The following is a 72,089-nucleotide window of genomic DNA, read 5'->3' as shown; positions in this document are numbered from 1 at the left end:
GCTAATTATTCACAAATCTATCTATTCTGCCCCCTGCATCTCTTCTGACTTCTATACTTGTCTCTAATTAACTTTCAGACTTCTCAAAATGGATATCCAGGCAGACATCTTAAACTCAACAGGTCCAAAACAGAATTCATTATGTTTTCCCCAAACCCTACTCCCCCATACATCTTCCCTATTACTGTAGAGGGTATTTATATCCCAGTTCCTTAGACTTGCAACCAAGGAATCATCCTAACCATTTCATTATCTCTTACTCCCCATAGCCAATCTGTTACCAAGACCTGTCAATTTCACCTTTGCAACATGACTCAAATATGTCTCCTATTCTCCTCTGTCATTGTTACCACTCTAGTGCTAGCTTTCATCACCTCATGCCTGAACTATTATAGAAGCCTACTAGTGGTTCTGCCTGACACAAGTCTCTTCCCACTCTAATCCATTCTCCAGTCAACCACCAAAGTGATTTTCCTAAAGCACAGGCCTGACTATAATGCTGCCATTCCCCCAATTAGTAAACTCCAGAAACTACTTATTTCCTCCAGGATCATATAAAAAAATCCTACATTTGGCATCCAAACCCTTCCTACCACCCCAGGCTTCTAACACTTTATATTCCAACATATATGCTTTGATTCAGTGACACTGACCTCCTAGTTATTCCATGAACAAAATCTTGTATCTGTCAACTCTAAGTAAATGCACAGAAATTCTCTGTCCATTCTCTGTGCCTGAAACACTATCCTTCTTCAGCTTCACTTTCTGCCTTCCCAATAAAAACACCATCTTTCTAAGGAAGCTTTTCCCAACTTCTCATAGTTCTAGTGTCTTCCTTTTGTTCATTATTTTTGATTAATTCTCTATGTATTATAGATATATATGTATATATCTATATGTAATATATATATTCATATATATTTGTTTATATATTGTCTTCTCCATTAGATACTGAGTTCCTTGAGAATAGGGACTATCTTTTGCCTTCCTTTGTATTCCCCTTAGAACAGTGCCTAGCACGCAGTGCTCAATAACAGTTAATTTATAGATTGGTCCTATCATATACAAATCTCTGTGCTATATTCTGTGGGGCTTACATTATACACAGCATCAAGAAGCTGACCATTTAGTTTGGACAATTTAGAGTTTAAATATGTTTATATCATGAAATTTCTATAAAAGTAGCAAAGAATACTAAAAGAGGTCAAGGGAGAGTGAGTTCACTTCCAGACAGAAATATTAATGGAGTCAGAGCAGCCTGCCAAATTGTATTGATAGATTCAATAAAATTTCCTTGTACCACTCAGCATGTGCCTTTTCATCCAATTTTTAAAAATGAAGCTTTATAAACAATAGTCTTGATCTTCTTTGAAAGATACTTCAAAGCTTACTGATTAAGAAAGTCATTTCTTTAAAGCTAAAATAAACTCAGAAATTTATCTTTCTGAGCCAAATTGACAAGGATTACCAATCAATTTTTCTACTGCTGTTGCACATAAGTTTTTCTTTCATTAAGATGTAGACATTTGGAACCAATATAGCAAAGTGGCATATGCAATTATGGACAGTTAGAGCTGAAGAAATATTAGACTTTATCTAGTAAAACTCACTCTTTTTGCATGAAGTAACTTAGACAGGTTGGTATTTTTCAAACATTTAAAAGTAGTTTGATTACTTGAAATTTCCTTTGAGGAAAATAGGCTTCATGAATCTTGTAGAGAACTTAATATAAATTGTTATGACTGTATGATTGGAGAGGAGAGGTATAAGAGAGTTGTTTTAAGAATAGAAAAGACAAGATCGGACAGTAGATTGTATATGTTGGGTATGAGTGGGAAGTCAAGGAAGACACCTAAATTGTGAGTCTGGGTGTGTGTTCTTTTAATGTGTTTCTCATTTGACAAATTTTCTTCTGTTTCTTTGTTTTAGATTTTATTATATTACTTTCAATATTAAATATTTTATTAATTGGCAAGTGTGTTCATTAATTTGTCATTTCTACTATACCACCATTGAACAGATTATAAAAAATCAATGAATAAAACAAAACAAAAATGTTTCCAATATATACAGGGTCCAGAAAAATAATTTCCCATATTAAACATGTTTATAAATGTATGACTCATTCAAAATTTTAAATTCATTCCCTCATTATTAGGAAGTGAGTATTATGTTCTTTTTCTTATTCAGCACTGGTCTAATACTTTATTGTTCACATATTGGGAGTTATAAAGTCTTGAAGTTATTTTTTTTTACAATCTTATCATTGTATAAATTATTTTCCTACTTTTGCTTATATCTCTTTCCATTACTTCATTAATTGCTTCCCTTTCTTCTGGCAGTTATATTTCCTGATGTTTGTTTGACCATTTGTTTGGTCATTCCTCCCATAGGAGAATGGCTCTAAAAAATTTCAATTTTGGCCACCTTAAAAAGAGTTACTATAAATATTTTAGTAAATTGAGGCATAGGTGCATATACATGGGTGTGTGTGTGTATTTATTTGTTTTTTCTTTGATTTCTTTGTTATCTATGGTCAAAAGTAATATAGATGCGTCAGAATGTATATAGTTTGCTAATTTTTTAATATAGTTCCAAATTCCCCTCCAGAATAGTTAGTCCAATTCACACCTCTACCAAGTGTCCATTTGTTTTACCACAACCTCTCCAACATTTGTCATTTTCCTATTTTGTCATTTTTGCCATTCTAATGGGTAATCTCACGATGTGAGATTTCAAAATTACTTTAATTTGCATTTTTCTAATTATAAATAATTTAGAGCAGGTATCTGGCCCTCAGCTTTCTTTTTGTACTGGTGAGCTATAAAGATTTTTACATTTTTATAAGTGTTGTATTTTTAAAATATAAAAACCACTTTCAGCTTTTTCATACAAACACAGACAGTTTGCCAGACTTGCTTCTCTGTACATAGTTTACCAATCCTTGATTTAAAGCATTTATTTATATGATCATTAATACCTTAGATATTTTACTTTTAAAATTGTCTTCATATTCTTTGACCATTTATCTATTAGAAAATGATTCTAATACTTATAAAATTGAATCAGTCCCTTATGTCTTTTTATGAGACTTTATTTGAGAATTAATTACAAATGTTTCCCCTATTTCCCTTCTGATTTTACTGAATTGGAATTGTTTGTGCAAAACCTTTTTTAAAATTTTATAAAACTTTTACTCTGTATAATTATTTCATAATTATATATTTAATTTTATATAACATAATATTGTATAATATAATTCTTTAATAAATTGTTTCTTATAATTATTATAAATTAAAATTTAATAAAAATTAAATAATAATAAAATTAAATAAAAATTATACAATAAAAAATTCAGAATAAGAAGTGTGTGTGTGTGTATGTGTGTGTGTGTGTGTGTGTGTGTGTGTGTATAACTGTTGGGGGTAGAAGAAGGGTTCATAGTTGAAGATTAAAGGATGCTTTATACACATTATATAAATTATTTCGCAGTATTCTAAGTTATTTTAATGGCAAACAAGTGTTATGTCCAACATCTCTTCATACTAACCAATATGAATGTTTTTTTGATTAGTTTCCCATACCATTCCCAAATTTCCACCTTCAGCAAATTCTGGACTTGAGGAAGATAGAAATCCAAATAAATTAACAATCTGAGGTTCTTTAGGAGTACTTTATTCACAAATAGAAACTTTATAATGAAATTCCATGTTTTTAAAAGATCACCATCTTTATTTCATGTTTTAAAAAAGAATTATTTCAGTAGGGGGGTGGAGCCAAGATGGCACAGAGCAGACATAGATTTCTGTGCCCTCTGACCTTCTCTTGAACCAACAGCAGATTAAGTTGCTGAACTGAGTTTTGGAATGACAGAATGACAGAATGACAGAAGCCACAAATATTTTGAGCACAATACATTTCCAGAAGAAGACACTTTAGAAGAACTTCAGACTAAGTCTGTTTTAATTGGGCAGGGGAACAGTCTGTCAATCCCAGCTAGACCACAGCACAGGAGGTCCAGGGCAAGAAGCTGGGGTAGGGAGCCATAGCATTGCAGTGACCACACAGCAGTGAGTCTTCTGTGAGGCTTTTAGGCTACTCTGTCCTAGTTGCAAGTAGGTGGTTGCTATAAACCCCCCAAAACGAATATAAAAGGCAAATTGAAAGCCACTAAGCTTGGAAGAAAGTGGGACCTGGCTGATTACTCAGTAGCAGAAGGAAGTCAGAAACACTGGCCCCAGAGCAAACTAAAACAGTTGTCACCTCTTTGCCCTAAGAGAAGATCTCAACCCTTAAAAACAATGAGCAAAAAAGCAAAAAGAACTCTCGCCATAAACAAGTTTTATGCAGAGAGAGAACAAAAAGGATCTTAAAAGAGAAAAGAAAAATGGGGAAAGGAAATGAGATCTTTGCAAGAGGGTATGGAAAAGGAAAAACAGAAATCATCTAAAGAAAACTTCTTAACAATAGATTTGATGAAATAGGAAAAGCATGTAACTACCTATAAAATAGATTTGATGAAATAGAAAAAGCATTTAATACTTTACAAAATAGATATGAAGAAGATACCAATTCATTGAAAAACAGAATTAGTGAAATAGAAAACAAATGCAATGAACAAAACAATTCAATTGGCTAAATACAAAAGGAGCTAAAAAAGATAACAAGAAAATACACTAAAAATTGGAATTGAACAAATGGAAGCAAATGACTCAATAAGACTTTAAGAATCAGTGAAACAGAACCAAAAAAGAGAAAAAATAGAAAAACATATGAAATACCTCCTATTAAAAATAACTGATCTGGAAAATAGATCTAGAAGAGACAGGCAAAGAATTATTGGACTTCCTGAAAGTCATGATGAAAAAGAGAGCTTAGACATTATTTTTCAGGAATTCATAAAGGAAAACTGACCTGATGTGCTAGAATGTAAAATAGCCATTGAAATAATTTTTGGATCACTTTTTGAAAGAGACCCCAAAAGTAAATCCCCAAGGAATATCATGGTGAAATTTCAGAACTATCACACCAAGGAAAAAATATTGTAAGCAGCCAGAAAAAAACAATTTAAATCCCGAAGAGCCACAATTAGGATTATCCAGGACCTAGCAGCTTCCACCTTAAGGGATTGAAGGGAATCTGATATTACAAAAGGCAAAGGAAGTTAGATTACAGCCAAGAATAGGCTATCCAGCTAAAATGAGCATTCTATTTCAGAGAAGAAGATGGAAATTCAATGATATGGGTGAATTTCACCTATTTCTAACTACAAAGACTAGAACTGAACAAAGAATGTGATCTCCAAACACAGAACTCAAGAGAAACTTAAAAAGGCAAACAGAAAGAACTCTTGAGAACTATATTTCTGTTATAGGTATACTTAGAGAGTGCTGATATAATTTGATTTTATTATGATAATATGAAAAAGAAACTAAAGGTAGAAAGGGGATTGTACTGGAAAAAAGAGAAAATGGAGGTAAAATGAGGGAAATTACATCTCTTGAAGAGAAAAAAAAAGATCTATTATAATTGAGGGAAATGAACATTGTGTGAATCTTACTCATCAGATATCATGATAATATGAAAAAGAAACTAGAGGTAGAAAGGGAATTGTACTGGAAAAAGAGAAAAAATGGAGGTAAAATGAGGGAAATAATATTTCTTGAAGAGAAAAAAAAGGGCTATTACAATTGAGGGAAATGAACATTGTGTGAATTTTACTCTTATCAGATTTGGTTCAAAGAGAGAATATCAGACATTTTTGCTTTCATAGAAAAAACTTGTTTCACCTTATAGGAAAGTGGGAGGGGAAAGGCAAAAATGAAGGGGAAGTCTAATAGAAGGAAAAACAGAAGTAGTAGGGGAAAGTTGTAAGAAAGGAAGAGGGCCTGTAAAGGGAGAGAAGTGTTGAAGGAGGTGGTGGTCAGAAGCAAAATACTTTAAAGGAGGAAGGTGGCTGATTGATCATGTCTGACTACTGAACTTCTAAAAACTTTCTGGGTGTAACATCAGCAGCCATCATTCCCCAAATGTTTTCTGCCTGGGATCCTGGAGGTGGGGCCCCCTCCCCCCCCCCCGCTTCCCATTTCCCTGAGTCAATCTATATTCTGATGTCCAATGGAAGCCTCTGTTGCAGTTGGGGAGAATGGAGATGTATTCAGCTGGGACTACTGAGATATCCCCTGGAAAGGTGAAATCTGTCCCTGTCCATCCTATGGATCCTTTGCCTCCAGGCACAGTAAGTTTGACCATTTCACCTTCTGAGAGTGCTTATAAAAGTGTTCATCAATACACTGATGTGGGAAACTGGGGAATGTGTAGCTAATATCCCAGTCATTAATACAGGCAGACAATGTGTGACATCAGCTAGGAGAAGTAGTAGCATCAGGTTTATTGATACACACTTCTGAAACGCAATTTGGTGATATTTACCCTTACTAACTGCAGTCTTCTGCATATAGGTATTTGTGGGGAGGTAGCTGCTCCCTTGGAACAAAATATCTCAATTTTCCATGTGAGAGAGAGACAGGCAGAGAGAATAGCCTCTAAGACAAGGGAAAAGAAAAAAGAACTAGGAAATGGATATACTGGAGGGAAATGAATTATATATAGCACAAATAATATATTGTTAAAATATAAAAATCATTTTAAAGCAAAAAAAGAATTATTTTGTTCTTCCATTGGCAAGTAGGTTTTGTATGTTGTTTTGGTATCAGCTATGCCTTTTCAAATGTCTGCCAACCTAGCAAATGTAGATACTTTTTTCCCCTCTGAACACAGATGTCACTTTGTACTATTTATAAAATATTTCCAGTGTCAGAAAAATGTTCAAAAATATTACTAATCTCTCTTGTCTGGTGTGCTAAATTCCACTTATTTTTTAATGTTCTATCATTGTTTCTAATTATGATGTTTTATAGTGGTTCTTCAGCATTAATATTCAGAAGGTAGTATATATGAATTTAAGATTTTTTTGTTATAGCAAAACCTGGAACCCAAATCAATGAGGAATAGAGAAGACTATGAAAATTCCCCATTTCCTAAGTCTTATGACAGTCTATGCTAACAATCCCATTGTTCCAGATACTCATTCATTCTACCTACCATATCCACCTGTTCCACTCTAGAACATTTCTAAATCTTTCATAACTGAGTCTTCATTTGTTAACTTTTCCCTCTTCTACAATTCCACTGAATCCTACAAATCATTTCACCTTTTTGGTCTTAAATTTTTTTGTCCATAAAAGAAGGGGATTAGACTAGATGAGGCCTAAGGTTCCTTCCAGCTATAAATATTCTGTGACCCTTGGATGTACAGAAAACTATACTTGATACTGTAAAAGACATAAAATTATGTGAGACAATTCCTGTCCTTATGGATTTCATAGTGAAAGAGAACAACAAAATCAGACATGGATAATTATAGTGCAGAATATTATATTACATCTTTATAAAGTCATAAAATAAAGGCTATGTGAGATCTGATAAAGAAAATCATTATCAACCCAGGGACATGAGAAAAAGCTTTGTGGTATTGCATGCATTTGAGTTGGGCTTTAATGTATGGTAAGAATTTGACAGAAAACATAAAAGGAATGGGAAAGAACAATAGAGAGGGAGAAAAAGTAAAAAAAAAAAAAAAAAAAAAAAAAAAGAGGCAAAATGAACATAGCCCAACTATGGAAAACAGTCTTGGCAAGTTTAATCTGTGTCCAGGAGGTAAGTAGTAGTCCATTTTGACTGGAGCATGGAATAAGTAGAGGCAATTGTTTTTTTCTTGAGGTAATTGAGGTCAAGTGATTTACCCAGGGTCACACAGCTAAGAAGTGTTAAGTGTCTGAGATCAGATTTGAATTCAGTTCCTACTGACTTCAGGGTTGGTACTCTATCCATTGCGCCATCTAGCTGCTCCAGTAGAGGGCAAGTATTATAAAATAATGTAGATAAGAGATAGGATGGTAAAACATTGTGTAAGTATTTTAATATTGGGTAAAGAATCCTGACAATAGAGTAATTCCTGTCTACCAGCTTGAAGAGGAACTGAAGTATTAAGCATGGGTGTTTTATCACACAAATACATTTTCCCAGTTGTCCAAAGTCAATATTTAAAATATAAAATGGCAATCCTTATCTATAAATATTCTTAAAGAGAAATATATTACATTATATAGCTTGCACCTGACAGGCCATATAAGGAAAACAAGTTTTAGTTATTTAAATAAGAAGTAGTGACTGCCTTCAAATATTGAAAATCTGTCATGAAATAAACAGAACAGACTAGTTCTGTGTTGTTACAGAAATCAAAGCTAAAATGCATGGATGGAGTTCACAAAGAACAACTTTTCAACTCAACTTAAAAAATAATTTTCTCACTATCAAAACTGTCGAACAAGGGATTGGCACTATCCTACTAGCTAATGAGCTCCTCAGCAATTGATGTAATTAAAAAGAACCTAATTTAATGAAGGATGGAGAAAACAAATCTACTCCATGTGAAATGTTGAACCCTGAGGCCCTTCAAACTCTATCAAATTTTGTTATTAATTTGACCATATGGAGGATTTAAAAATAGTTACCAATAATTTACATTGAACTAAACTGGAAATTAGTATGATTTTTCTCTCATTAGAACTAAGGTGCTATGTCCTGTGGAAAGCTGTTCTTGAATCTTGGAATCATAACCTCAAAACATAAAGCTGAAAGGAACCTTAGAGGTTATTTAGTCTAACCCTCCCATTTTATACATCAGAAAAATGAATCTTTGGGAGTTAAAGGATTTGCTCAAGATCATGAAGATGATAAGCAAGATTTGAACTGAGATTCTCTGTTTCAAAAAAAAAAAAAAAGTGGTCTTTCCACCATACTATGCTGCCTATTAGCTTTCGTATTCGAACAGAATTCCTAGCACAACTCTAGTTCCAGCACCAATTTCAATTCATTTTATAATCTTTAGCCTCCTGACTGACCTCTCCATCTCCCCTAGTATTTCTTTTCCTCATTTGTTACAAGTCATCTTTCTTTCATGACTTTGGCCCCCAATCAACATCCTTGAACCACCTAATTATTTGTTATCTTCAACACTTTTCCCCACCCACAATATTGTGTCAGTACTCATTCTTCATTCATTTTATTTATTATATTTTATTTTTACTTATTTTATTATTCTTCTACCCCATCTTATTCTTTCTAGTCAAGTTGTTTTGAACTCGCAGCTGCTGAAAAACATATTTCTTTCCCCAACTCAACTCTTCATTCCATAATACCTATTTATGTTTACTCTATTCCCCCAATGACCCACTCTGAACTTGCTTAATATTGTACCCTTTGGAATGACTACTCCATAATTAACAAACTGCTTTTATCTTAAATCTTTTCCATTATCACTACTTTCATCTATAACACACTGAAACCTGACTTTCACTTGATTATATTGCTTTCTTGGTCATCTTTTTGAGAAGTGGCAGTACATTTTTTGGTGGGTGGAGGCAGAGGGGCAGGAAGAGAGGCGGAGAGAGACTGCTGGCTGGGTTCTGCTCTGGTGGCTGCTGGTCTTGTGGCTTCTGGTCTGGCTGGCTTCATGAGGCAGCTGCTGATATTGCTAATTTTCCTTTACTTTCAATCCTTCTTTACCTCTGATCCTTCTTCACCTCCACTGACAATAAAGATTGAAGATTTTCCCTTAACCTGAATTCCTGACTCCAGCTGATTTTAAAATACGCGGTCATCACACATTTATATTCTAGATATAAATTATTCTATATTTATCTTGTTTATCTGTAAATTCCTAAGTATCATACCTAGTACATGATAGATGTTATATAAATATTAATTGCTTATCATAATCATCATCATTGATTTCATTTGAACATTTATTGTTGATTATTTGTTTCAGTCTTGTCCAACTCTGCATGACCTTATTTATGGTTTACTTTGCCATTTCTTTTATAACACATTTTACAGAAGAGGGAACTGAGATAAATAGGTTTAAGTAACTTGCCCAGCATCCCACAGCTAATAATTGTCTAAGGCCAAATTTGAAGTCAGGACTTTCTCACTCCAGACTGTGGTGTTCTCCTCTTTAAAATATAATGGTTCTCTCTGGGAGCAGGTTTCTTGGGGAGGTTTTCTGGAAGCAGCCTTAGTTTCAGTTCAGAGTAATAATCACTCCAAATGCAGCCAGCTGATAAAATCCAAATGTTTATTTCTTATCTTTTTCCTTGGGCCCAGTTAGCTTTCTTCGAGGCCTATCTCTCTGCTTGGTTCCAAGAGCTCTTGCAGCTTGTCCTTTGCCTCTGCTTTCTTCAGCCTCCAGCCAGCACAAAGGTGGAAGACTGAATGAATCTGAGTCCACCTCCGAGAGTGGGCTTGTGGGCTTCTGTATCTCCCAGAGTGCTCTTTGGCCCTGAGAGTTTCTTGCTTATATGTTGTTCACTGAGTACATACCAATCATTATATCACTGGGAAACCATTATTTGTTGTATGATTAAATCGATGCTAAATGAGATTTAAACACTGTCTCCTCAATTCCACTTAGTATCTTGTTTCAAGTTCTGGCCTAGAACATCTCTTTGTAGGATCAGATCAATCATACTGAACCATGCTAAATTAGATAATTATTGTCTCTATCAACTCTAATGAGTTAACACTTTGTAAGGATTCCAACACAGACCTAAGCCTCTAGCCACTATGCCACCCAGCTGCTCCTGTTTGAAGAAAATTGTTTGTATATTGTCTGAGCTCCTTGAGAACAGGAATTTTGTGGTGCTGGAGGTGACTTGTAACAAAGCATTTTTATTGATTGATTTTATGTCAAAAATCCCTTTCTCATATTTTTTTGTTTGTTTTGGTTTTGGTTTCATTTTTTTTTTTTTTTTACTATTCATCCTATTGGATCTAGCAGAAATTACCTCCATTTAGGTATATCTCTGATGAATGTGAATTTTGATTGGTGCATACTTTCTACTGCCTCTAATTCCCTAAGGGTCCAGATATCTGATACATGTGAGTTTCCTTCATTTCAGGCCATCTAGTTTTTCTGTGCATAATAGGTACTTGAAGAAAAGTTAAATTGAATTGAATTGAATTGTGCTTGAAGATAATTGGGAAGTCATGAAAATATTTTGAGTAGTCACTATGAGATATATTCCCTTTGAGAACTTTAGGATGACCTATTCAGAAAACATCAGATCTAAGTGTGTGGCAATGGTAAGTGAGACCTTGTTGGCAGTTTTGCTTAAATTTTTCCTCCACTTGTCAAGAATTGAAAGTTCTTTCCAGAGGAATGATGAAGGATAAAAAGAGGCAGTTTTTGCCTTTTTTTTTCTCTACTATGTTTCAGAATTATAGGAGCTTTAAAGAAGCTAGATCTAGAAGCTAGAGTGAACTCTATCCTCATTCTTTGGTAGTGTACCTTACAGGAAACCATTTCAAATGAATCTGCCCTCCTTGGTTATATAGGAAAGGCAAATTAAAGCCCGTTTAAGCAACAATTCTATTAGCGTTGATTTTGACAATGTGCTGAATGAAACTTCACAAATGTATTATTATATAGGAGACCTAAAGGAAGGAATTAGTCAAAGCATATTATAACCCTTCCCCCTGTTTAATTTATATTTTTTTTGTGAAAGCAAGAATGTTTTTAGTTATCTTTAACAAATAAAGTTATATATGTGTATGTAATAAGTAACCTTGTAAGATCTATGTGTTGCAAAACCTCACAAGCTAAATATGAGTAGGTTCAGGTTGATCTATCCAATTGAGATGTTGAGAAAGCTCAAAGGGAAAATCAGTAGCAAGGAAACAGATATCACTTTACCTGTTCAGCAGAAGATAAAAGGAGAGCAATAAATCCACTTGATTTGCTGACTCTATCTTCTACCTACCTTTGAGTAAAACAAATTTAATATTGGCCTTCTGGGGACAATCTGGCTCAGTCACCATGCCTAGATAACATATAGCTTATGTGTGTTACGTTGATAATTGGAAGAGATTCTTAATTATCCATGTATCCACTTTAAAAAGTCTTCCTCCAATAATATGAAATCCCTAAATGACTTAGCATTTCAACAAAGAGAATTTCCAATTACGTCTAAATCAATTTTTGGTTGCTGTTGTTTCTTCTAAATTTTAGGGTTGATTTTAGAATCCTAGTTCCTTAAAAGCAAGTTTTAGGGGTTTGTTTCTTGGATTTTTAACTTCCAGAGTCTAACATGCTACTTAATACATAGGCTATTCAATGCTTTTCATATTAAACTGAATTGAGCCATAATGCTTTGAGGTAAAATTGCCATATCAATTATATATTTTGAACCTTTCATTTTATAAAGGTGGAACTGACACCATTAGAATTGAAAAGATTTGCCTTTGGTCACACAAGTAAAAAAGGAGAACTAGAATTTGAAACCAGGTTTTTTGTTTTCTTACTCCAAATCCAGTGTACTTTGGGGGAAATAATTCCAAAGTAATTAGATTCCAATATTCTACTTTTCCTTTAATTATGCTTTAATGTTTCTATATTTTCTCCGTGAGAAATGAATAATCCAAACCACCTCTACAATACCATGAAATCACTGTACCTTATTTTTTTCTAAATACAGATCTAGAGATAAGGTAACAGAATAAATGAAACAACATAACAAATAAATGTTGAGAGATATTTTTTTAGCACATTTTTATCACAAGGCACAACCATATACATAACAATGCATAATTTATCACCATTTTAGAATACATAATATATGCATATATATTTCTATCAGAGCTTAGAAAGGAAACAAGAAAGTATTTTTTGGAGACTAGAAGAATTTGCTAGGGCAAAATAAATTCCTTCTTTTTTTAGATATTGTTTTCAAGTTTCTGCTGAATCCAAAAATTCTCATGAAAGGACCAAAAAGCCCAGTCACAGTTTTCTCCTTGAGAAATTGCTACTAGAAATCCCGCCAAACATTTTCATTCTTACTCCAATTATATATCTTGTTTTGCTATGTTATACATTTTAAATAATTATAAATGGGATGAGAGTAACTATACAAGATGAGGGCCAAGTTTTGCTCAGAGAGACACTTTTATATAGTACTTGATAAATGGGAATTAAGCAACTGTCTTTTGAAATTTTTATTGAAGTTTTTTTATTATTATTTTATATCAATAAACCAGAGGACTTGGGATTATACCTATAATTTCATTAGAATAAGAAATTTCAAGGTGAAGAAACTCCATTTTTCAATTTAAATTGTAGCCTTGTCTGCAACATATGAATTTCCAAGAGCACTGAGAAGCTGTCATTTATCTAGAATCACATAGATAGGATGTGTAGTATCCACGACACCAAAGGCTCTCTCTCATTTTATAAAAATTATAAATTTAAAAATATTATTTATAAAGGGCTATTCTGGATAGAGACATGATAATCTTGTACATTCAAAACAACTTTCTTTTTACTCTTCTATCTATCCTTCTTGTTGCTAACTTATTTATCTCACTATTATCTCCTTCAAATTCTTAAACCTCTGTAACAAACCCATGTTGAAATGAGTGCTGGAAAAACTAGCACTAAGTTTGGACAGTCTGATTCTGACTTCAGAAAGACACACATGTACCTTGCTGTGATTTATTGTTGAAATTAGAGGACTGGAACATCAAAATACTAAAGAAAGAAATTAATAGAAGAGGATCTTGATGATGCCATTATCCAAGAGTATGCATTTAGTAACTATTGTTACTTCTGTCACGCATCAGAAAAAAATTTTTTTGGAGAAGAGCATAAAAATGCAAGCTGTATTTTTGACAAAGAGATATTTGTGCATCATATCCTTCTTTTGTTATTATATCCCTAAACTTTGTGATCTATTTATTTTGTGACTCCCTACTGTTATTCTTATTGAAGGAATCCCTTAAAAGTTTTGAGGGAAGTATTGACAGCAATAGCAAGGAAGCATATGTAGCCCTATTGAGTGGCATAAGAATTCTAGTATCACTGGCACAAGAGATGGGCAGATTCAGGCACAAGACTCAGATAACCTCAGTGCTCATCAGGGCATTAGCATGAGGACACTTCATGTACACTTCATAGAATCTCATGCCATCCTTATTACCAATGTTTTTATTTACTCCCCAGAGTAAAAAAGTTGGGGAGCTTAGGATATTAACAGATGAGTTTAATGCTCCAGGAAATAAGTGAGATTATTTTGATATTTGTAAGTATTATGTATAATATTTTTAAGAAAGGAGCATGTCTCTTTACCCTTTCTTTAATGTTATATCCTCAAGCCATATATATATACATATTTCCATATGTGTACACATATGTGTGTATAAACATATCCATTTAGTACTGTAGTTGAAGTGTTTGAGTATATCATAGTATAGTCAATAAATATTAAAATTGGTTATATATGAATATAAAAGCACACATATGCTTAAATATGGCAAAGAAATATAATATAAAATTGTTTAATTTTCAATTAGAAATATGTCCAGTCACACAGTCCAAAGAATTTAGGAATATTAATTAAGGTACTGTGGAGATTTAAGATAGACAAGCTAATATAGTTGAGGTAAAGCGTGAAAATACTTGTTTAACTAACTCCTTAAATGCCAAGTTTTAATTTTGATATAGCATTGACATAAGATAGGAGAAAGAAGAATTAAAATATCTTACAGTTTCACAGAGGTGCATATGTCTAGGTTCCTTTAAACCCTGGGTGGGGTGTGCCCTGTGCCTATTTGGTGAAATAAAGTTCTAAAGGCAAATGTCCACACATACATCAAAATAATTTTGGAGTTGAGACAATGCACAAATGAAGTACATCTCTCATTATATCTATATTATTTTGAAATTTTCTTCACTTTAGAGTCTTGAATCCAAATGGCAAAATCACAATGCATGGTTTACTAAGGTTTTATCTTAACCTCCTTCTTTAAGTGGCATCTGATCTAAGCTAAGGCATGACAAAAACAAAAACAAAGCGTATCATTTCTACACTCTGCCCAGGAATGACATTTCCTATCCCTCCACAAGAAGAGTGAAGCTGGGCTGTATCTACAGGAAATTGCTGGTCTATACTGATGATAAGATCAGTTAAGGTCTCTAGCTATCTAAAAAATAGCTAGAATCCTATGATTAATAACTCTATGACGAGAGAAATGTGCCAGTTACTATAATAATTGCCAGCAATGTCATCACTCCGAGTGAATGAATTAGCTGCTTGGCTTATTTTCACATTAGACACACATGTCAAGAAGAGCTAAAGATGGGCCAGCCCATTCTTTATCTACATATACAAAATATTTCAAGATGAAGCTCTGGTATATTTTAATAAACCAAAGGCTCTCTGACTCCAGTTCTCTTTTGTACACAAATAACGAAGAGAAGATTTTTTTAAGGTATGACCTAACATCTAATCATTTTTCAAGTTAAATACCAGAGAATCATAGCTAAAACCAGAAAGCATCATCTCTAGGTGCCAAGTACCCTAAAATATATTAGCAACTATATTTCAGGCATCCTAAGAATTTATTTTTTTTAATTTTAAAAAAGACTTTCACAATACACAGAAACATTGCACACTTTAGATGTAAATTCAATCCATGCTTAAGCTGAAATTTTTGCCATACAGCTAAAGGAAATGCTTATTATCCATAAAGAGTAAAGGGAAATAAGGTGAGCAACTTCATAGTGACCATCATTTTTGAAGTTACCACTGTGCAAGAATCTGGACTTAAAATATTCACTTTCAGTCTGAAGCAAATGCTTTTCCTTTTTTAAAAACCAAGTATACAAGGAACAGTATCTCTAAATATAAGGCCATAGCAAATAGTGGGGAGCAGAAGTCTAATATTAGAAAATGGAGATCTGACTTTCCTTTCCTTAGTAATAATTGTCAGATAGTCTGAACTCCTAGATTTAAAGAAGGTACCTTCCTACTTGGATTTTCTTTTTGTCTTCAAACCTTGTCTTAAACTTTGGTGTCAACTGAACTTGATTGCCATAGCAGTTTGCCCTCATCATGACTCTACGACATAAGAACTTCTAAAAGTCTTTCCAAAATAAAATTCTATGTTTCTAGGCTCAGACTGCTGTAGTGATCTGAGTTAATCCTAGATCATTGAATTCCTCTCTTCCTGGAGAACTATAGGAAGACATTTCCACGACTAGTCATACAGGTTTATTTATCCCATCAACCTCTCTCATGTAGGGAGTGTCCTGAACTGTGTTTTGAACTCTAGTAGTGCTCTGTCGCTCCATCCTGGCCTTAAATGGAAAACAAAAGTCCCTAAAACATCTCTTGAAGTTTTCATCCAAGAAAGCATATAGAATGGGGTTTAAGCTGCTATTAGTATACCCTAAAGCAATGCAGAAATAATAACTAGAAAGGGCTGCTGTACTATGGGAGGTGCTCCCCAGAGCTTCAACCAGTACAAATATGTGAATCGGGGTCCAACAGATAATAAAGACTGCCACCACAACCAGAACAAGCCTGGTGATTCGGCGGAGGTTGCGATCTTTTTCTCGAGAGCCAGAAAGTAGCCTCACACTCTTTAAGCGTAAGATCATCAAAGTGTAACAGACAATGATAATGAGAACTGGAATTATGAATGCAAAAACAAAGACACAGATTTTCATGAAGAGATCCCACCAGGAATAATCATCATCTGGGAATTGCAAAGAGCATTCAATGGTATCCATATCTGGAAGAAATAACAGAAAAAAATAATAATTAGGGGAAGGTTAGACCATCCCATAAATTATTATGGATATATGGTTGTGATTATTTAGAATGTACCTAGTAGCCTCTCTATTTGCATAAATGAATTATGCTAAAATATTATCACACAAAGTAGGCCAACAAAGCACAAATAAAAGCTGCACCCCATGAACAAGAGAAGATTTTTTAAAGGTATGACCTAACATCTAAACATTTTTCAAGTTAAATATCTTTCAGTACAAATCAAGAGTATCAAATAGCCAATTATATAAAGGTTACATATTATACTTTGGTTACAATGTAAATCAATACATAAAATTAATAAGTCTTGTTCATTTCCTCAGAATACAGAACATTTCTAATTATTAAAATGGATTTTTCTTTGCGGATTTTCATAAGGAACTGAAGTGATATTTTTCCAAAGGAAAACTGCCTCTATAGAGTTATTTTAAAGTACTTTTCCCCAATTTTTAAACCACTGAAAAGATAAAATAAAATTCATTTGTGTTAAGTAATAAAGTGTAAATGTCATGAAACTGTTCAAAGAATGACAAATATGAAAGAAACTTGATTGACTGCAAAGAATTTGGTAATGAACCAATTGATATAAATGTAACCTTTGGCTTAAAACCCACTTGCATGGGACTCTACTTATAGGTGAAGATCAATATATCTTCTCCTGAATAAGGAAAGAAGTAGATGAAAGCTTGAAGGAGAAAAAAAATTCCTGGCTTTCTGGCTTCCACTTTTGAGAGAGAAGACACTGAATTTCAGCTTTTCTTTAGGAACAGGTCCCTATAGAGGAAAGAGTCCAAAAAGAAGCTAACTTTTAAGTTATGAGTTACATATATTTTTATAAAATAATTATAAGTACCTCAGATCCCATTTGTTATATTTAGAATTTTGCCCAAAATGCAAATAAAATAATTTTGACTTATCTGAAAATTTAGGAAATTATCTGAATAATAGTGGCAAAATTTTATTTTTACATTTTTATTACAGTATGTATAAAAGTTAATGTTAATTTTCCTCTTTTAACCCAAAAATATCTTCCACTTCCCCATTTGATTTTGGTTAAATTGATTTGGTTCAATATTGGAAGAAACAGAAATCTAGTCCCTTCTTGTTAAAGGTTATATTCATAAGGGGTTTACCCAGTTCCCTTCTTTCTCTGTCTTATCTGCTCATTCCTTTTCTTTTGGTGGATAAGAAAATGGTTGAGATGGAACAGAGGGACTCTTTTCTTTATATTTTCAAAAAACATCTTTCTACTGGACAAAGGGATTATAAACAATAATGTTATGGAATGATTTTTTTCTGACATAAGAAGTCTATTCCTTAAAACACATTTCCTAAAAATATTGAAATATCTTCCACAACAAATAACTTATAAGACAGTAAAGCATGTTATATTCAGAATTCCATTAGTTATCCCACAAATTACAAAGCTTGGAATTTTATGAATACCGATAACAATAATTTTTTTAGAGGCAATCCCTTGTACTGACTCAAAAACTAGTCAAAGAATAAGTAGTAGATGAAAATCCAAAAAAGTAAATGTCATTTTAGCCCCTATAGAGAGGTGACACAATGAACAGAGTTCCAGGACTGGATTTGGAAAGACTCATCTTCTTGAGTTCAAATACAGCCTCTGACACATACTATTTGGGTAGGCTTAGTCAAGTCACTTAACTTCATTTGCTTCAGTTACCTAACCTGAAAAAAATGAGTTGAGGAAAGAAATAGCAAACCACTGCAGTACCTTTGACAAGAAAAACCCAAAATGAGATCATGAAGAGTCAGACACAGCAAACATACTTTAACATAAAAAGAACTATAAAAAGTAAAAGAGAGTTGAATATTGTCATTTAATAGTGAAAGAAAATTGCTTTTTTCACCTTTTAAACAGATACAATTACTATGAATAAAATTTGTGTGCTTAATTATATAAAATACAAAAATATGAAAGAAAAGTTAATATGATTAAATGAAAAAAGCAGCTTGAGAAATATTTATGGCAAACATAACAAATACAAATATCCAGAAAACTATTAAAATTTATAAGGCTAACTCTCAGTCCATAATGTATTTATGAAATGAATTTATATTTTTCAAAAGAAGGATACCAAATTGCTCAAAATCATTTGAAAAGTTTTAATCTCAATAATAACTGCAGAGGTGGTACAAATAAGTACAAATCAAAAAAAAAAAAAAAAAAAAAAAAAAAAAAAAAAAAAAAAAAAAAAAAAAAAAAAAAAAAAAAAAAACCTTAATCTAAATAGGATTGTAGAGAGACAGGTAGAATCACTGCCTGCTGGTAGGATTACAAACATAGATTCTTTGAAGAAAAATCTTTGTATTACAGGATGAAAATAAATAAAAAATTGCACCCCTTCAACCCAGTAATTCCTTGGATGGAAATATATATTCAAAATATTATCAAAAAGAATAAAGAAAAATAACTGATTGCTCAAAAATTTTCTTAGAGCTATTATTTGCAGTTCCTTGAAGGAAAAGGCTATCTAACTTTTGTCTTTCTATTTCTTAGTCCTACAGAGATTTGGGAAAGGGATTGGACCTGTGATTTCTTTGAGTTTGGGAATTTCTGCTACTAGTGCAGATTATTACATTCTCTACAATTTTAGAATAAAGTTGCCTAGGCACCAAGAGTTTAAGTGGTTTACCTGGGATGACTCAGTTCAATATATGTCAGAAATGGGACTTGAACCTAAGACTTTCTGGTTGCTAGGAAAGCTCTTTACCCATTACATTAAACTGCTTCAAATATATTAGCTAGTTAATAAATGTTTGTTGAATGACTAAATATTTCCTATGCCTCAAAAGACTATTTTCATGTGTTTCTGAAATCAAGAGAATTAATCCTGTTGGCTACTATTTATTAATGATCTTTTCCAAACTTTTCAAGTTGAATACTCTGACAACAGACATATAAGTTCATCACAAAGCCCACACTTGAAGACTTTCCAACTGAGTAAACTCTTCCTGAATTCATGACCTTTTGTGATAGAATCATCTTTATGCCATGATAAGTCATACTTGTCAGATTCCAGTACAAGTATAGTAATCTTTGTAGTAATTATTATTTTTTGTTCAGATATTTTTCAGTTTTAATCAACTTTTTGCCACCCAATTTGGAGTTTTCTTGACAAAGCTAATGAGTGGTTTGCCATTTCCCTCTCCAACTCAATTTACAGATAAGGAACTGAGATAAATAGCATTAAATAATTTACTCAGGGTCACAGTCAGTAAGGGCCAGATTGAACTTACATGTCTTCCTCACTTTAGATCTTATCCATCACACCATTTACTTGCCAGTCATAGTAATAAAGGACACGCTAATAAAAACCTAAATAAAGGTCTTATGGTCTCTGAAGTATTTTCCTTACAATATCCTGAAGGAATAAGTACAGCAAGTAACTATTACTATCCCCATTATTTTACAGAAGATGAATCTGAAGTTCAGAGAATTTAAGGACAGAATCATAGGATCTCAGAGACCATTGAGTCCACCCTGCACTTAAGCAGTCGCTTTTTTTATATACCTCACACCCAAATGGTCATCCAGCCTTTCTTTAAAAATCTTTAGGGAGAGAGAATTTTCCAACACCCAAGGCAGACTTGCTACTTTTGTGAAATTCTTATTGTTACAAAGATTTTTTTCCTTCCGTAAAATGTCTTAATTTGTCTCAGAAAGTTGCTCATAGATCAAGCAGTATAATCCTCTTGCATGTAACAATCCTTCAGACACCTGAAGGTGTCTATCAAGTCTCAAGTCACCAATTTTCCAAGTTAAACACCCACAGTTTCTTGATTTCATTCTCATTTGGCATTAACTAAAGGTACCTTTATCATCATGTTTACTCACCAGTTTGTCCATAGTCTTCCTAAAATGTGTTTTCTACTTTTCTCCTTTTTTAGAAATTTAATATTTTCCCCCAGTTACATGCAAGCAAATTTTTTGCAGTTGTTTTTAAAATGGCTGAGTTCTGGGTTCTCTCTCTTATCCCCACCCACAATTGAGAAACCACATGTGAAGTTCTGCAAAACATTTCCATAAAAGTCAAGTTGTGAATGAAAACAGATCTCCCCCCCAATGCAAAAAAAAAAAAAACCCTCAAGAAAAATTAAGTTAAAAAGAAAGAGACAGAGAAAGAAAGAAAGAATGCTTCAAAGTGTATTCAAATACAATCAATTCCTTCTCTGGTTATCGATATAATTTTTCACCATATTATTTCCCAAAAATTCCTAACATGCTTAACATTCAATGCATTATACTGAAACTCTATGCTTAGAAAATTCTTAGGAAAAATTGTGATGCTCACTATACCCTGAAGTGCCCTACAAAAGCAATACATTTTTCTGTGCTGATTTGGTATCCAATAAATGCAATACAACAATAACAGTTTCTGCCTTCGATGTGTTTATATTCTTTTTCTATCACTTAGCCCATTTCTTCACACTGTATAGTTGACATATATATGCTATTCCTTGTTTTTTTGAAACAACTAAGGTTAAATAACTTGCCCAGAGTCACACAGCTAGTAAATGTTATGTGTGAGAGGGCTGATTTGAACTCAGGTCCTCTTGACTTCAAGGCCCATACTCTATTCACTGCATCATCTAGAGTTAAACCAAGTGTGATTGTGAATACATGTAATGCCTGCAACTGAGGAGCTCCCAGGAGCAGGGGAGTAAGGAGAGACAAACCAGCATGACTTGAAGAAAGAGCACAGATAGAAAATGGGGAATAAGAGGAAGAGAAGAAAAAGAGAGAGAGAGAGAGAGATTAACAGAAAGACAGAAGGACAGAGGGAGATAGAGAGGAAGAGATGGAGAGAGACAGAAAGACAGAAGGACAGAGGGAGACAAAGAGAAAGAGATGGAGAGCGACAGACAGAGAAACAGATAGTACACACACACACATACACACACACACACACACACAGACAGAGACAACAAGAGAGAGAGATGGAGAGAGAAACAGAGACATAAAGAGACACAGAAACAGAGAAAGAGAAAGGGAGAGAGGGACAAAGAGACAGAGACACAAAGAGAAGCACAGAGAAACACACAAAGAACAGATATATATGGAGAAAGACTAAGTGAGTGAGAGAGGAGGGGAGAATGAGAGAGTAAAGAGAGAGGAAGGCAGTAGAATTTGTGTCTCTTGAAAGATTGATCAACAGCCTTCTGTGGCTAAGTTGGAAATTCAGTTCACAGTTTTATAAGAGAAAAACATCATGTACTTTATTAATTTTTTTTTTACCATATAACATATGTTATTATTTCAGGACATGTACCTGAGCCATGACCTTGAAAGTATTTAACAGCTATATGTAGTCAATTACCTGTGCCCACAGGTATTCATGAATTCTAGCACTTACACAATTGCTGGGGAGAGAAATATCATCTATAATTTTCAAAATGATTGTTCTGCAAGCAAAAATGAAATTCTATTAAGAGCACAGTTCTTTTCATAACTGTACCTTTTACCCTAGAGATACAAAAACCTAGAAATAGAGTGAAAAGAATAATGATCCAGTTTGCTAGGAACATGAGCTAATGACCTAAACCTGAATAGTTTGTCTATTTCTCATTTATAAATTTGATTCCTGTGATTGTGATTCTCACATGCATAAAACTAAATAAATGGTGCTGCTAAAGATGTGCTGATTTGTTACTGAGGAGGGAAGGGGAAAGCCCCAGTCTGTCTTATAGGGGTTTAGCACATGAACTTGTTTCATGGGACACAAAACATTCAACATGGCCTTTGAATAGGCAGTCTAAGTAATTATGTATTTGTCAGATCCATTTCCTTTTCTATTTTATGTACAGAACTGAAAATCAGTGTGACCAAGAATAATTCTTTTTACCCTTGGGGTTGGGGGAATGAGGGGCAAGTGATTTCCTATCTTAAAGATTTAGGCACTATTTTTCTTCCTATAGTCTGTTTTTGTTGTTATTGTTTTTTATGGGTGTTGATACTTAAAATGTCATTCTAAGGATTCACTTTCCTTTCATTCTCTTCTTGTGACGAATGTAAACTGAGTTTTCATGTGAATTTTCACATAAACTTAATTGAAAAATGAATTATTTTATTAGTTGTATAATTGTTTTAGTGCAAATTGCTTGTCTGAATTATCTATACTTTTAAAAAAATCTAAATAGATCATGATTAGTTAAAACTCATATTGTGTCCTTAAGATTCTTTTCCATTAATATCTCCATATATATGATATCTAATGTACTTGCCTCAGACATTAGCTATATGACCACCAACAAGACACTTAACCCCTAACTGACCCAGTTTTTTCATCTCTAAAAAAAAGTAATAATAATGGCACCTACTTCTCAGAATTGTTCTGAGGATAAAATATAATAATATTTGTAAAGTTGCAAACCTAAAAGTGTTATATAAATTATATTATTATCATTGTAAACTTATACTATATTCTGTTTGTAAACTTTTCAGATGAAATCTATTTTACAAAGTTAAAAGTAAGCCATGTAAACAAATATAATCACAAATATACTTTATTCCAGCCAATGATATTCTATCATATATTTTATCTCCTATATTAAAGTAGTATCTTATGGTAAGGAGAATGCCAGATTTGTAAACAGAATTGTTGTAGTTTCACAGTCTCTGTTGTGTGACAATGGATAAACAGAGCCTCTCTGAGATTTAATTTTTCTCACTTGTTAAATAGGATCATAATACTTGTAACATCTACTTCCCAGGGCTATGATGAGGGAATAATGAAATGAATGGTATAAGTAAACTTCCATGGAACCTTAAATTGCTGTAGATAAATTTAGTTACTTTTTTCAAAGAATACTTCATGCCTACTTGTACTTAAGTTTTATTCTGATGTTTTAGTTTTATGTCTTATCCAGTCAATTAACATTCATTAAAAGTATTCTGTGTGCCTGCCAGACTGTTCAAAGTTTTGGGAAGACAAAAAAAGGCAAAAGACAGCCTCTGTTCCCAAGAAGTTTGAAGTCTAATGGTAGAGAAAACTAGCAAATGGCCAAGTACAAACAGGCTATATACAGGATAAATTGGTAATAATCATAATGTAATTAACCCTAGATTTTCAGGGATTTTATCAGAGAAGTATAAATTCTGTAAGGTCCTATGAAACAGAAGATTTTGAATCTAAATCAAACTGGTAACATAATGGCTATCTAGCATCCGAAGACATAACTAGATAAATTCAAAGGGGCTTGGCAACAAAAGGATGGTCACTGGATAATATCTTGTCATTATTGTTTGTTTTTTATCAAAGTAATTCATAACTGCAACCTGATGAAGAAATATGGAGTATCCATACTTAAGGAATCATGGGTATTTTAAATAGCTCAAACCTTTAAAAAAAATTTTTTTTTTTGCTTAATGATAAAAAGTACTACTCCAAGATTTGCCAAGTGCTTTTTCATCTCCATTTTACAAATAAGGAAACTGAGCATGATAGAGACTAAGTACTTGTCCAAAGTCATATAGCTAAGAAGGTTTCAAATTCAGGTTTTCTTGACTACAAATCCAGCACTCCATCCACTACAATATCAACTAAAAAGTGGTACCCTATACTACAAGTTAAAATGATTACTTGAAGAAAGTCACTATCTTCTATGCCCAAAATTTTCTTCCCCCGCTCACTCTCTTTTAGTTTCCTTCCACCTTATATGACATTTTTCCTTATTCCTCTGAATTTTCATGTCTCCTCAATTGACTGTCTCTGATTGTACTCTACATCAGAATTTTCTATTGGGGGGATGGAGGAAGGAAAGTTTAGGTAAAATTGAAAGAGTTATATGCTGACTATACTTACCTTCTCTGACCTTGGTGCCGCCTAGGACTATAGCAGATATACCAACTGAGGATGATAATAACCAAATACATATGTTGATCATCTTTGCCTTCAAGGGAGTGCGGAAATCTAAAGCCTTGACAGGGTGACATACTGCAATGTAACGGTCGACACTCATCATGGTCAATGTGAATATGCTGGTAAACATATTGTAATAATCGATAGAAATCACTATTTTGCAGAGTACATCTCCAAAGGGCCAAGAATTCATCAGATATTCAGTACTTTGGAAAGGCATAGTGGTAGTAACCAATGCATCTGCCATAGCCAAATTAAATATGTAAATGTTGGTTGCTGTCTTCATCTTTGTATATCTGCAATACAAAAGAAAATTCAGTTTTTCAATCTCCATGTATCTCACATATATTTATGGATGTCTGACATATATACATATATACATACACACATATATATATATATATATATATATATATATATATATACACATACACACACACATTTATGTATTAAATCATAGAACCATGGAATTTTAGATCTCAAAGGGACCAGAAAGACAAACTTTTAGAAATGTTGAAGCTAAAAATTCTGGAATAAATTTAATATGGTACTTTATTCTGAAGTTGAGCTGTCCCTGAGTCACTGAATATTTTAATTTCCTCCTCTTTAACATGAAGATAAGTATAACTATATATATTATGTATATATATGATGTATATATGTATATGTTACATATGCATGTATAAAGATAGATATAGATGCAGATACATAAAACCAAATGTTCTTCCAAATAAATTTTGGAATGCATATTTTACAAAAATAGTAATATATCTTTTTTGACTGTTTCATAAATTCTTCCTTCCAAAGCTTCAAGCTACTGAAGAGTATCATTTAAAGATAAAACAAGTAAACCAGGACTAATAATTTAAGAGGCTGTTAAGTCTTAGAACATGAGTCAAAAGCAAATTATGATATTGAAAGTGACAGAAAGGTGACACATACCTTACCTAAAGGTCGGTAAACTGTTCATGAGAAATGGAGGAAATATTATATAAATTAAAAAGAACCCAAGAGACTATCTAGTCCAATTATTTCTTTTTATAACTAAGAAAAATGAACTTAAATGACTTGTCCTGAGTCAATCATGAGATCCTACTCTGTGTGAGGGACCATACTAGGGTCTATCACTAATTAGTGATAGAGACAGAACTGTATTCTAGATTTCCTTCTCTAGTCAAAAGTATAGAGTACTAAACTTAGAATAAGAAAGATTTGATTTTAAATCCCAGATCAGATACTAGAATGTGGTCCTGGATAAGTCATTTAGCTTATTTAGCACTACCTGCCTTGATTTCCTTATCTGTAAAATGTAGATAAGCATAGCACCTATCTCCCTGGATTGTTGGGAGGATGAAATGAAATATTTGTAAAATGCTTTGCAAATCTTATAGTACTATATTAATGCTAGTTGTTATTATCATTATTATTACCACATTAAGCCTTTGATTTTTATCTTATGAAACAGTGGTGATATGGGAATAATGTCATATATTGATAAGATACTTGTTTCATTAAGATTCAGACTTTAAAATATTAGTGGTCACATAGAGGAATATAACAAGTAGAAGGTACCTGATGAAGGAAAAAAAAAACTCCCTTAAAACTTCTAATAAATTATTTTCTAAGACCCTAGGAGGAAGCCTCAATGATTCCGTTGAAAAAAATAAAATGTAGCACACAGAGAATAAAGGGAGGCAGTGTGGGCCATGGAGCCAAGGGACTGGCTTTATATCCCGCTGTGCAATTTAAGACAAGTTTCTTAACCTCCCTTAAGGTTTCTGTTTCCTCATCTTTAAAATGCATGAGTTAGGCTAAATGACCTGTAAGGTTCCTTCTGGATGCAGATCTAAGAACTTGAGAAGAAGCAGAGGAAATATAAAGCAATGATTCATGAATATTATTAGGACACTATGTCTTCATATCTCTTCTTACTGTCTCTGTCTCTGTCTCTGTCTCTGTCTCTCTCTCTCTCTCTCTCTCTCTCTCTCTCTCTCTCTCTCTCCCTCTCTTCCTCCCTCCCTCCCTCCCTCCATCTCTTCTTTACTCTGTCTCTATATCTTTCTTGTCTGTCTCTCTTTTTCCTATTGTCTTTGTCACACTGTCTCTGTCTCTGAATTTGTGTGTATATGACTATGTAAAATAAATGGTTAGTACAGTCAACTTCTTCAATCTCTATTTCTCTCATCCTCTCAATTCTATGGTGTATCTCTCATCAATTCAGCAACTGAGGACATATAATAAATGACTTGTAATAATCATTCTGTCAAGATTTGGATTGGTTACCATATAAAAAGCACCTGAATAAAGTGTTGTACATTATATTCCAAAAAGTCAAGCTTAAACTTAAGATTACACTAAGACTTTTTGCAATACCCTGTGATTCTTCCCAATCTGGTATAAGAGGAAGCTAGAAAAGTCAAGGTAAGGACTGGAAGATAGAATTTTCTACTACAGAGGGCTCTTTGAAATTTCTCTGTAGAGGAATGAAGACAGTGAGCAGCAGGAGATGCTATAAAAGAAACAGCAGAATGAATATGCTTTCCAGGGCAGCTGGAGCCTTCCTCTGGATCAACACTGGGCTTATTAACAGTATCCAGCAGGGAGTGACTAAATTATGCCAGTTCAGAGAAACCACTGAAACAATGACAAATTTATTTCATTATTCATATCTCTCTTCAGTTTTATTGCCACAAACAATGACTGTAAGATTCATTGTTAAATATATTTATGTTATTTCAAATAGTGCTTAATGGTTATTTGGGTTTTTAAAGAATGATATTCTAGGTAGAGTTTTCTTTGCCTTCTGTGTTGCTATTTTTGCTATAGTGTGAGGAGAAGAAAAGGGAAGGAAGAACTTGAGAATAATTGATTTTACTAAATTCAGCTGTCTAGATGTTCACCAACATAGCTTGCAAATCAACAGATTTCCCAGGTATTCGGAGATTTTATTAATTTTATTTATAATGTGTTTTTAAACTTTCTATATTGTCAAAGAAAGTAATCTACATGAAACCAAAGCTTCCATCCAATTTCACCTTAAATAGGCCAGTCACTCAGCCTAGGAGTCTTTAGATTTGTTCTTCCCCACTCCTACCCTCTTAGAGGCAAGAAAGAGATTGGAGAATGAGTAACTAGCCAGAAAATTCTGGAGAAGTCCTTCCAAATGTTGAAGTCAGGTGAGAGAAATTATTATTTTTCTCTTATGTTAATAATCAATTATTGAATTAGGATCAAGGTTTTTCCCCTTTTCCAGATCTTCATTCAGATATCAGCCCCTATAGATTATTCAGATAGCCTGTGAAAAACTAGACTAATAATGAGGGAAAACTCAAAGTTAACAAAATTTTAATTTTGGTGACTTGATAGATTTTGGTCCATGTGTTTTACTCCGACAGATCTAGGGAAAAGTGAATTCTCCCTTTTGTCTAGATTACCTTATGTGGAGTAATATGGATATAGATAAGTCTCTTTATTACAATATGCCCATCTCTCATTATAATATCCATTCTCTCATTATTTGATAACTAATTAGAGTTAATGGCCATCCTCAGAAAGGCCAGTTCTTCTAAGCATTGAGTGGGTTCCAGGAGGGATCTTAAGCATTTTTGATTATGTGCTTACATGTTAATAAACTGATTAATTACACAGAATTAAATTACACACAATTAAACTTTGTCTCTCAAAAATTTTTATGTTATACAAGCATGCTTAGAGAGAATAAAATCCACCTATCTCTCTTCATCCAAAATGTCTTGCACAGTGAAATTGATGGGCATCATTACTATTTGCAAAGAACTTTGAAAGGTGTTGAGGGTAAATAAGATCTAATACCTTTTCTGAAAGGACCTACAAAATCAAAAGGGGCATATATAAAATTAAACGGAGTGAATATAGACAGTGAATAATAGAAGTATAAATTACCAGAAAAGTTAAAAGAAGAAAATGGTCAATCTCACTTCTAGATATCTATTTCAACTTGATTAGGATTTTTTCCCTTTGAGATAGAAGATATCCTGAAATACAATGTCCTTCCTTTAAGGATAAGGAAATAGGCTCAGAAGTGAATAACACTTGTGCAAGGTCACACAGCTGGTAACTAACAGAATTTGATTCCAGATCTTAACTCTAAGCCCAATATTTTATCTATGTAGTTAGTTGTGCTTTATTAATATTTCTTCAAAATGAGCTTCATTGTGGTCAAGGATATGTCACAGAATGAAAAATATGATTCCTATAATTAAAACAAAACTAGAAAGACAAAACATAGGAGTGTAGCATATGAGAAATATAAGGAAATAAGATGAAAACAGAGCAAAATAAGGAACACAGGTATAAAAATTGGATCTAGTCATTAAGCTCTTTAAACATAAAAATCAATGGATATAATAGGAAATAAAATGGACTTTTCCCATTACTCTCATAATACTTGAATATATGGCACACCAAAAATACTGGTGAAAAACTTTATAATTAGACAATAAAAACTAGAAGAATAACAACCATGTTTTATGCCAAATAAAAGAAACTATAATTTTTATCTATAGAGAATAGCTATGAATGAAGTGCCACATACTAATTTGATAGAGAAGAGTAAAAATTTATGAAATTGCATGAAAGACTGAGAGGCTGCTTAGGACAGTGAATGGTGAATGGCATGACTATCTGGAAGATCTGAGTGCTAATCTTGCTTCTGACACAGGCTTTTGGCGCCACCCAGGGCAAATCACCTAACCTGTCAGGAACCCCAAACAATCCTAAAAAATTGTTTTTAAGTAGGTACTATGTAGCATGCTTTTGATGGCTAGGTAGCATAATGGATAGAGCTCTGGATCTGTAGTCAAGAAGACCTGAGTTTAAATATGGCCTCAAACATTCACTAGCTGTGTATGCCTAGGCAAGTCACTTAACCCTGTTTGACTTCATTTCCTCATTTGTAAAATGAAGTGGAGGGGGAAATGACAAAGCACTCTGGTATCTTTGACCAAAAAAACCCTCAAAATCATGTCTAGAAGAAAGAGACACAACTAAAAAGGACCAAATGACAACAATCAACTGATATATTTGGTAGCGTTTCTTCATTGGAAATTCACTATATCAATGAAATCATAAGTATGGTAAAAAAAAATCAAAATCCTTATATAGTTCTTTATATCAGTAAACAGATATCAGAATAAGATATTCTATCAGATGGATTTTGATGGAAACAACTATGAAATTACTGTTGTACTTGAAATACAAAGACTAATATTTTGTGCATCAATTTAAAAACAAAAACTTAATTCCAAGAGTGCCAAGCATTCCCTAAAGGCTTACAAGAACTATTTTCATGAAGTCTGCTATTAAAATCCCAGGAGACAAAAAGGCATTTACAGTCATGAAGGGTAAAACTGCGCTCCTCCTCCAGTGTGGAAAAGAAACAACTATCAAACCTAAGTATGACAGGCCACCCATTTAATTTTATTACATGGTCTAGACAATATTTGTTTTTCATTCACTTTTTGTTTTCTACAATAAAGGATAATTTCTCCAGTAAGGATAATTACACTGACATCTGATTAATTACTATATATAATTCAATAAGAAGACTGTGTAGCATTATGAGATTTAAAGAAAAGTATTATGGGATTCAAGGAAGCTAGGTGGCCTAATATATAGAATGCCAGGCTGCAGTCAGGATAAAAGGATAATACTTGTAAAGTACTTTGCAAACCATAAAGTACTATTAAATGTTAGCTATTCCTTAAATTTTCATCTTTTTTGAGGAGATAAACATTTGGAGAATAATATATCACATAGGACCTTAGAAGACTAAAGATTTCTTGCATATGTATTAAGTAACATTCAGCCCCTCTCCTGCCTTCCTTTTCTTAACGGTATTTCCTTGTCTCGTACATCATGTATGAAGATAACATAGTCCAGATGTGAGAATTCCATCTTCATCATTGATAAAAATAAATTCTTTAAAAATGCTTGAAGATGCATACCATTTTATATTGTTATCTGTATTATTTTTATGTCATCTATAAATATTCCTAAGACAATGTGGCTTAGCTGGTTTGTTAAATTTTCGTCAGTCTTATTTTCTTCTCATTTATTTCATGAGATTAATTTCATTTCTCTCTCCCCTCAAAAAAAATCATTCTCTAGTGGGCAGCCTTCTGGCAATAAGCATGTCCATACTTATATTAAGCAAATCCTCAGATTTTTGGTTTAGTATAAGTTTCTTATATGGTGTAGTATATATAGACTTTCCAGCTAAAAAGTCTCTCCTAGACTTCCCCTTCTACCTCTATAACTTTCTCCTAAGTTATCTCTACAATAAGATACCATATATTGAGTCCTAACTCCTTATATTCAAAGATGGCAAACATAAAGGGACAAGCTTCCATAAGGGGATAGAAAGCCAAGAAGAGGGTATAGTGGAGAGTCACTGAACCTAAAGTCAGCAGAGCTGTAGATTTAAATTCTGCCTCAAACATTTATTAGCTCCAAACCCTGGACAAATCATTTAACACCTGGAACTCCTAGTTTTATAATCTGTAAAAATGAAAATAATGCTTCTAGTGCACATCTCCCAGAATTTATTTGGTAGATAATCAGAAAGATAAAGCATTCACTTATGCAGTTCCTGTATATCAGACACTGTACTAAACACTGGGGATACACCTATTATTATTTTAAGTACAGAGTCTATATTCTGTTACAGCCTATATAGGAACAAACAAGAATCTGTGGTAACCCAAATGCCATAAAATGAAAATTGTCTATGACAGTACTAGACCCACTGTGAACTGCTGTGGGATATGCCAAAAAATACAAGAGGACATGCCTTCAAGGAGATAAGAATTTAGTTGAATATGCATGGAACACTTTCCTAATAAATTTCTAAAAGTTAATAAATATCTCTCTTCTTTACTAGATTTTTATGATTTAGGGCTGTATAGTACTGTTTTTCTGAGGAAAATCCATAAGTAGTTTATTCACCCTGATTGCCTTTCTCTATTTTATTCAAACCAAACATGCTTTTCATTCCACAGATGGGACTTTTTAGTAGTTTACTTTTATTTCAAGTAAATTGGTGGGCATCCCAGAGAGAATGTTTGGCTCATGTAAAAAAGGCTGGAGGTGGGATCAATAGTAAATTGCTTCATTTGCTCATTGCATACACCCCAGTATATATAACCTAAAAAACCACAATCTGTGACCTAAACCCTTCGTTACTCTATGGAATTGTCATAGGATGTGGCATGTGGGAATGCTGGGGAAGGAAGCTGAGAGCCATTAAAACAGAAAGAAGATGAGCCATTCCACTTGTGGATTTCAGTTAAGAGCAAGGCAGTAATTGGTTTTTACACCTCGGCTCTGAGTCAGACAGTAGAAGACATTTATTCCCTGCTTTCTTTGATCCAAGAATAGGAGATTATTTCTCAGGGCATTTGGCTAAAGGTCATTCAAACACATAGCAATCTAAAACCAAAAGTAGATAGATCTTTGCAGAAAAAAGTAACGAGTTGGCCTCTCTAAGAAGAAAACTGTACTGCTTTATGCAAATCAGGAAGGGAGCTAAATTATTTGTGGAGATGCTAACAATTAAGATCTTCAGACAGGGTTTTGATGAAAACGAGGCTCTTCCCAATTGAGAAACAGGCATAGAAACAAGAAAGGCTGGAAAACAGAAGCAATCCTTAAAATGACAATATGTATTGGTCTCCCAACTATTTTCTTTTTTCCTCAATGTTCTTGCTGAGTGTCAGGCAACAGGCAAGCACTACAGATGACTTTAACATTCAGAGGATTATTGCCTACCTGATTCTAAATGCAAATTATAATACCATAATGAAGAACTATTTTTAAAGCACACACCACCACACCAGTTATACATGTGTACTTTGACTTCATATTACAAATACAATATAAAAGAGATATGAAGTGACTTACTCAAAGTCACACATGAAGTTTGTGAAAGAGGCAGGATAAGAACACTTTTGACTGACCCATTGTGAAGTTAATATCTTTGAGGCTCAATTGAAGAAAATAAGGGTGTTTAGATGAGAAAAACAGGAAAAACAAGATAGTTGTGTTCAATGCATGTTTGAAGAACTGCCACAAGAAAGAGAAATTATACTTGCCCTGCTGGGCAATCTAATAAAGCCTAACATACATAATTGGTGGAAATTGTAGAGAGATAAATTTTAGTGCAACTTAAGGAAAAATGTCTAATAATTAAAGGTACCATGGAACAGTGAAAGAAGCATCAACTTGAAATTACAGAACCGTAATTCAAATTGAAGCTTTGACGTTTACTCCATATGTTAATGATGTCATATTGATTTTCCTTGAGGATGAGGATGAGAGTGAGGATGAGGATGATTACCTTAGTCAAGTAATTCAATTTCAGTTTCTTCATCTGTAAAAAGGGTTTGGATTTGATAACCTTTAAGTGCACTTCTACTTCTTAATTTATAATCCTATGAAGAATTAAATGGATTTCTGTGAGAGATAATAAGGTTCTTCATGCTAAAAGTTTTTTTTAGGAAAGATGTTATAGACCGAATTCTTGCTCAGGTTTAAAGAAATGATTTTTGAAGTTCCTCCTAAATATAAGATTCTGTGATTTCTTTTTACCAAATCACAATATTTCCCTATGTATTAATCATTTCATAAATGTGAGCTTGTTCTAGAAGGTCAAGTGAAGAAGGCAGGTTTTCAATTGTATCTTGAAGAACTGAAGGATTAGGAAAAAATAGGAATTTTTTCCTAGGTAGCCACTCAGAGACTTGAAGTTATCAATGATCTTAGGGCCAGTGAAAAATCATGGAACATGGGAATTGTGAAGGAAAATAGTAGAAGGTAAAATGGTGATATACTAAAGATAGTTTGTATTGGGTGGAGAGAACTAATAGTTACATTTTCAACATGAGTATTTTCATCTTGGAAATCAGCAAATATTATAAATTAGGTCTAGATTTGCTGTTTTGTTGGAGGAGGTTAAACTAAGAAAGTGATAGAGAATGTATTGACAATGTAGTTTAATCTTAAATGTAGGTTTTTGTTTTCTTTTGCTTTTTTGAGAGCCACTTCTTAAAGACTTGCCAGCACATACTGAAGAGATGAATGGATGAGTCTACTAGGACTTAAGAACCAAATTAGAAACCAATGTTGGGATAAGGAAATGAATGTTAGGACAGGGAAATAGCATAATTAATAGGAATTGCAAATCTCCTTCAATATTCTTTCTGCCCATGTTATATGACAATAGAATTCTTGTATGACAAATGTTAAATAAAAGGCAGTGGGGATCCAAAAATGATAGAGGAGGCTCAAAAGAATCTACTCTGTGTAGACTGATGTGTATATAAAGTATGATAATTTGGACATGAAACTAAAACCATTAATATAAAAGCCAAATAGTACTGAGGAGAGTATAAGTAGGAATATACTCAAAAGTTCTACATGTATCCTGAATTTAAAGCCATAAGAAATCCTATAAGTCATCTATTCCAGATCACTCATTTTTGAAATGAGGCAAAGAAAGCCCAGAAAGCTTAATAGATCTGACCACCGTCAAAGGTGGCAGGATCAGGATTCAAATTCAGGTTTTCTGATTCCAAAGCCAAAGCTTTTCTTCCTTTCTTTTTTTCATTTTACCATGTTTCTACCTATTTTAGGAGGCCAGTAGAAAGACACCTCTGGGTTAGAAAAATTACCTAAAATGATACTTTTTCTTTAGAGTTCCCCCAAAAACAACTGATTTTAGGAAATTTTGATAATCCAAAAGACAACATGATATGCAAAGCAGTACTAATTGATCAATCAATCAATAAGTCACTAAGCAGTATCATGGGTTTTGAAAAGTTAGTATAATTATCTAAGTAACTAATTATTTGAAAAGAATAACAAGCATTAGGGAGAATATAACAAATGGCACAGACAAACCAAATTAGACAAAATTTGGGGCACTGATCTATAAGCCCACATAATTATTCTTTTCCCTAGTCCTGTCTTCTAAATGTGTAATATGCATGGGTTTTATGCTCAAAAATATCTAAAATAATCAGAATTAATGGATGCTACGTCTGAGTTGTCAGAGTAACTAATTTGAAAACATAATCAGAATCAATTCACCAAATTCTTTAAACACCTTCAAAGAATCTCAGTGAAATTTGTTAAATGTCCATTTAAATGTATTGTCACTTCAATTTGTTTCTTTATTAAGGGAAAGTAATCTGGCATTTAAAAAAACTCTTGATTTGGCTTCAACAAATTTCAGTAAATGAAAATAGATAATGCATATGAGCAAATGTCTATATGCAACTAAGTTAGTCAAGGACCATAAATTATGTCCAATTATTTCCAATTACCTTACTTTTATTGCTCATTTATTGCAAAATGTCCAAGTTCATAAATGCTCCATATCTTTTTTTTTCTTGCCTTTATTAACTTCATGTGTGCAAAAATAAAGGATAAAGGGACCAGGTTGCAATTAGGAAGGTGTTGGAACATTTACCCTGCATATTAAGGCAGACAGGTATTACAGTTATCACAGTTGCCAAAATTATGAGTTCTAATAAGTTTTCTGTGACAAGTAAGAGAATAACTACACCTATGTAATCTTAAAGAAGAGAGACAGAGAGAAAGGGAAAAAGAGAAGACAGAAAAACAAAGAGAGGGAGGGAAGGAGACAGAGAGAGAGAGGAAGTAAAAGAGAGAGATGTGGGAAAAGAGAAAAAAAAACAGAGGCAGAGACAGAGAGACTAGCAAAGATAGGCACAAAGAAAGAGAAACACAGAGAAACACAGAGAGATACAGAAAGAGAAAGAGACATAGACAGAAAGACACAGAGACAGAGAGGAGACAGAAACAAAGAGGAGGAGACAGAAAGACAGCAACAGATAAGCAGATAGGAAAAGAAAAACAACGAGAAATATATTAGGAATGTTCACTATAGTTGCTGTTAGTATTATTATTTTTGAATCTCTTTAGCTCAACTACAATGCAATTCATGGTTCTACTACATACACAATTGTTTTTATAATATCTAAGAGCCAGTTTCAAATTGAAAGTTGAAAATAATAATTTTTTTATCTACAAAATGTTGAACATCTGAATAGTTTTGAATGTGCAGGTACATTTTATGAAATTTTTCAGTTTTCATAAAATGGTATTTTATTATTCCATCACAGATATACTTCTAGTGCATCCTTACATTCAAACAACCTTTCTTCATAGTTTCTCCCCTGTAAGAATTCTGAATTGAGTGCAAGGTTATACTAGATAGTTAAAAAGATTTCTTCTACATATAATAGTTTATTATTCTAAATCTGACTTAAGTCTGAGTTTCCTTTAGGGTCCAATTTTTAAAAAAAATTTAGATTCCTGGATTTCTATAATATTTAAGCTATTTTTATATTACTTCTATTTATATAAATATACATTATGTCAAAGTTATTCCTTATCATTTTTCTGATTCTTTTCTCACTAGCATATTAAAAAATCTTTCACCCCAAACAAAAACTACTATCTCCTTGAAGAATAAGTCTCTATTATTGTTAAGCAAATTTTTGGTCATGATATATTTCGACCTGTAAATGGGAAGTCATGGAAAGTGAGAAGTGCTGGGGTGGGGGGAAGAATAAGCACTTATGTAATGACTAATACATGTAAAGTATTATCAAGCAATAATTTGTATATATTTAATATGGATAGACCCAATTGTATGTTGTTTATGATGAACAGAGACAAAGTCAGTTTAATTGGATCACAGGGTATAATGGAACTGAAGCTCAGGGGAGTATGAAGCGGGATATATAGATCTGGGAATCTTCTGACTAAAAACGATAGTTAAATATATGAGATAAAGTATATATACATACACAATTGTTGTTCAGTTGTTATAGTCATGTCTGACTCTCCATGACCCCATTTGGGGTTTTCTTGGCAAAATTCCTGAAGTGATTTGCCATGTCCTCCAGTTCATTTTATAGATGGGGAAACTGATATAGTGACTTGCCTAGAGTCACACAACTATCAAGTATCTGAGGCTAGATTTGAACTTGGGTTTTTCTGATTCTAGTGCTAGTGCTCTATGCACTGTGTCACTTAGTTGCCCATATTACACATATACACGTACCTTTTTATAAACATTTATATGAACATACATACCTATAAAATCCAAGTATTTATATATGTATACACATGCACACACACACACACACACACACACAAACACAGGACTAACTTTTTATTGATGTAGAAAATGTCTCATAAAGAAATATGTTTTACCAATGCAGATTGACAGTATTTAGGGTCATGTAATTATTATATGTTAGAAGCAGGATTTGAACCCAGATTTTCCTGATTCTCAAATCAGGTTGCTAGCAATCATGTCATATGGCCTCTCATATTATATTTTGGCCCATTTTTTTTTTCTATACTGCAATGAATTTTTGACAGCCAAATTTCCATGGAATATTTAGTTTTAGATTTGGGGTTAGTGGGGTATTTTTTGTTTTGTTTTGTTTGTTTTTGTCGAGGCAGGGTGAGGTCTTCACAGAGACAATTTTTCTCTAGGAAAATATCCACTGTTTAACAAATTCAATATCATTGTTCTTATACATAAAATTCGAAGATTGTTGCTGTATATAGACATCTGTATGTGTGTGTGTGTGTAAGTCTGTATATACATATATATACAAACATAAAATGATGCATATATATGTAATATATCTGTATGCATATATGTGTGATAAAATAATATAATATAGTAAGTGTTCTACTTCTTTTGTCTGAAAAGATGTAAAGCAACTGACCTTATAATATCTATTATTTTTGCTTCCTTTCAACTCTTCAGTGTATTTTTTTATAGCTAAATATTACTGTTACTTTAACCTTTGCACAAAGGTTATATTTTCTAACCCCTTGATTGTCACTCAGATCCATTTTTGGCTTTTCCATATACTCTTGAGCTATGAAGCTCAGATTTTAATTTTTAATTCAAGAATGCATTCAAAGAACAAAATCTCTATTATTAGATTTAATCCCCAAAAGAGCTTTTGAAAAATTCTTCTTTTGAGCTAATTTTGATTTAAGGTTAAATATATCTGATTAGTTCTTTGACTAGCTCCTTGCATGTAGCTGGACAAATTTGCCCTCACTTACCATTTCAGTATCAGCCTGGCCTCCTGCCAGAGCATTGGTCCCTGATGTGAAATCTTGTATATTTTAATTTTTGATTGCCTTGGATTTTTTAATGCATATTTGCCATTCAATTTTAAGTGACTCATGAGCAATTTTTGCATAGTACTTTTTCACTTCCTTTTGATATTTGAAATGATAAGCATCCTGGAATACTACCACTAAGATTATCTTTTTCATAGTTCCTTGGGTTTTTTCATACCTTTCAGCAAAGATTGAAGAAGGCACTAGATCCCTTTGCCCTAGATCCACTTAGCACAAAGATAAGGGAAGCTTGTTTCAAACTAAAAATTTCAATAAATCACTTAGTAAATACAACAATAATGTTGTCTATTTCTTAATAAGCACATTCTTATTTTATGAAGTAGAAATATATATGTATATATATTGATTTACTATTAATGACTTTCATTTGTGTCATAAAAGAAATTTCATTTAAAATTACAAATTGCATTACTAGCTCCCTTCAGTCATATAATCTTTTTCATGGAGATTAACAGTAAATTAATAAAGACTGAGATACATTTTGTTCTTTGATTAGGTTCCTTCTTGTTTTACCCCTTTCCTTTATACTAATTGAACTCCAGCAACATGAAACAAATTACAAGAAACAAGTGTACTGAGGTAGCTTAACAAATCCCATTAGTGAATGAAATAAGTTTTAAAAGATGCACATGAGAGATTAATCAACAGACTGTGTTTTTAAAAAATGTGATTACATGCATATTTGGGAAAATACAACTTAATATCAGGGAATAAAAATAAAGCTTACTGATTACATAGCTTAGTTATTATGGTTTCTGTTCTTCTTAAGAACAGGAAAAATAAAGACCCTGTTTAAACCAGATCCTTGTTTAAACCAGGATAAGAGAAATCAGTATATTACTATTTTTCATTTCTTCCTTAAATTTTATCATTTGTTTTGACACATATTTGGTCCCAGAGATGTGTGACTAACTTATCAAGATTCTATGTCAGGACACAACTGAAGCCTTTTTGAAAGTGGGCAAAGCTTTGTTAAATGATCTCAGCAGTCAGAATGCCAGCATACTCATGTAATCCAGGGACATTTCTAAACCTTAAATAAGGCCCATCAAAATATAACAGAAGAATGATGATTTTGATTTTTTATGGCTGAAAACATCAAAGTAATATTGTCAAATCTCAGAAATCCATTATTCCCTCCATCAAAACATATAATTAGGAAAGTCAAAAGGTTTATTAACTGAAGCTGTTAATATTGGAACATAATAATTCTTGTTTTTCTCTTGTAATTTATAGAGTGGAATTCAAGTTATTAGAAATAACTTATAAAAATTATATATAGAAATATATATAGAAATTATATAATTAGAAATATATATATATATCATTAGACTTTAATAGAATACTGGACTTTAACTTTATTATCGAAAACACTAATCTGATGACTCATAAAAAGCCTTGAATTGTGTGTGTGTGTGTTTGCCACAGGAAAATGTATTTCCACAAAACCTTTACATAAGGGAATAAACAAAAGTCCCAGATGTATGACACCTAGAAGGACCTATCTCCTCCTTACCTCCCTTCCCTCCCCACCCCCAAGAGGCAGAATCTTGTACTGTTCTACTCTGATCACATTAAGAGTTTTCTTTCTCCGGGGGGCGCTCCAGATCGCCTAGCCTAAGGGGACTATCTACCCTTTTGACAATTTTCTGGTTTCTCTAAAAAGCAGACAGGATGTCCACTTCCTTTCTCTCTCTCCTATCTCTCATTCTCCTTACCTGATGATCACAAACATGACCAATGAATTTCCCACCAAACCCACTATAAACACAACGGAGTAGACCGCTGTGATGATGATGGGGATGGCAGGGGAGATGTGCGTGTGGTTCAGCTGCTGGTCCTCATAGCTGTCACTCTCATTGCTATCCTGTTCAGCCCATCCTGGAAACCAGTTGCTGCTATTAGGCAGCAGGCAGGAACTTGGGGGGCAGGTCGGGCCCAAATCCCCGCGGAAGATCTGCACGGGGGACTCCATTGAGAGTCAAGCTGTAGCAGAATGAAGAGGACAAGGAGGCCGGAAATCAGGAGAAGCTATGAAGCCTGAAGAAAGGAGAAAAGAAAGTGTCTAAAGATGCTAGAGCAAATGCGAGTTTAACTTTTCCTTACGCAAATCTCAAGTTTCATGAAGAATAAAGGAACAGGGCACCATAGATTTGGAGCGAAAAAAATCTTAGTAATATTGTCCAAACCCTTTCTTTCAGAATTGCACAGATGAGTTAGTTGAGGGCCGGGGAGGGCAAATGATTTCCCAAGGACACGCAAGTATTGTTAGTTGCAGTGCAAGATGAAAACTGATTCCAAATCCACAACTCTTTTATGCGTAACACAGAGATACCTGGGAGGGGAGAGTCTTTTTACTTGGATCTAGGTCCACACGCTCCACCCCACTCCCTGGGAGAAATATCAGCTCGCCACCCCCCCTGAAAATGTCTAGACAGAGCTTAGGATTTAAATAAGGAAGGTGAGAGTACAGATCTAGTATCCAAGTCTTTGTACACACACACACACACACACACACACACACACACACTCACGAGTTGCGTTCTCCTTAGCTTTGGCAGACTATGGATGAATTAAGTGATATGCCATGAAGCTACAGGGGAGTTCACCCTTCTTCCCGTGTTACGTTACAAACGCGCCCTGTCCCTGAATTATATCCACACCGATGTAACCCCTAGAAGACAGCCGGGGAAGGATAAACTTAACATCTCCAAGAACAATGAAGTGTAAAAAATCCCCTAATCCCACAAAACTCACCTCTTTCCCCTTACAGGACCGTCAGTTCCTGTACAATGCCTCTTCAAAGTCCGGGTGAGCTGAACTCCTTTAGGTCCTCCAGATACTCCGTAGCCGGACAGCCTCAGAGCTGGATATGCTGGCACGTCTGCGCCATGAGGTGAACCAAGAGTGGAGCAAAGCAATGATTTTTTTTTTCTTATTATTGTTATGAATTAGCAGCTGCAGCAACCGCTGCCGGCTCTCCCTTTTCTCCCCTGTAGTTCTGCATCTGGCTCCTGTTGACACCGCCAGTTCTCTACCAGTCTCTCCAGCCAGCAGCGCTCAGAACTAATGGTCTCACACTCTCCTTTAGCTGTCTCTCCGCAGCAGCTCGCAGGCTGTCAGGCTCACATGACTTCTAACTCAACTCCAAGACACTGAAGAGGAAGGTAGACAAGGGGAGAAAGGGCGACTCTGCAGTAAACTGTACGGTTTTGTTGTTGCTGCTGCTGCTGTTTGTTTGTTTGTTTTGTTTTGTTTTGCTTTTTACACACTTGGCAAAATTCCTGCCCCCATTACCAAGTCTTCAAGACACAGCCAGTTAACAGTCTCTAACTGAGGATGTCAATACAGCATCATTCAGTCAGTGTTCTCTGCCTGAGAAATACAGACGTTCTTGGTCCAATCCAGCCATGCCTCCTTAATTTCATAAAAAAGTGCCCCAAAGAGGGCACTTCTTTGTAAGGTGAATGTGCTTCAACATGGTTTCCCCTCTTTTGTTCTCATAACTCAGAATTTAGGGATTGCTGTGTCTATTTCCCTTAATTTGGAAATGATTAGAAGGTAGATTCTTTCAGTATTTATATAAGCAAGGAGGTTGTTGTTGAGGAAAAATGTTAGGAAATACTGTGAATGGTGTATCTTGAACTGCATAGTGGAAAGAAACATGAAAGCAGACTAAGAAGCTTTGAGTTCAAATTCTAGCTTTGCTGTTTACTACCTAGTGACACTGCAGAAGGCACTATGTCCTTCTAGGTCTCATGTGTAAAATGGAGGTGTGGGCTTGAATGACCTTTGAGGTACCTTGCAGCTCTAAATTTGTGATCTTGTAACTGTGTAGGAACAACTTGTAGAAAATAATTTCTTTGGGTCAGAAGAAAATTTAGAGATGACTCACCTCTTTTTAAGATAGCTTAGGAAAAAATAGGTGAAAATATTCAGTTATAATAAGAACAGATTACAAAATCTGATTTGACTTAAATAAAATACTTTTATTTATTCAATATCTTTCAATTTCCTCATCCTGACTGTAATAATCATTTTATTAGCTCCACATACATCCTTCCTCTCTATTACTGGTATTGTGAAACTTGACTAAGTCTTTTAGCTATGCAAATAGTCATAAAGATAAACTTTTTCCTTTAGTTTTATATAGATATAAATATACATTTATCTACTATATATATCAACATTATATCTATACATTGTGTACATATACATATATATCTAATGAGTATACATTTATGGAGAGAGTATAAATTTAAAAAGTTCATGAAGTTATAAATGTCTAAATGTCTATATACATATGCATATATACATACAAATATACAAACATCTGTCTGCCTATACTCTTTGCCAAATGAGTGGTTAGAATAAAATGAAACTCAAATGGGAGGAACATTTAAAAAGCCTTCAGGTGGATTGTTGCTAAGGGAAACTAGAGTATCTCTCTGTACACACTCAGACCAGATGCTTCTGTGGAGTCTGGCTCTTAAGCATATAAAATTTAATCTCAGGATTGGATAAAGCTTATAAAGACAAATAACCTTTTAAAATATTATATTTTGCATAAGGATTTAGATCATGTATACACATATATATATTATATGTGTGCATGTATTTATACATACATATATATATATATATATATATATATATATATATATACACACACACACAATTCTATTCATCCACACCTATAGCACTTACATATAATGTGTATGTGTATATTTTTCCTCCTGGGTGACATGCTAACAATAAAACTAAATCAAGACTGTCTTCATTAAATGATATAGTTAAAAAAAAGAACAGTAGATTAGAAATCCATCTGAGTTCAAATACTGATTCTGCTACTATTATCTGACCTTTGGAAAATAATTTTGCTCTTTGGTTCTTTACTTTCTTCACTTTTAAATTGAAGGAATTGGATTAGATGGTGTTTAAGTTTCCTCTGACCTCTACGCCAATGATAAAGTGCTTTGAAAAAAGCCAAAAATATGATGCAAATATGATAGCCTTCACTTAATTGTTTAATAAAGGTTTATTAAGCATCACTACTGGACTTATACCCCAAAGAGATACTAAAGAAGAGAAAGGGACTAGTATGTGCCAAAATGTTTGTGGCAGCCCTGTTTGTAGTGGCTAGAAACTGGAAAATGAATGAATTTTTGCCCATCAATTGGAGAATGGTTGGATAAATTGTGGTATATGAATGTTATGGAATATTATTGTTCTGTAAGAAATGACCATCAGGATGAATACAGAGAGGCTTGGAGAGATTTACATGAACTGATGCTAAGTGAAATGAGCAGAACCAAGAGATCATTATATTCTTCAACAACGGTATTGTATGAAGATGTATTCTGATGGAAGGGGACTTCTTTAACAAAGAGAAGATCTAACTCAGTTTCAATTGATCAATGATGGACAGAAGCAGCAACACCCAAAGAAAGAACAAGTGGAAATGAATGTAAACTGTTTGCATTTTTGTTTTTCTTTCCAGGTTATTTTTACCTTCTGAATCCAATTTTATTGTGCAACAAGAGAACTGTTTGGTTCTGCACACATATATTGTATCTATTGTGACCTATTTAACATGTATAGGACTGCTTGCCATCTGGGGTAGAGGGTGGAGGAAGGGAGGGGGAAAAATCGGAACAGAAGTGAGTGCAAGGGATAATGCTGTAAAAAATTATCCAGGCATATGTTCTGTCAATAAAAAGTTATAATTATTTAAAAAAAAGAAAAAAAAAGATTTATTAAGCATCTATCATTGGTAAAACTATACAGAAAAATGTCACATTCTAAGTCCTCAGGATACTTATTTTCACTTTAATTTTTATTAATTAGTAGAATTGAGTCAAATAATTATGATTTGTGTTCAATTCACAAAGTTGGTTTGGGGTCATTGACTGATTTCACATGGAAGTAAACTTCTCACAAAATTTTGGACATGGCTATATATTATGTTAGGGGAAGGGAAGGTATTGGGATGTTGAAGTGAATAGAATGTGAAGCCTGGAGTGAGAAAGACCTGAGTTCAAACCTGGCCATAGACACTACTTTTGTGATGCTGGACAAGTCACTTAACTCTGCTCACTTCCTCACCATCCATCACAAATATGTAAAGGAAAGGACAAAATACCCACTTGATTTAAGTAGAAAGGAACCCTACTCTTGAAGACTACACCTACTAGGGTAAGCTTTATTGCCCTAATGTTAAGACCACAGTTTCATTCCCACAAGCATTGGGACTGGAAACATCGTTCCCAAGGACTTAGCAATATCTCCAATGCTATTTTCTTAGTCTACCATGTGTTTGGTAATGATTCCCTAACAAGTTTTCCTGCTTCAATGAATGAATCTCAGAGCAATATTAGAACAGGAATGACTCCATTTTTGTTTTTCTTATTGTTGTTCAATCATTTCAGTCTTATATGATGGTTTTCTTGGCAAAAACAGGAACATATAACCCATTTATGGATAACAAGGCAATGAGACTTTGGAATCAGCCTGCTATCTTCCTCTGAACATTTGTGCTTATTTGATTATTTTAAAAATGCATTTCAGTGCATTGCCTCATCTTGTTAATGTAAATAAACAAGGTTGTTTCATAGCAATAACAAATACCAGCTTAAACTCTATTCTGATTCCAAATTCAAATTTTTTTCCATTGAGGAAAAAAATGTAATTACTGAATATATTATAATAGATGAGCTATGCCTACAGTATGTGAAATTTTTAAAATTAAGGAAACAATGTTATATATAATTTCTAAAAATAACATAACTTAAAAAATAATATGACCCACTCAATATCAGGTAACATTTGTGAGTATCAGACAACCTGCCTGTGTATCCCAGCAGGATCTCCAGGAAGTAGCTGCTGATCTTTGCTTTTCCCCTGTATTGTTCCCAGATGTGTCATCGTTCATCCATCTAAGGGTCTGTACATTTCCTTCTAATCATTTTATTTCATTTGTTGTCCTTTTCTCCATCAACTTAGCAACTCTCCTGACTGTGTTTCTCATTTAGTTCTTTTCAGGTAATTAATTCTAAGCTTTTCCTAAGCACAGATAAAAAGTAATAGAAGCAGATACTTTATTCATATGTAACATAGACATTGATGATAAATTCTACTTGGTCCCTTAGATCCAGGCCTTCCAAAAGGTAAATTGAAGTCCATGTCATGCTAACAGGCATTGTAAAGGTACCAGCCTTAAAAATGGGAAGAACTCAGTTCACATTCCACATCAGATTTTATCTGTGTGACCTCAAGTTAAGTTACATGATTAATAATAATAATAACTAGAAATTTATGGAACTTTAATTTTACAAGATACTTTATAATTATTATCTCACAAATTTTATCTTCATAATAATCCTGAGAGGTAGATGATATTATTATCTTCATCTCATATATGAGGAAACAGGTAGACAGAGGAATGACTAGTCCAGGTTCAACTACGTTAGCACATGTCTGAGGCTGGACCTAAATTGAAATTTTCCTGATTCATAGTCCAGTACTCTAGATACTTAACCTCCTAGCTATTTTAACATCTATGTCCCTCAGTTTTGTTACTCATAAAATGAAGGACTTGCAGTCCTTTGCCTAAAATCTCTTCTGGATTTATGTCTATGATTCTATAATTCCCAAATGCTAGTTGTGCTATTCCCTGGGTCAAGCCCTGGGTTGTAGTACATAATTAATTACTCTGACTTCTAACAGGATTAAAGTTGGATGCATGTGCCAAACTCATAATTTCACAGGATATCTGAGGTGCTTCACCTATCTACAATTTCTAAGCAAGCAGGGCACAGGGTTTTCTTGGGTCCCAGTTCCTTCTCTTTATGTTGGCCTCCATTTATTTTTGTTTCTTTAGTCTTGGAACAAAATCTATTAGATATTTTCACAGGGAATTAGCTGTTTTTTGCTTTCAGTGTCCTTTCAAAGGAAAATAGCACTGGGAAGGAGGTGTCTTAATACTATGTTCTTCTATGCTCAAAAAGTTATCAAACTGTGCATACCCTTTGATCCAGCAGTGTTACTATTGGGCTTATATCCCAAAGAGATCATAAAAAAGGGAAAGGGACCTGTATGTGCACGAATGTTTGTGGCAGCCCTCTTTGTAGTGGCTAGAAACTGGAAAATGAATGGATGCCCATCAGTTGGAGAATGGCTGAATAAATTGTGGTATATGAATATTATGGAATATTATTGTTCTGTAAGAAATGACCAACAGGATGATTTCAGAAAGGCCTGGAGAGACTTACACGAACTGATGCTGAGTGAAATGAGCAGGACCAGGAGATCATTATATACTTCAACAACAATACTAGATGATGACCAGTTCTGATGGACCTGGCCATCCTCAACAAGGAGATCAACCAAATCATTTCCAATGGAGCAGTAATGAACTGAACCAGCTAAGCCCAGAGAAAGAACTCTGGGTGATGACTAAAAACCATTACATTGAACTCCCAATCCCTATATTTATGCCCACCTGCATTTTTGATTTCCTTCACAAGCTAATTGTACAATATTTCAGAGTCCGATTCTTTTTGTACAGCAAAATAACGGTTTGGTCATGTATACTTATTGTGTATCTAATTTATATTTTAATATATTTAACATCTACTGGTCATCCTGCCATCTGGGGGAGGGGGTGGGGGGTAAGAGGTGAAAAATTGGAACAAGAGGTTTGACAATTGTTAATGCTGTAAAGTTACCCATGCATATAACCTGTAAATAAAAGGCTATTAAATTTAAAAAAATACTATGTTCTTGACTGTTATTGTTCCTTTTCCAATCTCCTTGAACAAACCATGTACCAAGGTTACCTTTTCCTCAGACATGTTGTATTTAAGTAAACGTGTCCCTTTCTGGCTATGTACATTTCAGAAGTAAATGCTTTCTGAAAATCCTTTTGTAATTGACACTCTATTTTGTGCAGTAGATAATTTAATCATGCTTTCCTAACTCAAAACATTGAATAACGCTCACTATGATCCCCCAAATGCTTGGCCATTTGTACTCCTCCAGCTCAGATTTCCTCACCTATGAAATGATAAGGAGTCACTAGATCTCTAAGGTTCCTTAAACCCCTAAACCTTATGATTCTCTTTGCAATCAGATTGGCCCATGCTTGGTTGAGGTCAGAGAAGACAGATATTGACAACTGAGATAAGTTTCCTCATCCTGTCACAATTTTTGATTGTTCAGGGAACTGGCTAGAAATAATTTCCCTCACAACCAGTATTAATGCATTTTTGGGTTTTGTTGTTGTTGTTGTTGTTGTTGTTGTTGTTTTACTACTGAATACATTCACTAATAAGAAACTCATATGCTCATGACTCTTAGCAGTCAAAGATCATGAGCTAATGCAACATCTGTTTCTTTCAAGGCTATCATGAGATGATGGATACAAAATGTTGGTAAGATGAGAATTAAATTCATGTATTGTACTTCCCTGGTGCACAAGGCTCGGATCTCTTTCTATGAATACTCAACAGGAATACAAATAAAACTCCTTGAGGTTAACTCAAATTAAAAATAGCAAATATTAAGTTTAGAGAAGATACAAGACACTACACAGAGAAAACAAAGGAAAAAAATAAAATAATGGCATCATCCATTTCATTAAGGATTTAAGATTTTACTAAGCAGGTTATCACATGAATGCAGACAAATATCATAAAAGGAAGAATATAATGAATGCAAGGAAGAGACCCAAATAAGGCGCTGAAAATTTGAGGATGAATAGGATCCTTTCAGCTGTGGACCTTGGGTTTCATGGAGAAGGTTGCACCTTAGAAGAATCTTAAAGGAAAAGGAAAATTCAGGAAGAAAAGAATGAAAAAACGGAGGATGTTCTAGGCATGGGGGATAGCCTGCACAAATGTTTAGAGGCTAGAAATGCCATCCTAACTTTGGGAAACAGATAGTAATTCATTCTGACTAGCAATATCAAGGACACGAAGAGGAAAAAGTGAAATTTAACTGGAAAGGGTCACAAGTGGGAAAGTGTCCTAGATTTAGCCAATCCAATTCAGAATTCATCAAGAGTAAAATTTTGAAAGTACTTTAAAAATCCATCTCAATCCACCAGACCACTTAGGTCACTGTATTACAATGTTCTAATTTTCCATTTTGTTTTGTAATAGCTATTGGTTTTAAGGAAGACAATGAGTATTTGGATATCTTTTGTTTTATGAATATCCATAATATCTGAGAATATGCTGCAGTAAGACAGGACTTTTGGGTCATGTCTACAAAATCAAAATAAATTGAGAATTTGTATTTAAAAGTACTTCTCTGTAGCTGAACTTTTCAGATTACCCTCATAGCATTTTCCAACTCCTCTTGAAAAAAAAAAAGAACCATTATAAAGAGAGAAAGGAGTAATAGTTCAGTGTGCCCAGAAAAGAGGCATATGGGAACTATTAGTACAACCCTTATCCCACACAATCAGATTATATGAAGCAACCTTACAAAGGAATGCTCCATTCCATTACTGAATAGGAAGAAATTCCTTCCCATATTGGCCCCTATATCCTGCAACAGTTTTTCAAATAGCTGAAGTGAGCATCATGTCCTTCCCCACCCCTGAGTATCTATCAAACAACTAGACAAATCAATAAATGGGGAAAAGAATCAGTCAGATCAGTTGTTTGACTAAATTAACTGATAATCTGCTCAAAATGGCTAAAATGATTGATTTGCTAGTTTGGGGTAGATGCAGGCTTTAAAATTCTCCTAGGAGGCAAATAGACTTTTTAGTGGTTCCATTTGCTAACAAGTTAGCCAATGACTTAACAGTTAATCGCTCAGTAGAATACCTATCTACCTTTACCTTCACGTATACCACATAAGCAGGATAAAGAAATATAGGGCATATTCTAATTAGCTATTTATTGTTCCACCCATTCTAGGTAAAGAAAGTGGTAAGAATAAAGACTTGAATTGTTATTTCACTGATATAGAGACATCCTTAGTTAAAAAAAAATTCCCAATCAAGGAAGGCTAACACCTAAAACACTTAATTGTTGAGGGCACTAAGGGGTTAAATAAAAGTCTAGAGTTACAGTCAGTATTTTTCAGAGGAAGCACTTGAATCTATGTCTTTCTAGTCACAACACTTGTTCATACTGTTTTCCATGGGTCTACAGGAAGTAATGAATGGTATCTATTGTCTGTTTTGTTTTATTTTGTTTTTCTGAAACTCTTCAAGGACTAGTATTGGGGCTTGGAAGGGGAAATTGATGAAATGTTTTACACAGCTATAATTATTTGGATCAGTAATAACAAGTACACTTACTAACTATACTACCTTTCCATTTCCTTGTATATAGTTGTATTTGTTGAAGAGGCTTGAATTCCCATGGGATAAGTTAAAAACACAAACAAAATCTAAGATTTGGGAGACTTGTTTTGTCATAACAATATGCTAATAGCATTCTATGCATTAGAGACAAGGAGACAAATAGAAGGTGACATGAAACTGTAAAAAAAAAAAAAACAGTAAACAATTTAAAGCTCATTGACAGCCTTCCCCTGATGACACTGTTGAACATGCTCCTGGTGGCACAAAGCTAACAGTTATTTAGATAGCTCTAAGAATCTAAAAACTAAGCTCCTAACAAAGCAAGGCAACCACAATATCTAATAGCATATAATCATATAAGCTCTACTTGATTCCTCTTTCTTATGACAATTATCTTCTTCAAACTCCAAATATACTTAGTATATTTTTTACATTGACAGCCAGAGGCTATAGTCAGTCTCTGGTGGCCCTAGAACAGGATTAAAATTTGCTTCTAGAAAATATTAAAAAAAGAGAGTTTAAAAAAGAAAATATTTTAAGCAGAAACTAGACTAATAAGAGCATTTTGCAGTTTTCAGAGTACTTTCCACATATTAGCTCCTCAAAAGAGAGGTTAGAGTGAAGTAAAAATTGCAAGAATATTTTAGGATTACATCCTACAGAGATGAATTTTGGTTTTCCTTTTCTTTAATGTTGCCAGATTGAATAAAATATGAGAATCAGGGAATAAGAACAGCAGAGGGAGTAAGTGTGATAAAATATTGTTTTTGAAAAGATGATAAAAAAGATGATAAAAACAGGATTGGCATATGAATGTTACATAATGGTGCAGATAATTTTGAATTGGATTGTTGTGATAAACTCAAAATCTGCCCTGTACTGTATAAATAATATAAACAATAATAGTTAGAGAATGCAATACCTTACATTTGAAGGGTATTAAATTTATCATTTTAAATTTGCTTTCACACATATTTTATTTGAACTTCTTAGTCCTTTGAGATAGATCATATATATTCTTATCTCCATTTTTATAGAACACAGAATTCAGTCCTTTGAGATAAATCATATATCTTTTTATCTCCATTTTTATAGAACACAGAATTCAGAAAAGTTAAAAACATTAGCCCACATTTATATAAAGTTTTAAGACTTATGTAAGCATTTTCTATATTGTTTTATTTCACTAGATCTTCACAGCTATTTGAGAGACACTCAATATATTATTTCCATTTTACTTGTTAGTAAACTGAGGTATAGAGTAACTTACTCAGGAATCAGAATCTACTAAGTGTCTCAACTAGTACTAGAACCCAAATCATCTAATTCCCACTTCAATGTTCCTTTTATTTCACCACATGGATTATAAAAAGCTACAGGAATATTTTGTGCAATATGTAAATTTGACCTGTGACAGATATTTGTCTAAATCACTAAAATGAGAAGAAAATAAGGAGGCAATCAATTTTCCAAGCCATTTCAAAAAGCATGTTGAATTTCTAAATGCTACCAATGTGCACAGAAAATACTTAAGCAATGGGTAAAGACAATAAATCTTGCGTATTAAAACTAAGTCACTAGTGATTAGAGCAATGTAGATTAAAACATCTCTGACGTACTACTTCACACCTATCAGATTGGCTAAAATAATTGAAAAAGATAATGATAAGAGTTAAAGGGGATGTAAAAAAACAGGGAAACTAATGCATTGTTGATGGAGTTGTGAACTGATCCAACTATTCTTGAGAGCAATTTAGAACTCCCAAAGGACTATAAAATTGTGCACACCCTTTGATCTAGCAGTGTCACTACTGATTCTCTGTCCCATGGGGAGCATAACAAAAAGAAAAGGACCTACATGTGCAAAAATGATTGCAGAAATTCTATTTGTGGTGACAAAGAATTGGAAAATGAATGAATGATCATCAGTTGGGTAATGGCTGAATGATGAACAGGCTGATTTCAGAAAAATCTAGAAAGATTTACATGAACTGATGCTGAATGCAGTGAGCAGAACCAGGAAAATATTCACAGAGATGGAAAGATTGTGTGATGATTATCATAGACTTAGGTCTTATCAGAAATTCAGTGATCCAAATCAATTCCAATAAATTTTGGATAGAAAATGCCATTTGCATCCAGAGAGAGAACTATGGAGATTGAATGCAGATCAAAGCATGCTGTTTTCACCTTTTTTTCTTTCTGTTTTTTTTCTTGTGTTTTTCCTCTTTTGTTCTGATTTTTCTCTTCTAATAAAACTCATATTGGATATATGTAAAAATGTACATGTATAACATTAAAAATAAATAAAAAGCAAATAAATTGATTAATTAGTAGGTGGACAAAAAAAGAAATCCCCAAGGCTGCTCAAATTCATATAACAAATGCAAAACAAGCAGAATCCCCTTTCCTAGAAAACTAAGTTAAAGATGGGAAGTCATCATTTGTTTCACAAAATGAAGGAAGAAATATATTATATTTATATTTTATTATTTATATATATATATTATTAATATAACATATATTCAGATATATGTATATATTATATGTTATACATACACATAGAAACTATTTGTATATGTGAATATACATGGGTGTGTGACATACACACTCACAACAGCCAAATCTAGTAGTTTTAGGGATAGGGACAGACTAATTCATTCAACTGGTTAAACTAGTCTTCAATGAAAGCATACAAGTCACAGATGCTAATAACTCTTCACCATCACTTTCAATGCCAATTCTAATCTACAAATATAAAGAAATAGAAATAGTAAACGGAAATCTATTTACTCCAGTGTTAATGGATTTGGAAATAAAATAAGACTATAAGCTCTATGTTATTAGGATTAATACCAAATAAGGAAAGAAAATAAATTGGGCATAAAAGGAGAAAACCAGAAAGCAATAAAACACTGTTTAGTGTTGAGGCTTCATTTACAGGTTTAATGATACTATCACTCATCAGTGCACTGTATTGGGAACTGTACTGAATGTTAATTAGCTGTAATTTAAGCTATTCCTCGTTTCTAGACAATCAAAAGTTACATGATAATGATTGTTTTGAAGTTATGTCAACCCAACACTAAAATGAGTCATTTTTACAAAATAAGAATCCCTGAATGTCAAAAGTTTAAAGGGACTTCAATAGCCAATTAGTACAACTTGTATACAAAAAAGATTTCCCTCTACAACCATATACAATAAATGGCCACTCAGCCTTTATTGGAAGACCTTCAGTGAGAAGGAACCTACTGCATCCTGAAGGTACACATTCCACTTTTGATTATAACTATTATGTAATTTTCCATGACATCAATCCTAGATTTGCTTTTTTCAGCTTCTACCAGTTTCTATTATTTTTGTCCTCTAGTATCAAATAGAACATATCGAATCCTTTTTCTGGTAGTTTTAGCTTTTCAAATACTTAAAGACAGCAATCATATTCCTTCATCCCCTAAGTGTCTTCCAAATAACTAGGTAATTCAGAGGAGAAAAAAATTAATCAGACCAGTTATTTATCTAAAATAAGTGGTAATTTGGTCAAAATGGCTAAAATGATCAATTTAATTGTCTTGTGTTTGATGTGGTCTTAAATACATGATCAGCAGTTTCCATAGGAAACAAAGATATAACTTTTGAGTGGTGTACTTGTGAAAAAGTTAGAAAATTTTCTACATGGTCATAAAGGCTAATATCTCTGATAAAGAATATCTATATATCAACTACACAAGAACAACTAGGAAGAATTGAAGTAATTATTTGAAGCAGGCCTCAAGAAACTGTCCAGAATTAATGTGGAATAATAGATAAAATGATGGTTCTGGAGCTAAAAATCCTAGAATCATTGCTCTATTACTCATGAGGTCCTGACCAAATCATAGACCATAAAATCATAGAGCAAAATGTTCAAGGAATATTAGATGTCATCCAGTGACACCCCATCATTTTACAGAAAAGGAAACTGAGACCCAATGGGTAAGTTACTTACTTATGACCACATTAATAGGAAGTATCAGAGATAGGATCTGAAACCATGTCATCTGTCTGAAGAGCTAATGGCTTTCCACTCTAACATGTAGTCTGTACTTCATTGTACCTTTTAGGGCTTCAGTTTTGTCATTAATAGAGGAATGATCAGAATAAGGGTATCTCAGAGGTGTCTTTCAGCCTGGGATCTTATACTTTTGTGCAGTTTCATTAATTCAAAACCCAATTCCCTTCTCTTATACTATCAGCCTCCTCAATTTTCCTTCCTAGCATACAAAATCTCCTATTACCTACTCCTTTGTGCACTGTTACCCTTCTTAGTCAAGCTTTATAAGATTTCAGACAAATTGGATGGGAATTATACATTTGATTCACACAATTCACAGTTGAATGAACAAATGCTTCCAAAACTTCATAATGAAGCTTAGTCTTAATGGAAAATGATGGTGGATAATAGCTACAATGTTTGTATTGTTTTAAGGTTTATATGGAGTTTTATATCCATTATCTCATTTAATCCTCATATCAATCCTGTAAGGTAGGTGCTATTATTATCTCAATTCTATAGATGAAAAAAATTGTAAATGAATCACCTAACATTAATAAGAGTCTTAGCCAGTATTTGAAATCAAGACTTCCTGATCCTAAGTCTAATATCTTAGCCATTATACAACCTAGATAAACAAAAATAGAGATGTTATTTTTTGTCCTTCATTCTTGAAAATCATAACATCAGGAAGATGATGTCATGACATGTAAGTGAATTGAAGTGAGGGAGAGCTGTGCAGTCATCAGCCTCATTTTTCCTCCAGAGCTATCTTGCAATCCAGTGGAAAGATATAGAACAAGATAACTGGAGATGATCTTGGAAGCAGTGGGAAACCTTGGCCTTTTGAAGCTAAGGTTTTAACAAGTCTCTGACTAATGCAAAACTCAGTCAGTGGTTAAGGATAGGTAAGAAAGGAGGCAGAGAATGCCCTCTTTTACTTAGTCAAAAAAATCAATAGAGATGACTCAAAGTATATGACAGAGAGTATGCCTCAGAATCAGAAAGTCTACCTGATACATATTATGTGATTCTGGAGGAAATTGTTTAACCTCTCAGTGCATCAGGCAATACTCAAAGACTACATGTGGCAGAGCAATAGCCAATTTACATCCTTGAAAGGAATTTCTTTATTTGGATTTCCCTATTAATGAAGTCCCAATTCTTAAACAAAATCAATACCATAATTTGTTAAGTAGAATTATGGTGCAGCGGACAAGGTACTATCTCTGGAATTTGGAAATGTGGGTGTGAAGTCTAGTTCACATTTGTAGGGATATACTTTTTTGGGCCTCAATTCCCTCATCTGTAAAAAGAGGAAGTTGGTTGAATTACAAGCCTTTGAAGACCATTTTTGGTTTTGGAAGCTACTTTAATGACTTTGTTATTTATGCATCTGGATTTGAGGTTCAAGATTTTAATTGTTATTCATGTGTACTCATAACAATGACAGAACAATAAAGAATATTTTACATTAACTTATTTGGAAAGAGCAAAATAGTGATTTGAAAGGCAGCACTCAAGCAATCCTAGAGGCAACTATGATGTCAAACTGAAAATTGTCAGCCTAGCAATGCAGGAGAAAATGGCAAAATTCAAAATCAAGTCTGAGTTGGTTGTGTATTGGTGCATAGTACAAGAACAGATGTGAAGCTGAAGTACAGGAACCCAATGGGAGCAAAGGCCATCCATAAAGAATGGGAACTGGCAGTTCACTAGGGCCTTCTATCAAGTAAGAAGTCAGAGGATCGTGGTGATCATTCTAAGTGAGCTATTTATGAGCTCAAGATTACACTATAAACCAAATAGGTAGGTCTGAATGCTTCTAGTTACTCTGACCCTGGATAATCTATCTTCATCATCAATAAGCATTCATTAAATAATATGTGCTGGCATTAATTCATCAAAAAAGGGGAAAAATGAAATTCCCTATTAAGGATCCCATGTTTCAGAAGGTAATTATGTGTAAATTCATTTAAAGATTTTCATCAAAAGTTTAATTACAAGGGCCTAGAGGGAGGTAAGGAGAGATTTGAAATTCAAAACTATAAGTTAAAAATGTTTTAATTTTTTTTGTTAGCTCCTTAGAAAAAAAGTTCTAAGCAAATAAAGAAGAAATTAACCTTCAGTTATCTGGAAAATCCACTTAGGGCAACACAACATAGGGAAGCAGGGCAATGAAGTATAAAGTCCAGAATTGGAAAACTGAATTGAATTGCTGGATCTATGTTCAAATTCTATCCATACAATTTATAAGTCACGACTTTTCCGGGCTTTGCTTTTGTACTTTGAGGAGGTTAGATCAAATAAGCTCTAAGGTCTCTTTTATCTCTAGATCTTCAAGTCTATAATCCTATAATATACATAAATTTTGAAGACAGTGTATAAATGAGGAATATCTGCAAAATCTTAGCTTCAGCAGATGCTTCTACACGTGGGTCCTTAGGGCACAGATGTTGCTCATTTTTACTTAATTCTGGGAAAAAAGATATGAATAGATTTTTGTTCAGAGAAGCAGGCTGGATATAAATCTAGAAGCCATATTTTAAAAATGAAATAATTCCTTAAAGAAACATGAAATGCCAAGTATAACCAAAGCAGAGGGCTAGACATTGAGGGTAATATAGTGATAAATAAGACACATGGTTTTTGGCTTCCAGAAATAAAGTAATGTATCAGGATCAACTAAAAACAAAACAAAACACAGAACCATAAAAACCTCATCCATGTATATTTCCAGGGAAAAAAGGAAATAGAAAAAAAAAGGAGGGAATGAAGAGAAGATACAATTGAGACCCAAAATACTGTTACCTGAATTAAATTTGATGTTTTCACAATTCCAATGAGTTGTTGAAAGAAACAATACTCCCAAGGGAATGTAATATGAGAAATCTTTCCCCTCTTTAAGCAATATAAGTGCTTATAAAAGGCAAGAGACAGTGAATAAATTAGAAAATGGCACTAAGCTAAGAGAGCCCCAATAAAGACATTAAAGCCCAGAATATTATCTTACAAGATGATGATCATAATGAAAATGTGACTGGAGAATACTATGGTAGTAGATACAGAAATGGATTATTTCATCCTAAGCAATTATTTCCTAAAAATAAGTTATCTCAATGTGCTATCCCAATTCTCCAAAGATCCATCATTTTGCCCACAAAAATATAGCCATTCCTGACACAGATTGTCATCTCTTTATATGTGGATAGAAAGATCAACTTGGAGTCCCATGATCTAAGCTTAAATCTATTACTTACTACATATGTGGTGGCTTTAAGTAGGTCAAATATTGTAGCTAGAACTTAGTTTCCTCATCTGGAAAAAGGGTATCTTGAAAGAGTGTTGCTCCATCTGTAACAACAAATGACTCAAAGCTCAAATGTTCAGGCAACCAATATGTTTTACTGAATAGAAGTACAAGTGAGCATCCTTTCCCTTTTCCTTCTTCTATCAAGGAATGTTTGACATCCCTAAGTAAAAGCTGTCCTACATGAAAGTTCTATATAGTCCAAGATGTCTATATAGTCCAGAGCTGATCAAGAGGCTGACACCTAGTATTTGTCCTAAAGAGTCACACCTGAGTTTCAAGCCAATCCATCTGAGGAAGAGGTAGCATTTGACTCCATCTGATTCATAGATTCATAACCCACAACAGAAAGGTAAGATAAATGACATCTAAGGTCACTTCCAGCTTTAGATAAGTTCCTATTACAATAACTTCTTATTTTCTATGATCCTATAGTTTCTGTGATACTTTCCCCCAAAATATATTATGCCATCCTTCCCTGATTAGTTAATATTTATGTGTTAATCAGGATTCCTTCAAGGTGAGAGCTTTAACGTGAGGATTGTTAACTTATTTTCTGTTTGTTTTTCAATTTGACAACTGTAACTAATACGTTTATATGAATATATTATATTGTATATTATGGATGTAATTGTATGAATATAATGAAATATAATTATTTTTCCCTTGTGACCCTATGTATTTTGTTTTCTTCATTTAAATATATTATTCTAAGGAATTATTCTATATTATCCTAAGCTTCACTAGAATGCCCAAAACACTTACCACACACAAGAAGGTTGTAAATCTCTGATCTAAGGCATGTCTTAGAACAAACTTTACCAAGGTTTCTTTCAATTCTTAAATTCTGTGCTTCTCAGATTCTCATGATGACTCTCTGTGAAATTAGGTAGACTGAACTCAGAAACTCATATGAACTGTATTTGAAGCCATTCTCACTTGATAGGACCTCCCAGAAGGGCTTTAGCTCAATTGATGAAGTATTTGGGAACCCAGTCTCTTCTGTTCTAAAATGATGCTTCTAAAGATTTCTCTTAGTTTTGTGTTACTTATCTGGTCATCTCTGCCACCACATCTTACTCATGGCAGAAACTCCAATCCAGGAAGGAGCAGAAACATAATCTTAAAACTGGTCATGATATGATAATATCATGATACCACAATAATAACATGAATCATAATAATAACCACAGTAAGTAGCATGTATATAGCACTATGAATTGTGCAAAATGTTTTGCAAATATTATTTCATTTTATCTTTACAATATCCCTGGGAGACAAATGTTATTATTCTTTTCATTTTACAGATGAGGAAAGGAAGACAGGCAGAGGTCAAATGACTTTCACAGGCTTATACCATAAGTAAAAGTTAGAAGCTGGATTTTAAATTTAGAGATTTCTGATTCCAGATCTAGCACTTTATCCATTGTATTACCTACCTAGAAAAATCACACTTACATACATGAATTATCAGCAAAAATAATATAGATGCATTGTCACAAAGAAAACAAAACTATATTTGCAGTCTTTGTTTTATAAAATTCTCTAAGAAAACCAGTAGAACATCATATTCTAATTTATGTTGCCATAACACATTTATCCATATGCTTTTTCATATATTTAACTTTAATGTGTAAAAAAATTCACACTTTAGAAAGTCACTAGGTCAAATAATTTAGGACCAAAAGTAACATTAATTTTCATTTTTAATTACAAATATTGATATTTTGTTGATTTGAAAATATTGTAATTCTCAACGACTGGCTCAAATGAACTCTGCTTTTATATTGCTTTAAAATTCTTGTTGTTATATGTTTTGTTAGTAGCTTTTGTTTTTGTATCATGGTCATTTTCCACCACTCCCAGACTGAATAGGTGAATGGCTAACTCGTAAAATTTGGAGCATTTTCTTAAAGGGATTTTTGCTCAGGAAGCTGAGTTGCAAAATACCATGATGGAAATCAGGTCAGCCACTGTTCATTTTTTTTTTTTTCATTTCTACAGTAATGACAACCAATTGTATTCTGGACTTTGATTTGGCCTTTAAGTCTGATTCTTTCTCCAAGGGAAGTCTGAAATTTGATTACTCACACCAGTATTCAACTTTAGAAATTACATTATGTTTAAAATTATATTTTTCCCTCTAATAATTACCTTTGGAGATTTCTACTGAATAAAGTCTCTAATGAGCCCATTGTTGAATAATTGCAAACTTTAACAGAGAAATAATGTTGCTTGGATGCCACAAGCCCCAGCATAACTCTGTGTGATAATAATTTTCATCTTTGACAGTATAATAGCTAACGCAACAGGAAGAACAATATTCTAGGAGTCAGAAAACCTGGGTTCTGGTTCAGTCTTTATCACTTACTAATTGACCTTAAAAAAGTAACTTTTCTTATACAATCCTCAATTTCTTCTTCTTAAAAATTAGCTTTAATTTCTATGGATAAATACTATTGACCTTGCCCTAATAATATTGAATTTCACTTGAAATCTATGGGCCCCAATCAATGATATTTTTAAAATTTAAATGAGATTTTTTGAGTTTTTATTAATTTTACATGGAAAAAGAGTTTTCCCTTAATGAAGCTTCATACAAAAATTGTCCCCCCAAAATGAAAATGATCACTAGAATTCAATTTAATAAACAAGAGAATACAGCCAACACAAGAAATGAGCATGGTGCTTTCCTTATCTCTTCATTTTTCCATGACAAGTTGTTGACTATTATTTTACATTTACTTTTAATGTTTTGAGTTCCAGATTTTCTCCCTTTTCCCCCCACACTTCCACAAATATGTTGTTGACAGAATAATATTTTGATTTCCAACTGTCCAAGCCAATCTGATTGGTTTGCTTGATGTACTGGAAAGTAATCACATCTGCGCAGCTGTTTCAAATGGAAAGGAGGTTTATGGATGCTGTGAATCTTAGGAATAAAGTCAAGAAAAATTTAAGGCATCAGACTAAAGTGAAAGATACAAATAAGATTCAGAGACCAAAAAAGCAGTATCTATAGGCAGAAGAACAAAAAAGAGGACTGGAGTTCTGATTGTCCAGAGGATTAAACTGGGGTCTAATTCTGCAGAAGCAGAATCTCAATGTATATACATGGGCAGAGTCTGTGAGGAAACATGAGAGAATGGAATCCTAACCAACACCCTTAATATGAGCCATAGTCCAGCCATGCTGGCTTATTTGCTGTTTTTCACATTCACCATTCCTTTTCCTATCTCTAGCTTCTACATTGACTGAAATATATATATATATATATATATATATATATATATATATATATATATATATATATATATATATATACACACATAGCCCTGGAATACTCTCTCTACCAACCTTTGTCTTATAGAATCAATAGCTTCCTTAAATCTCAGTTCAATCACCACTGCCTCAGAGACCTTCTCCACTTACCACAGTTATTACAACCTCCCTCTGTATAACTGCTCTCCTTCTACTCTTCATTTCTTTTGAAAATACTATGCTTTTATCTTTCTTGTACTGATTTATGTATATGCCTGTCCATTATGATTGTAAACTCCTTGATGATTTAATGGTTTTTCTATTTTTTGTCTCTCTTGCCCTTAGCAAAGTGCCTGGCACATAATAAGTGCTTAAGAAATGCAGGCAGGTGAAACTGTGAACAGATCCATCTATGGTGGAGAACAATTTTGAACTATACTTAAAAGGTTATCAAACTGTGCATACCCTTTGATCCAGCAGTGTTTCTATTGAGCTTATATCCCAAAGAAATCTTAAAGAAAGGAAAGGGACCCACATGTGCAAAAATGTTTGTGACAACCCTTTTTGTATTGGCAAGAAACTGGAAACTGAGTGGATGCTCATCAGTTGGAGAATGGCTGAATAAATAGTGGTATATGAATATTACGGAATATTATTGTTCGGTAAGAAATGACCAACAGGATGATTTCAGAAAGGCCTAGAGAGACTTACATGAACATGAACATAGTCCTAAGTGAAATGAGCAGAACCAGGAGATCATTGTACACAACAACATCAATATTATACAACGATAAATTCTGATGAATGTTACTCTTTCCAACAATGAGGTGACTAATGCCAGTTCCAATGATCTTGTGATGAAGAGAACCATCTACACCCAGAGAAAGGACTGTGGGAACTGATGGTGGATCACAACATAACATTCTCACTCTTTTTGATGTTGTTCACTTGCATTTTGTTTTCTTACTCATTTTCTTTCCCTTTTGATCTGATTTCCTTGTGCAGCAAGAGAATTGTGTAAATATGTTTACAAATATTGGAACATATATTTAACATGTATAACATATATTGGATTGCTTGCTATGTAGGGGAAAGGGTGGAAGGAAGGAGGGGGAAATCTGAAACACAAGGCTATGCAAGAGTCAATGTTGAAAAATTATCCAAGCATATATTTTGAAAATAAAAAAAGCTTTAAAAAAAGAAAATAAAAAAGCTTTGAAAATTAAAAAAAAAGAAATGATCAGGAGGATGATTTTAGAGAGGTCTAGAGAAACTTACATGAACAGATTGCAAAGTGACATGAGGAGAACCAGGAAATCATTGTACATGGCAACATCAATATTATACAATGATTAATTCTAAAGAACATGACTCTTTCCAACAATGAAGTTATTGATGCCAGTTCCAATGATCTTGTGATGAAGAGAGCCATCTCCACCAGACTGTGGGAAATGAATGAGGATCACAACATGAGATTCTCACTATTTTTGATGTTGGTCATTTGCATTTTGTTTTCTTACTCATTTTCTTTCCTTTTTGATCTTATTTTTCTCGTGCAACAAGAAAATTCTATAAATATGTTTATACATATTGGATTTAACATATATGCTTATAAAAAATCTGAGGGGCAGAGTGGAGATGGTGGAGAGGATGCATTTCTTTCTAATCTTCTCCTATAGCCCACAGAGTAATTAGCAAATCCAGTCTCTGAAATTAGCTCTGGACTGGCAGAATCCATGAATATTGGGAGTGCAACAAACTAGTAAGAGAAGATAATTTTGAAGATAGGCAGAAAAGGTTGGTTTCAATTGGACACAGAAGGAGGCAGGCAAAGCTCAAGCATGCCGAGCAAAGATACCGGCACAAACAGTATTAGACCCAGGCAGTGAGGACTCCACACGGTGGAGAATCTACAGGAAAGAATCTACATTAGTGTTGGCTACTCTGCAAGCAGAGACATTATAAAACATCTAACACAAACACAAAAGGAAATAGTGAGCCACAAAATACCAGAATTTCATGGGACCAGGGCACAGCCCCCTAACACTGGGAGTGAGTCAGCATGGACTCAATGCAGTTCTGCCATTTCTAGGGGAAACCACCGCTACTTGTAGAAGAAGCTTGGACAACCTACCCTGCCCTAAAAGCAGACCTTAACTTTTTTTAATGAGTAAAAAAGAAAAAAGAGCTCTGACCATAGACAATTTTATGGTGAAAGAGAAGAACAGTTGCAAACCCTAAGGAGACTAAAAGTGAATCATCTCTACATAAAGCTCCAAAAGGTGATATAAATTGGTCCCCATCACACAAGACTCTCCTAGAAAAAATTTAAAAGGATCTTAAAAGAGAGCTAGAAGAAAAATGGGGAAAGGAAATGAAAATTTTGCAAGAGGGTTTGGAAAAGGTATATAACTTATTAAAATAGATTTGATAAAATGATAAAAGAAAATAACTCCTTAAAAAACAGAATTTGTGAAATGTAAAAAGGAAATAACTCCTTAAAAACAGAATTTGTGAAATGGAAAAAAATCCATAGAACAACACAATTCATTTAAAAATTCAATTGGACAAATTCAAAATGAAGTAAAAAGGTAAGTGAAAATAATTCACTAAAATTCAAAACTGAAGAAATTGAAATGAATGACTCAATGAGACAACAAAAGTCAGTAAAGAAAAGCAAAATAAAAAAAAATGCAAAATACCTAAATGGGAAAACAATTGACCTGGAAAATAGATCTAGGAGAGACAATCAAAGGATTATTAGACTCACTGAAAACCATGATGAAAAAGGAGCCTAATATAACCTGTAAATAAAAGGCTATTAAATAAAAAGAAAGAAAAAGAAAAAAAAAGAAAAAGGAGCCTAGACATTATTTTTCAGGAACTCATCAAAGAGAACTGCCTGGATATCAGAGAATCAGAAGGTAAAATAGCCATTGAAAGAATTCACTGAACACCTCCTAAAAGAGATCCCAAAATTAAAACTCCAAGGAATAAAACTCCAGAACTATTGCTCCAAGGAATAAATATTACAAGCAACCAGAAAGAAACAATGCAAATACCAAGGAGCCACAATAAGGTTTACCAAAGACTTAGCAGCTTTCACCTTAAAGGATCAAAGGGCCTGGAATCTGATATTCAGAAAGGCAAAGAAACTTGAAATGCAGCCACGATTAAATTACTACACTAAACTGAGCATTTTACTTCAGGGAAGAAGATGGGTATTCAATGAAACAGGTGAATTCCATTTATTTCTGATGAAAATACCAGAGCTAACTGTTGTGCCTTGCTTTCTAGAGCCCCCAAATTGGGGCAACAAAACACTGTGCTTTCTAGAGCCCCCACACCAAGTTGATTAAAATATTGTGTCCTGCTTTCTAGAGCCCCCATGCTGGAGTGATTAAAATATATCATCTTACTGGAGAAGTGAAGAGGAAGGACTCCCTAGGATCATGGAAATATGGAGTCCATTTATTCCCAGTTCTTTCCCCTTTTTATATCCTAATACCCTTACATAACCAAAACAACACTGGGCATGTACTAAGTATATTCTGCACATATGGGATCACATAAACAACTTTCTACTGTATGTAGATTGCCACCTGGTATCATTCTGCTTCAATCATAACACAGGTTATCACAGTCCCCTGATTTCTCAGGAAGGCCAAGAATCCTTAGGGGAGATAAGGAGCCAAACCAGACATTGTTAGCAGGTTCCCTCTGGGCTGAAGGGTCTTATACTTTTCTCAGAGTTCTCCCACTGTCTGTGGGCCTCTACAGCTAACCAAAAACTTTGACCTCCAAATATAGAACTCAAGAGAAGCTTAAAAAGGTAAAAATAAAAGAATTCTTGAGAACTGTATTTCTGTTATGGGTATATATAGAGAGTGCATGTACAATTTGATCTTACTGTTATAATATAAAAAGAAACTAGACATGGAAAAGGGTTTTGTATTGAAAAAAGGGGTAAGTGGAGGTAAATTGAGGGAAATTACGTCTCGGGAAGAGGAAACGAAAACCTATTATAATTGTAAATTGAGGGAAATTACGTCTCAGGAAGAGGAAACGAAAACCTAATAATTGAGGGAAAGTAGGAAGGGTGGTGAACATTGTGTGAATCTTACTGTCATCGGATTTAGGTCAAAAAAAGAATATTAGTCATATTTGGTTTCACCAAGAGACTTCCCTCACCTTATAGAAAAGTGGGAGGGTAAAGGGGAAAAAGGAAGGAGTAGGCTAAATAAAAGGAAAACAGAAATAGTAGGAGAAAGGTATAAGAAAGGTAGGGGAGTCTAAAGGGGGAAGGACTGTTTGAGGCAAGTAGTGCTCATAAGTAAAATACAGGGAAGGAGGGAAAGGGGAAAAGAAAAGTGAAAAGTATAATTTGGTGTTAATAAGATGGCAGAAAATAAAGAATTAGTAGTTTTAACTGTAAATGTAAATGGGTGAACTCTCCCATAAAGCATAAATGGATAGCAGACTGGATTAAAATTTAGAATCCTACAACATGTTGTTTACAAGAAACCCATTTAAAGTAGAATGCTACATACAGAGTAAAGGTAAAAGGCTGGAACAGAATCTATTATGCTTCAGGTAAAGTAAAAAAAAAAAAAAAAAAAAAAAAAAAGCAGAGGTAGCCATCATCGTCTCAGATCAAGCAAAAGCAAAAATTGATCTAATTAAAAGAGATAAGGAAGGAAACTATATCTTGATAAAGGGTACCATAGATAGTGAAGCATTATCAATACTAAATATATATGCATCAAGTGGTATAGCATCTAAATTCCTAAAGGAAAAGTTAAGAGAGCTGCAAGAAGAAATAGACAGCAAAGCTATAATTGTGGGAGATCTCAGCCTTGCATTCTCAGAACTAGATAAATCAAACCACAAAATAAATAAGAAAGAAGTTAAAGAAGTAAATAGAATACTAAAAAAGCTAGATATGATAGATCTTTGGAGAAAATTGAATGGACACAGAAAGGAATACACTTTCTTCTCAGTAGTTCATGGAACCTATACAAAAATTGACCATACATTAGGACATAAAGGCCTCAAAATTAAATGCAGAAAGGCAGAAATAATAATTTTTTTCAAATCACTATGCAATAAAAATTACATTGCATGAAAGGACAGGGGAAAATAGACCAAAAAGTAATTGGAAACTAAATAATCTCATCCCAAAGAATGAATGGGTGAAACAGCAAATCACAGACACAAGCATTAATTTCATCCAAGAGAATGACAATGACAATGATGGACCAAATACCAAAATTTGTGGGATGCAGCCATAGCAATAATAAGGGGAAATTTTATACCTCTAGATGCTTATCTGCATAACATAGAAAAAGAGAAGATCAATGAATTGGGCTTGCAACTAAAAAAGCTAGAAAAAAGAACAAATTAAAAATCCCCAATAAAATACCAAACTTAAAATTCTAAAAATAAAATGAGAGATTAATAAAATTGAAAGTAAAAAAAAAACTATTGAATTAATAAAACTAAGAATTGGTTTTATGAAAAAAAACAAAATAGACAAATCTTTAGTTAATTTGATTAGAAAAAGGAAAGAAGAAAATCAAATTGCTAATCTCAAAAATGAAAAGGGAGAACTTTCCACCAATGAAGAGGAAATTAGAACAATAATTAGAAGACATTTTGCCAATTGTATGCCAATAAATTTGATAACCTAAGTGAAATGGAGGAATAACTACAAAAATATAGATTGCCCAGATTAATAGAAGAGGATATAAATTACTTAAATAGACCCATTTAAAAAAAAAGAAATAGAACAAGCTATTAATCAATTCCCTATGAAAAAATACCCAGGAACAGATATATTCACATGTGAATTCTACCAAACATTTAAAGAACAATTAACTCCAATACTATATAAACTATTTGAAAAAAATGGGGCATGAAGGAGTCCTATCAAATTCCTTTTATGACATAGTACTGTTACCTAAACCAGGTAGGATGAAAACGGAGAAAGAAAATTATAGACCAATCTCCCTAATGAATATTGATGCAAAAATCTTAAATAAAATATTAACAAAGAGATTACAAAATATCATCCCTGAAATAATACATCATGACCAAGTAGGATTTATACCAGGAATTCAGGACTGGTTCAATATTAGAAAAACTATTAGCATAATTGAATTTATCAATAACCAAATTAACAAAAACCATATGATTATCTCAATAGATGCAGAAAAAGCATTTGATAAAATCCAACACCCATTCCTATTAAAAACACTAGAAAGTATAGGAATAAATGGACTTTTCCTTAAAATAGTCAGTAGCTTCCATTCAAAATCATCAATAAGCATCATATTTAAACTGGAACCACTCCTAATAAGATCAGTAGTGATCTTTGCTCACTATCACCATTACTATTCAATATTGTATTAGAAATGCTTGCTTTGGCATTAAAAGATGAAAAAGAGATTAAAGGAATTAGAGTAGGTAATGAGGAAACCAAATTATCACTCTTTGTGGATGATATGATGGTATACTTAGAGAACCCCAGGGAATCTACTAAAAAGATATTAGAAATAATCCAACAATTTTAGCAAAGTTGCAGGATACAAAATAAATACACATAAATCATCAGCATTTTTATACATCACTAACAAAATCCAACAGCAAGAGATACAAAAAAAAAATTCCATTTAAGCTAACTGGCAATAATATAAAATATTTGAGAATCTATCTGCCAAGGGAAAGTTAGGAATTATATGAGCAAAACTACAAAACACTTTCCACACAAATAAAGTCAGATCTAAATAACTGGAAAAATATTAAGTGCTCTTAGATTGGTCAAGCAAATATAATAAAGATGACAATACTACCTAAAGTAATCTACTTATTTAGTGCTATACCAATCAAACTCTCAAGAATCTATTTTACTGACCTAGAAATAATAACAGCAAATCTGTGTGAGGGTATATTTTGGCATATAAGTGCCAAAAACATTATCCCTAACATGCAACTTATTATCCCCAGAGCTAATTGTTCCATCTGGATAGAAAGTGCTACAAGTTCAGGGCAGGGAGAACTCAATTCAGGCTTGAAGGCTATTAAAGAGGATGAGAATTAAGTCTTAGATTATGAGTAAGATATAAATAAATAGAAAGAATTAGGAAGCAATACACCTTAGGGAGTGGGGAGGAAACAATAACATCAAAGAAAATCACAGCTGTGGCACTAGGTTTATGTAATGTGTCCTTGTAAAAGTGAGAGAGGAGGGCTAGGAACAAAAAAGAAATGACCAAACTGAAATTCAGCATTAGGATGAGTTAAATATGTAGATTGAAACAAACAGTTTGTATTTAGTCATACACAGTAAAGATCAAACTCTATTATCCAGAGTGAGAGTCCAAAAGCAAACAGCAGTTTCACCAAGCCTAAATCTGTTCTCATTCAAGTTTGGGCTTTGTTCTCAAGCTCCCTGCACTCTCTGAGGCCAAAAGGCACAAGTCCAAAACCTCTTTATACACATTAAACCTTTAATTACTTAAGAATTGTTATCTTATCTCCCTTAATTTTCCACCCAAGTTTTTTCTTCTTCAGGTTAATCATTTCTTTTTTCCTCAAAAACCATGATGTCTATTTTTTTTTTTTTTTTTTTTTTTTTTTTTTTTTTTTTTTTTTTTTTGCTATATGATCACCTCTTTTGGATGCTCTCCAATTAAATGTCCTTCCAAAATATCTAAATATCAAGAACTAAGTATTATATTTCAAATGTGATCTGATTAGGGCAAAGTGTAGCAGGACTATCACTTCTAACATACACAGCATGTCTTTGTGGATGCAGCTAAGATTGCATTAACTTTTCAAGCCACTATTACCCCCAGATGAATGATGTTGAGCTTTCATTCACTAAAATAATTAGATAATTTTCATATGAATTGTTAATCTAGTTTGGGCTCCTCTTGAATTTGTACCTTTACAAAGTTGTTTTTTGTTTTTGGTTTTTTTTTTAATTCAGTCTCTCCCTGCTACTGAGAGGAATAGTTTCTTAAATCTCTTGGATACAATATGAAATTCAGGTCTTTGACATCTAAAACTCAGCACTATGGTTTACCCTTTCCTAGCCTTTTAACACACTTATTCTCAATGTAATCTAAAGTTTCACTATATTGTCTTACTGGATTTCTTTCTATGATTCTATTTCTTACAATCCATGGTGTTCTTCAAGACTAAACTCAAGTACTTCCTACACAACCCTTTCCTGCCTTCTGCATCTGCTAATACATCTTCAAAGTTATCTTGCATTTGTTTTATATAAGTTCTCTATGTGTCTCTGTGTGTATGTATATGTAGACATACACAATTTTATGGATTACATGAATTTTCTGAAACAGTAGAATAATTAAATTCCAAAACAAAAACGCAAACTTCCAATTTTTGTATGTTAAAAACAAGTATATAATATATTCTTTAGTTGTGGTTGCCTATTTTATACCATTTGAAACTGAGTTTATACAATTTTGACACTTTCTATCATAAATGGGAAAGCAGATATATAGTTTAATTTTATCTTCTCTTGCTTACCTTTTTGAGTAGTAAGAAGATGCAGCGTTTTTCCCCCGTAACTTTGGCATTGTGTTGTTAATAAATCTTGAGAATCCATCTGTAAATTATCTCAAATTGTATCACTTTTACCATAGATTTTCTTTGGACACACCTGATCTAATCCAGTTACTTATCTTATTGTTGCTTTGACCAGTGTAGTTTCCATATCTTTAATAAGTAAATCCAGGACCAGAATGTTAGAATTTAAATATGGTGGTTCCATCATCCTTGAAAAAAGTCTGTTATAAAATATGGTGGCTCTATCATCTTTGATGATGAAAAGAGTTTGTTATAAAATTTTCTTTTAATCTTTTTCAATTTTTATCTGTTTATTGTTCTTGTAGCAGTTTCATTCTTAATGCCCTTGTGATGGCCTTATTTAGCTTGGTCTTTTTCCATGGTTACTTTTGAATGTTTTCCTCCTTCACTACTTCTCCCTGCTTTATGAAATGATAACAACTCATAATTTTCTGTCTTGGCAAAGTATTTTGTACTTAGAGGTGAACCAAAAAGAAATGGAAATATCTATGATAAACATAAAATAGCTATAATTTGTTACTTGTCATGGAAGGCCATTTGCTCACCATTACAAAATATTTTTAAAGTAACTTTTTAAAGTAACTAAATAACTTTTTAAGTAACAAATTAACTTAAAGTGGAAGTAAGGAGCAAATAGAGGGCTGATTTTAGCCATGTGTTCAGGATAGTGCTGAAATGAAAAAAAAAAAACAAAACTTTTCCTTTTAATATGACATAGTAAATTCTGAGTGTCCCCTCAACTGCCCCCACTTCATTCCAGGATGAATGGATTAAGGACTACCCAGTTAAAAGAACATAATAGCTTTCAACTCTTCTCTCTTGGTTTTAATGCTGCACATGTTCTGGGGAAGAAGTGGCCTCCATTGCTTACAATAGTGGCTGTAAGAATTACTATGAAAGACATCATTAAATACATATTATGACCAAGAATATTGGAAGCTCAACTTTGCAGCAAGAATGGAAGATGACATATGGACAATCTGAGCATTGCATTGGTACTCTCAAAGTATTAAAAAAGAAATAGAGGATTTATAGAACATGGGCAAAGTAAATTTAAAAATTCCAAGTTCTCCAGATTTCCTTCACAAACAAAATAAAAGTGTGCCTCACAGTGAACATAAAAAAGTGAAAAATAAATGAAACTTGGGACAGAACAGGTGTCTTCCTGAGGCAACTTAAGAAGGCCTTAAGAAAGACCCCCAAGTAAACACCTCCAGGCTAGCTCTACTAAAACAGCCAGCATTGAGACCTGGGACGAGCTGGGTTTGGAGTTGGCTTCAGGTTGAACTTTTACCTCTGAGACAGCATGGGGACTTGGGAATATTGAGTTGAGGAAGACTGAGGGAGCCTTAGTTGATAAGGAATGTCAGGCCCAGCTGTGCTGCTGAGACTTGGGCAAAAAGGAACCAGCACACTTGGTGAGTACAGAAGCAGTGGAAAAGGTGGTTACAAAAGCAGGAGGGGCAGGATGGTGCTAGCTGTGGGCATTTGCAGGAGGATAGAATTCTTGGGGTGGGGTTCCAGGCCAGAGGGAAGAACTGAAGTGAAGCCAGAGACATCATTCTCCACCCATAACCCATGACTAGAGCTGGCTAACACTAAAACATTCTCATTTTTTAAAAAATGTCTAACAAAGGAGAAATAATCCAACCACAGAAAGCTACTTTGTGAATAGGGAAGACCAGGGTTCATCTTAAGAGGAGAACATTAAGATAAAGCCTCTTCTACCCCAAAGAGGAATTTTAAATGGCTATATTTTCCAGAAAGAACTGATGTATGTATGGATAAAAGAGGAGAAAAATAAAGTAAAAAAATTGCAGCAGAGAACAAAAAACCCTACAACATAGCAAAGAAAAGATGGACAGTCATGAATACAATATCTTCTATGATTATATATGCTTTCTTGAAATGGAAATTTATTTTTATATGTTTTGAATCCTACCTGATGTTCCAATGGACTTATGACAATGTTTCTGGGTTTTTTCCCTTTTTTGTCTTTCTTTTTCTATTTTGTTTTTTTCTCCCTATTTTGTGTTTAAGTTTTAAATAAATGAAATTTTAAATGAAATAAAAAAACAACAAAAAATAATGATCTAGTGAAGAGATGAGTAAATCATCATCTAAACTAATAAATGTGTGAAAAGAAAGGCTTATTATGTAAAATGTTACATAGATAAAACAAGATCTAATAATAAATGGAAGTTTAAGGGAACATCAATGTGTATGTTTAATTCACTAATATAAGTGTAGGAGTTAAAGGAAAATGCTGACCAATTTGAGAAAGGAAAGAGAATGACTTAGGGACTTTGGTACAAATAGCCCTTATTATTGGGATCAGCCAGATAATTTTGACTGACTGAAATTTGAAAGATGATGAATTATTCATTTACAGTGGTAAAGGAAAAATCTGAAAGTAATAGTGATGAGTAAGAAATATTTTAACATCCATTTCAGCAAGTATATGTGTGGGAGAGTGATGTATATTCTGGGGAGGCATAGGTAAGAGAGGAAAAAAATTTAAATAAAAAAAGAAGCAGAAATAGATAAAAATCCTTCAGAGGAGACTTTTATTCCTAGATTTTATATCCTTAATGCTTTGAATAGTACCTTACAAAGAGTAGATACTTCAGAAATGTTTCTTGAGGCGAACTAGAGAAAGACCTCAAGGAATGGAGTAGATTTTCTCTTAAGGCTGTACAGCAGAACATTTTATGAGAACCACAGAAGAAGGAAATATGAAAAGAAACTGATCTATAATGGAGAATATCCACATTGAAGAGATCACCGAGCCATTGAAGTATTTAGTTTTGGCATGACAGAGTGCTAATTTTCCATTTTGTAGCATTTATGCCTTATGATATGCTTCCATATTCCAAACTCTAGTGCTAAATTTACTGTTTATTATTTGACAGTCCGTTACTTAAAAACATAACAACTATTCCAAATTTTCCTGCTAAATTTATTAGTTTGTACTTATCTCATTGTCCTGATTCCTTCTCCGTATTCCTACTTACTCTTGGATCTATTATCATTACTATTATTTCATTTGCCAATTTGGTATCATTTCAGGATTCAATTAGCAGGCTCCATACCATTGCTTTAAGATTACCAATGATTGATAGAGATGTTAAAAAAAATTAATGCTGATATCTGAAGGATATACAGTTTGGAGGATTTACAGTTTTTTGCCTTTGTAAAGTTCCTTTTCTTATGAGCAGTAAATTCCATAATTATAAATTGTAAAGGAAATGGTAAGTTCCTTACATGTATATGTACCTAGAAAAGATGCAACACAACACTAAACATCAACTAATAAGAATTTTGACCAAAATGGACAAGCAACAAAATATATGCTTTTCTTCAGCTGGAGATATCTCAAATAATCTTATTATTTATATTATTTTACATTTAGTTTTGCACAAAGGTATGAACAGTGCCATAGAATGATTCATGACAATGTTTATGATATATCTGCACAATTTCCATAAACCATGAAAAGTAGATTTGACATATTTCAAAAAATAGGAATAATTTGTTTTCAAATAGTGGCTGAAAATGATGACTTGTGAGTATCTGCAATGGATGGTTGAGACACACACAACAAACTAAGTATGAAGCTTTTTGTCAAGGACATGTTATCTCTCTTTGTTCTCCCTATCTTCTATTATTCTTTTTACCAAGTAAAAATGTA

General features: G+C 33.5%; 1 protein-coding gene across 1 annotated transcript; it reads right to left on the bottom strand.

Annotated features, from left to right (window-relative positions):
* Positions 1–12,639: 12,639 nt before the first annotated feature.
* Positions 12,640–41,131, bottom strand: OPRK1 (opioid receptor kappa 1). Its single transcript, XM_003759782.3, has 4 exons — positions 40,613–41,131; positions 39,574–39,895; positions 24,560–24,912; positions 12,640–16,689 (listed from the first exon to the last, which is right to left on the bottom strand). Exons 2-4 carry the CDS (start codon positions 39,828–39,830, stop codon positions 16,157–16,159), a joined length of 1,143 nt encoding a protein of 380 aa, XP_003759830.1. The 5' UTR covers positions 39,831–39,895; positions 40,613–41,131; the 3' UTR covers positions 12,640–16,156.
* Positions 41,132–72,089: the final 30,958 nt, after the last annotated feature.

The sequence above is a fragment of the Sarcophilus harrisii genome, chromosome 1 (assembly GCF_902635505.1).
Source record: "Sarcophilus harrisii chromosome 1, mSarHar1.11, whole genome shotgun sequence".
Taxonomy (NCBI): Eukaryota; Metazoa; Chordata; class Mammalia; order Dasyuromorphia; family Dasyuridae; genus Sarcophilus; species Sarcophilus harrisii.
This window is presented reverse-complemented; position numbering and strand designations above follow the sequence as displayed.

Bases quoted from the DNA above. Each gene is read 5' to 3' on its own strand.
- OPRK1 (XM_003759782.3), bottom strand. From the start codon at position 39,830: ATGGAGTCCCCCGTGCAGATCTTCCGCGGGGATTTGGGCCCGACCTGC. The intron at 24,913-39,573 runs GTAAGGAGAATG...TTTGTATTGCAG, and splicing joins GTCATGTTTGTGATCATCAG to ATATACAAAGATGAAGACAG. The intron at 16,690-24,559 runs GTAAGTATAGTC...TATTTCTTCCAG, and splicing joins CGGCACCAAGGTCAGAGAAG to ATATGGATACCATTGAATGC.